This window comes from Pseudorasbora parva, chromosome 14, assembly GCF_024679245.1.
Source record: "Pseudorasbora parva isolate DD20220531a chromosome 14, ASM2467924v1, whole genome shotgun sequence".
NCBI classification, from domain to species: Eukaryota; Metazoa; Chordata; class Actinopteri; order Cypriniformes; family Gobionidae; genus Pseudorasbora; species Pseudorasbora parva.
Window position 1 is genome coordinate 20,387,930 of NC_090185.1, and position 64,762 is coordinate 20,452,691.

Genomic DNA, 64,762 nt, shown 5'->3' on the forward strand with positions numbered 1-64,762 from the left:
AAACCTGTGCATTCCCAAATAATTTTTGGGTTAGCTCGCAAAACCTTTGCGTTCATTGGCAAAAACTTTGCATTCCCACAAGAAATGTTGTGTTCGCAGCTCAAAAACCTTTGCATTCGCCCAAGAAACATTGTGTTTGTACGCAAAATCTTTGCGTTCCCACAAGTGACTTGATGTTCGCCCACAAAACCTTTGTTTCTAGCAACTTTGCATTCGCCCCAAAACAGATAAACTAATTAATTGTGTCAATCAGCCCAATAAGTAAAAGCCTAAAATATCTGACATGATTCTTCATGTTACAAGTTCAATGGGGTGGAGACCAGATGGTCCATGAGCCTTTAGGGCTTGTAAGCCTTATATTTAGATTAAGGACCTTTGACTGCACTCATGTTCATTCATTACAGGTATCAGCTGTCTGTAACAAAAGGTCCTCACCCTAATTCACAGCCTATTAACCTACAAACAAAACAGGTCAAGCTCAAAGTCCACTAAACCATGCTTATTAAGTCCCATGGATTTATCCTGACTCACATTATGAGTCATAGTCATATAAACATATTTTGAATTGTTTTACAGCTTCAGAGGCAGACAGTCCTACATACAACTATTAGACATCAAGGGAATCATGTCACATTAGTTGGCATCATTGTAATTGTTATTAAGGTTTGTGCAATGTTTTCAAGCAATTTAAACAATCATAAATCATGAAAAACACCCTGGACTCTACAACATAGTAAAAGTGCTCCAAAATACTAAAAGTGCTGCACAAAACATAAATCAACAAAACAGAAAGTAATAAAAAGTTGCATTCTATGGTATTTGGGGAAGATTGTGTGCACATTTGTCTTTATAATGTTTCTCTGCAATTTGTGGGTGAAACCGATGGCTTTACAGAGTAGCCTAAACAGCAAACAGCACAGTAAATAACCCTGAATTGGGCTATTATTTATACTTTTGCAATAAATGACACAATATGGTTGTAATTGCACTGAATTTGTGGTTTTAAGGTTAGTGAGAGTTTGCCTATTAAACACCTAGAATTTATTTTAAATGAATGTTTTGGGAGTTGTGTGGCCATTATAGATCACACAAAGACAAATGTGCTAAAATAACAATTAAATGCAAATAAAATGAGAAATGTCAGTTTAGTTAGTAAACAAATGTCTGCTTAGTAAAAAATAAAAACGACTCTAATATTAACACTAATATTATTCATATACACCTTTTTAAATATTGTATTATATATTTTAATAGCCCTTATTAAAGTTAATTGTTTTATATAATATATTATTGTATGTACATTGAGGCATGGACTCTAGACTCACTAGACCCCTGAAGGTGTACTGTGGTATCTGGCACCATGATGTAAGCAGCAGATCCTTTAAGTTCTGTAAGTTGCAAGGTGGGGACTCCATGCATCGGACTTGTTTGCACATCCCACAGATGCTCGATTGGATTGAGATCTGGGGGATTTAGAGGCCAAATCAGCACCTCAAACTCGTTGTTGTGCTCCTCAAACAATTTCTGAACCATTTTTGCTTTGTGTCAGGGCACATTATCCTGCTGAAAGAGGCAACAGCCCCCAGGGAATACCGTTTCCATGAAAGGGGGAACATGGTCTACAACAATGCTTAGGCAGGTGGTACGTGTCAAAGTAACATCCGCATGGATGGCAGGACCTAATAGCACCCAACATTGCCCAAAACATCACACTGCCTCCGCCTGCTTGCCTTCTTTCCATAGTGCATCCTGGTGCCATGTGTTCCCCAGGTAAGCGACGCACACGCACCCGGCCATCCATGTGATGTAAAAGAAAATGTGATTCATCAGACCAGGCACCTTCTTCCATTGCTTTGCGGTCCAGTACTTACTTCCACTATTGGTGCTTTCGGTGGACAGGGGTCAGCATGGGCACCTGATTGGTCTGTGGCTATGCTGCCCCACAACAAACTGGGATGCACTGTGTATTCTGACACCTTTCTATCAGAACCAGCATTTATTTCTTGAGCAATTTAAGTAGCAAACAGTAGTATGTTTGATCAGACCACACAGGCCAGCCTTCGCTCCCCACGTGCATCAGTAAGCCTTGGCCACCCATGATCCTGTCGCCGGTTCACCACTGATCCTTCCTTAGACCACTTTTGATAGATACTGACCACTGCAAACCGGGAACACTCCACAAAAGTTTCAGTTTTGGAGATGCTCTGTCGTCAATTTGGCCCTTGTCAAACACTTTGCCCATTTTTTCCTGCTTCTAACACATCAACTTTGAGGGCAAAATCTTTACTTACTGATACTGACTAAAACATCCCACCCACTAACATTTATACCAACGTTTTTTGCCACACTTTTTCCTTCCCACAAAATTCCCACTGCGGTGCCTTGATGCAGCACTCTGGGAACAGCCTATTCGGTCAGAAATGTATTTCTGTGTCTTACCCAATCTTTTGCAGGTGTTTAGAGTTAATTAGTTGATTCAGATGATTAGCTCGTTTCGAGAACCTTTTCATGATATGCTATTTTTTTGAGATAGGAATTTCATGAGCTGTATGCCAAAATCATTAGTATTAAAACAATAAAAGACCTGAAATATTTCAGTTGGTGTGCAATGAATCTAAAATATATGAAAGTTTAATTTTTTATTATTACATTATGGAAAATAATGAACTTTTATCACATATGCTAATTTTTTGAGAAGGACCTGTGTGTGTGCAGGACCTGTGTGTGTGTGCTTATATAAATTATTAACCGTGCTGCGTGCACAACATCCTAGACACAATAAATGTGATTTTAAAACAAAGTCTAGTTCAGCCTTGCTTTTAGTCAGCATTGGCTACCGCCTATTTTCTTTCTATTTTTTACAGCCTACAGCACGCGACATTGTCGTGAAGTACTCTACGCTTTACGGCAGCGGTTGTCAGTTTCTCCATGTGGCACCATGTGAGTGCTGAATAACAGTGAATAGTGAAGAGCTGAATGTATACTGCAAGCTTTTCAGTGTCTGAAACAGTTTATTAACAAATAACCATTTTGTGAGTAAGCCTTTTAGCGACGTGTAACGGAGAAAGCTGCTGTGTTCTCTGGTCAAGAGATGTTATATTTCATCGGTCTTGGTCTGGGCGATGCTAAAGACATCACTGTCAAAGGTTTAGAGATCATCCGACAGTGTAGTCGCGTTTATCTGGAGGCTTACACGTCCATACTGACCGTCGGGAAGGAAGCTTTGGTATGTGGATCATTAAACATACATTAGGTCTGAGTCCTGGTGGTTGACAGCTCGATGCGTATCTCGATAAAGACTGATTGCATTTTTGAAATACTGCTGTATTTTGAGACCCCAGACGCAAATATGGCACTCAGTTACCAGCAGTATGCAAGTTGATGATAAATAATGATTCCTAGAATTATCAGAATACTTTTTATTGTTAAAACTAGTTTAAAAACACGTCATAAAATTGTGATGTTTATGTTCTTGTGTAATGTTCTAAAATGAGTACTAATAAAAGTAAAACTTAGTAATTTCATAAGTTTTTTTAACATATTTTTCAAGGCAAACAAATGTTTTAGAAATGTTTAAATCATGAACATTTATGAATATATATATATATATATATATATATATATATATATATATATATATATATATATATATATATATATTCAATAAATAAATAAATAACTAGGCTATAGTTATTTGGTTACTCATTTTGACCTGATATAGCCGTGCCTTTTCATAAAAGTTCAAAATATGTGATATTTTTAAGGACTTTACTGATATAGGTGTCCTGTGATAGTTTTCTTGTCACTTGACAACAAAATGACTTCCTGGATGTTGGTTTGGCCACACTGACTGATTTGGCAGTCGAAAGTTTTTCAGTTATTAAAGGTTTAGTTTACCCTAAAATGGAAATTCTGTAATCCTTTACTCCCCCTTATGTCATTCCAAACCCGTAAGACTTTCGTTCATCATCTGAAAACAAATATAGATATTTTTGAGGAAATTTAAGAGATTTCTGCCCCTCGATTGACAGTTATGCAACTACCATAAAGTTAGTTTTTTTGAAGCTTCATAAAGTTCATAACGAGATCCGTGAACTAATCCATATGGCTTGAGGATTTTCTGAAGAGACTTATAGGATGAACAGATTAAAATTAATTTTTTTCCCCACATATAAACATTTATCAATCCGCACATCAGTTGTAAACAGAAGCTTAAGTATGTTTGCTTGACATGCGAAAATCAGTGAGGTTCATTCTGACGTGAATTTTTGGGTGCAAATGATCTTTTGAAAACGTTGGCATTTTTGGGTGAACTAATCCTATGAGTATTTTGTAAGAAATAATAATGCAAGGTTAAGCAACTGTACTTATTCCAATATTTCATTTTTATTCATATTATAATTAAAAGAAATTGCACCACATTTGGGACTATTTTAGCCACACAAAAGCATATCCGAAGTAATATTATTCAGAAAAAGAAAGGTGGAAATGGTGTACTTAAAGGGTTAGTTCACCCAAAAATGAAAATTCTGTCAGTAATTACTAACCCTCATGTCGTTCGACACCCGTAAGACCTTTGTTCAAATTAAGATATTTGTGTTAAAATCCGATGGCTTAGAAAGGCCTTCATTGGCCACAATGTCATTTTCTCTCTCAAGACCCATAAAAGGCACTAAAGACGTCGTTACAAACTCCATCTCACTACAGTGGCTCTACAATCATTTTATGAAGCAACGAGAATAGTTTTTGTTCACAAGACCCCCCCCCCCCCCCATGTAGGGTTTTAGGTTTTTTTAAATAGTTTTTTTTCCGCCTTTGATAAAATACAACCATTTAAAAGTGCCACAATGATATAAAAACCCAAGTATGAAATTTACATACATGAGCATCAGAAATATTGATATATTTATGTTGCCATTGTTTTCTGTCGAAGGAGGAGTATTATGGGCGCGAGTTGCTATTGGCAGACAGAGACATGGTGGAACAACAGGCGGATGAGATCCTAAAGGGAGCAGATGTCAGTGATGTGGCATTCCTGGTGGTTGGTGATCCTTTTGGGTAAGACAAACAAACGACTTAAAAATCTACAGTAGCAATTCTCAGCTGTTAAATTCATATTTAATGCATCTGATCCATATGTACAACTGCAAACTTGACCTGATCTAAAGCATCTGTTCAGACTGTTGAAGAGGATTTACCCTCAACAATATAGTTGGCAATTTTCATTTGAGGTTTCTGTGCATATTTGTCATATGATGTTGCCCTTGAATCACTCTTATGTTGCCATCACTTATACCACAATCCCACAAAGTGCAATGACTCAGATGTTGCACTTTCTTTGAAAAGCTTTATCAGCTTTACCCTGTTTTAATTCACATTGCATTATAAAATAAAAAAAAGTAATTACATGAGAAATTAGAGGAAATGTTCAGACTCATTTAGTTCATTTTGATTCTGATAGTGCGCTTAACTACAGTTAAGTGCACTTGAAAGCATGCACGGCTTAAAATACATTTCCCTTTCAACCATAAGTATAAAAACAACAACAACAAAAAAACATCAGAATACACTTCCTACTGCCTAATAGAAGATAAATAATGGAAACCTTTCTTATTATTCAGAGTATATGCTCCACAGAGTGGTTGAGCAACAATGCTGTGGGCTACAATGATATCTGTCTTACGAGAAGTGGGATGTGGACGCCTGAGGTCTGGGTACTTTGAGAACTCTCCAGAAGAGATGAGCTAATTACGCAGCACTTTCCCTTCTCTATCGTTTGTAGTCACGGTTGCGAAGTGTTTGGCTCCAGCGGTTTTCCATCCAAACCACCAAAGCCCACATGGAGGGAGGAGGGACGGGGGTCTGACTCCTCATTTTCCTGCTCTTAAGAACGTGTGGGTTTAATAAAGTTTAATGATATATTCAAAATTGAAAAGGATAAGCGTTTGTGGCGCAATTTGGATTACTTCCACCTTGTAAACAGCACAACACAGTAGTATGTTGACAAGTAGCCAATCTGCGGCTAGCGCATGTTTTGGATTCATCTACGCAAAAAAACAAAAAACTGAATTTTTGCTTTTCTCCAGCGCCACAACCCACAGCGACCTGGTTCTGCGAGCGCTGAATGCTGGGATACGGTATCGTGTAATTCACAACGCCTCCATCATGAATGCAGTGGGCTGCTGTGGAATGCAGGTACATTTACCGTTATTTGGCAATTTTTCTTGTGCGAAATTCAGTAATTTCAATAGGAACCTACGGAAGTGGGAATTTAGTGTCAGGGCGAAATATTTCCTCACATAGGTTACACAACTGGTTCAAGTTGCTCATGCGAATATGTTGGCAAAAAAACAACAACAAAAAAACAATAAGAGTAATCAGTTACATCATTTTTACAAAAGTTACGAAATGTAAAGTTTAAGTTAAGATCCTTAAAGGGATCCCCTGGTGTTGAGACTTGTATGGCTTAATATAACATAAATGATGTCTCTTACTGAATTATGTAGTAGAAAACCCATGAAAGATCTACGTTATTTTAAAAATCGATTTTATATTTGGACCATGGGCGGCGCCATTTTGTTTGCGTTCTAGGTTGATGACGTAGATTGGTTGAACTCCTCAATCAGCTGGCATTACCCGTAGCTATTTTTACCACAACGCAACTCGAAAATTGTTTCAGAGTTAAACAAAACCAATGAATTGCTTTGTAATTGTACTTAAAACACACTCAAACATACATGTGCACACAAACTCACCTACACAAACAGATCAGCGGCCGGGCACACACACCTGACAGACTGCGTTGTGTCTCAATCGAGATGTTGGGCTGCTCAGTCTCCATGACAGGGGCTGAATCCGAAATCGACCCCCTATACCTTGAAATAGGGCATTATTTGAAGGGACGGCCATTTGTAGTGTTGTCTGACACCATAGTGGACATGTTCGAGTGCAGTCATTCAGTCTCACGTTCCACCGCAATAACGAGTGTACAGCCGATTTACACACAACAGCTGTCCGACTTCACGCACTCGATCGTCTTCATTCACTCCTTCAAGTTGTATTAGTGAACAAAAGTAGCGAAAGTAATTTGTGTCTTAAAAGTGAAAGTTTAAAGATTGAGGTTAATTCACTGAGCTTGTGCTCAAACTTTAATGCACAAACCAATCCCATGCATCATCACCAAAACATCCTGCCTCTCTTCCTCACGTTAACTTATCCCATCATCCTACCTAGATATTTCCCTCTGCTGGATACATTAGGCATTACAGTTAATCTACTGCATATCAACAGTCTATCTATGATATCAACACAGGGAATAGTGATGTATGCGCGCACGCAGTGCGTGTGTGTTCGCGCCGATCTGTTCGCGCCTCATATGTGTGTGTGTGTGTTTGTGTGTGTGTGTGTGTGTTCGCGCCGATCTGTTGGGGTGTGTGTGAGTCTGTGTGAGCGAGAGAGTTTGTGTGCACATGTATGTTTGGGTGCGTGAAGTCGGACAGCTGTTGTAAATCGGCTGTACACTGCGGTGCAACGTGAGACTGAATGACTGCACTCGAACATGTCCACTATGGTGTCGGATAACACTACAAATGGCCGTCCCTTCAAATAATGCCCTATTTCAAGGTATAGGGGGTCGATTTCGGATTCAGCCCCTGTCATGGAGACTGAGCAGCCCAACATCTCGATTGAGACACAACGCAGTCTGTCAGGTGTGTGTGCCCGGCCGCCGATCTGTTTGTGTAGGTGAGTTTGTGTGCACATGTATGTTTGAGTGTGTTTTAAGTACAATTACAAAGCAATTCATTGGTTTTTTTTAACTCTGAAACAATTTTCGAGTTGCGTTGTGGTAAAAATAGCTACGGATAATGCCAGCTGATTGAGGAGTTCAACCACTCTACGTCATCAACCTAGAACGCAAACAAAATGGCGCCGCCCATGGTCCAAATATAAAATCGATTTTTTAAATAACGTAGATCTTTCATGGGTTTTCTACTACATAATTCAGTAAGAGACATCATTTATGTTATATTAAGCCATACAAGTCTCAACACCAGGGGATCCCTTTAAGCTAATTCATACATTCAACTTAAAATGATCATGTAATCTCAACTTAAATATTTTTAGCAGTGGAAACTAGATTTTGGCTAGATTTAACTAGCTAATTCCATAAATGCTACCTTGCTAATTGGTTACATAATGCTTTGATATCATTAGCATAGCACTTGCTGAATGAAGACAGCAAAATAATACATTTAACATATATCTGTTCTCTAACTAAGCTCATTCTCACTCGTCACCATGATGGTAACGCTATAAACAAAAACAAAAAAGAAAATGTTCTAAACTAGCATAACACATTACACACTACATTAATATTGCACAAAAAAAACATTATATAAGTTATTTTTCGCATTTACTCTCCCTTTTGAGAATTTTGGCAAAGCATGCTGGGAAATAGAAATCCCAGCCCATTTTCAGTCAAATTTAAACGTGTCTAAATAAAAAGAAATAAGTTCATACAACTCAAAACAATGAAACAATTCAGCTTACTTAAAATATATCAGTTTTGTGAAGTTCTAAACACTCTTAAAAGTTCATTTGATTGAAATAATTTGTTTAATTTGAGTTGGCTCTTTTCAAGCCAATTCATTATTGCGCGTTAGTGTTTACAGTGCAACAGGAAGCTGCTTGGTTTGAAAATGACGTCTTTGTCAGTTGTGCTTCATGCTTCGCTACACAAAAGTTTGCCGAAATGTTGTGACGCACCTTAATGCAAAGCTTCCCCATGGTGTCATTGTCAACATGTACGTTCCAGAGAACGTACTTTGCTATCGCTCATCGTTCGTGCCCAGTCTCTCGTGAAAATGATCAAACAGCATTACGGCCTTTGTGCTGTAGGCGTCCCAGCGGAGTCTATCAACGGAGCCTAGTGGCCATCAATAACAGCCCCCTGTATTGACCTGTCAGGGCAGCTTTGTGTACCAAGAGGCCCCAGATGCCGCCCTAAGCTCACGATAGGCATTTTCAGTTGATCTGAGATCAGTGGTGCCATTTCTCAAAGATATTATTTAGGTAGAAAAAGCAGGTCCTAAATCATCTACCGCAGCTGCCGCTTTCAGCTACAAAAGGATTTGGTAGGTTAACACACATTGCAATTTGCAATGTTTGGGTGCAGATCAAGATGTGCTAATTGGAGGTAATCAACAAATAGGGATGCCAGGAAAAAAGTGAGATTCCCCATATAGTATGTATTGTTTTGTTTTTTTGCAACTATCTGTCATTATTGTATTAGAAGGATTAGTTTTGTTCTGCCTCCCCATGACAAGGTAGTATTCTGAATGACGATCTTAAGTCACAACGAAGTGGAAGTAGGGACAGATCTTTTGCAGTCAGCTTGCAGTCGATTGTAAGAAAGGGGTGGAGTTTAAGCAGACAAAATGATACCAGCATACAGAGAGAAGACTCTGACATTTCGACGGATCTTTGTGACATTGTTGATTACAAATTACAGTGTCAAAACTAAATTGAAAGGGCGACATGCTGAATTCATATGGATATTTTACAGGAAAATGAAAGTTATGTCCTAATTTCATTGCATTCTGATTGGCTTTCTTTCTTTTGCTGAACACAAAATATATTTTGTGTTGTGTTTAACTTTTTTTGTCCGTACGGTGAAAGTCAATGGGGTCAAAAAAAAACAACAGCATTGGACCCCATTGACTTTCATTGTATGGTCAAAAAAAAAAAAAAAAGTTTCAAAATGTCTTCTTTTCTTAGATTATCAGCATGCTAACACCTGCTGAGAAAGCATAAGACTATCAAAAAAAAGATATCGTGGCCATGATTTAAAAATTTGGTCCCACATTATTTTGTGGCCATGTTTTCTAAATTCATTCCCTCGGTTTAATTGAACTACAACATTGCCACGATTTAACCCAAATGGTGAATTAATTCATAAGTATAATGAATAACAAATTCCTAATTTTTGGTTACGATATTGTTTATTTTCCCCATCATATCATGTGCGGCACCTTGTGAAAACGCTCTCCATGAAGTTCTGACTCTAAATTCCATCCCTTTAAATCATCACTATAGAATTTATTAGAGCTAAGCAAAATGTAATGCATCTAGGTCACTAGTCGGCCTAATCTAATCCTTTTCTATTTTGTATTTTAATTTTAAATTGTAGTTACATTTTTAATAATTTAGTTGTGTTATGGTCATATTTATTATTTGTTTTTTTTTGTCTCTTTTTTTATTTTATTTTAAATTGCAGTTTTAGTTATTTTAGTACAAGCAGAAATTTGAAATCTTGGTAACCAGCTAAAATGAAATAAGTTTAATTTCATTTAACATTTTTATTTATTTTTGTACGGTTTTCGTATTAGTTATTATCTATAATAACCCTGGTTGGGTCACATCGCACTAATATGTGCTTTACAATGTCTGTAGAACATGACAGTTTGTTGTGTCAGCTGTGCGGCACTCTAGTGTTTACACTGATGTCATGCTTTCTGAATAACAGGAAGCACCTTGCCGCTGAAACAGAGCTGAAAATGCTCTACGTGAACACACTGACCCATGCAAACATAGATGCAGTGCGAGTAAATATGTGATTGCGTTTTCCTCCTTAGTTGTACAACTTCGGGGAGACAGTGTCCATTGTGTTTTGGACGGACTCGTGGAGACCCGAGAGCTTCTATGATAAGATCAAGAAGAACAGGGATATGGGCCTGCACACGCTGTGCCTGCTGGGTAAGCACTTCCTTCGAGTCTTTGTGAATGGGATGCTATATTCAGACAGAAAGTTATGTGATGTCGTCGCCCAATTGGCATGTTCTGTCCCCAAGCTATTTTTTCATGCATGCATGTTTGTTGCATCTTTAATAGTCACTGTAGCAATGAATGTGTCAACCAGACGCAACGACCACCGTGTTTTGACACCTAGTCAAATAGACGTTTCCCTTCAGGGGCATATTAGACTTGGACCCGGTGCAAATGCTTTGGTACCCCCAAGGCAGATGGTCGCAAATAATTTACGTTTAAATCTGTGCCGTGGAGATTTCCAGCCAACTCTCAATAAACCCCCCAAAGTAGCAGTGGGATTTCCCAGTGGAAGGCATCTTTGGTAATGAATGTTGGTAAAATCGTAGTCTACGGCTTGGTGGTCGTGCTTCATTGGCTGGCGGCGCCAGAGGGGGAGGGGCGGGAGTCCCCAGGTGCTTCCCAGCTGAGGACAAAAATGAGCAAGAGAGGGATCAGTGTTATTAACCTCATTATTCAAAAGCAAACAGAGGGAGGCGGGGATCGAACACCTCCCCGTCCACCCTTGGCCGCAAGTGCGCTTATCTAACACAATAACCCACAGACACAACAAAAGCACACACACAGACAAACACAAGGACTATACACTGCATCTATTCATCATAACATCGCTAACAAGACATGGGCTATTAATCAAGATGGCAAATATTGGGTCAATTTATTTGCTGATGTTTCTAAATTAAATCCAAAATATTAATAGATGTGGAAATTCAGTTCTGTTTCGAATGTTGGCAAGCAACACAGCCACTTTTTTTTTCCAAACTGGAACAAAGTGATTTAGAATTTTTACAAATACCATTAATTAATGGATTTTATGAATTTTTTCAAAAAAATGTTTTTACAAATGTCATTACGAATTGTATGCCTTTAAAATAAATATAAAAAAACATTAATTCTGTTGTGTTTTCCTCCCCAAATATAATTGCTTAATTATGATTTATATGTGCATTTTCTGATATCTAGCCTACTAATTCAAATTTTGCACAATGTAAAGTTAAAAAACGTTGACGTAAAAATTTTCGCTATTCTAAAATGCATTCAAAAGATAGTAGCAAACTAAGAAGTTGTCTTATTTTACAATACCTGAAGTCTAGCCTTGAACTTTCAGCCGGTTGGTCTGTTATTTATGAACATTTTGAGGTTAACGTCGATGCTTTCGGTGTAGACGCGGTGTGAGAACATGACTGGTCATGATTTGTACATTTGTCTTTGCTTTGTTCTCAATATGGGCCCCTCTCAGGTGCAGTCTGAAAATGTACTTAATTCCAGACTGCATGGGGTTAACAGCCCCAGATGGAGGGGCGACTGACTATTTATGATGTGACAGTAACATCCAGAGAGGCCTAGTTTATAAAACCCAAGCTTATTGTGTCGTACAACTCTTACAACTCCCCTTTTTCACAGATATCAAAGTCAAAGAGCAGTCCATGGAGAATTTAATGAGGTAAGACTCGCGCTTTCTGATTTTCTGTGGGGTTGAGGGGGCTCTGCTGATTTATATCATGTCTGTGGTGCTTTTCCGGGAGGGGCGTTTTGTGGTTTACAGCAGACATTGAGTTAACATTCATGCTCAAGTTGCTGGGGGGCAGACTGGTTGAGCTGGAAAAAAATAACAACAGTAAAAACCGTGGTAGCTTGTTTGACTTGGACGCGTGATATGCTATCATGGACCTTCCCTGGGCCGCCTCCAGAACTGCCACAGTATAATTTTCCCATCTGAAGCCTTCAGAAATATGTTTTATCGGCAACAGGGAACTTCATAGTCTGCTTTCAAACTCAAAAGTCTTTCCGAAAAACCTTCACTGGTGTTGAACTTGAGTTATTTCTCCTCATAGAAGATGGCTGTTAACTCCTTGCTCTTTCCTTGGTGTCCTGTAATTATCTCCCCCCATGGTTGCACACTTTGTGTAATTTTATATCCAATCCACATAAACCCCAAATGGGTTTTAGTGTTCCACTATGTACGCTATAAGGAGACGAGCATTAGGCCTGGTGCGTGCTCACTGTTCTAGGCTGGAAAGTGTGCTAATGTCTCCCAGATTTATTGACTCTGTTGTACCATTACTCGGAAATGGAATAACCATATGCTGCATGATTTTGGTCACAGTCAGATGCTTGTCCAGTGAGGTTGATGCCCTTCACTGCAGGGAGGGGGAAATGGCCCCAAAAAGAAATTCAAAGCATGTCTCCAGCTTCCTAACGTTGACTGATTTCATCAAGGACAGACTGATGGCCCATTAATGAGTAAAGCATGCAAAGTATGTTACTTCAAAGCTCAGATGTAAATTGCATTAACGGGCATCTACCTGCTTAATGTTTTGGGACCACCGGCAACTTCTAGGTATCTTTGCATTATTCACCCAAAAATCTCAATTCTGTCATCATGTACTCACCCTCATGTCATTCCAAACACTTAAGCCTTTCGTTCTTGCTGAAGCTCAAAAGTGCTGCGTAAAGCCTTGTTTATACCTTCGCCTGGCTCCGCAGCGCGAGCCTCCGCTGACTGCGCGCTCCTGCCCAAACGGGCGAGGCGTTTATACTTGACGCGCTCGCCATTCTGCTATTCTTTGAAACGACAGAGGGTGACAGAGGGTGACCGACAGAGGAGTGATTTTTCTATAATCCATCAGGAAAAAATGTCAAGAAGAGGTGGGCTAACGTACACAGGGGGTGATATTTATTTAGTACGCTTCACCAAAAATCACACTACAAAAGAATCGTGTCAAACTCAGTAAACCGTGATATTATTACTTGTGACATGAGAACAAAATATATGCTCACTATACAACTAAATTAACGATCTCTTAGATATTTCCTAATTTCACTAAACATTTTTATTTAACATGGATCTTAATTTAAAATGGCTTATTTCTGCTTTTGTAGGCTCATTTAGTTAATATAAGCACCTAATTTCTATTTTGCAAACCTGGGTGCCGGTGTGATAAGACGTCATGCTCGACTAGAGTCACGCACGCTGTTACAAAAAATGCGCTGCACACCGCCGGGTGAAATGGGGTCTTAAGCACCCAACGCGCACTACCGCCCACTCCGCATTGATGCAATTTTTGCCGCACGCACCCTCGTGCTCGTGCGGAAACGTCAAGTATAAACAAGGCTTAACACGAGAATCAACCTCATTGGTTCTTGCACTAGCTAAAACGTGCTGCGTAACACAAGAATGAACCTCATTGGTTCTTGCACTAGCTAAAACGTGCTGCGTAACACGAGAATGAACCTCATTGGTTATTGCTGAAGCTCAAACGTGCTGCGTAACACAAGAATGAACCTCATTGGTTATTGCTGAAGCTCAAATGTGCTGCGTAACACAAGAATGAACCTCATTGGTTATTGCTGAAGCTCAAACGTGCTGCGTAACACAAGAATGAACCTCATTGGTTATTGCTGAAGCTCAAACGTGCTGCGTAACACAAGAATGAACCTCATTGGTTATTGCTGAAGCTCAAACGTGCTGCGTAACACAAGAATGAACCTCATTGGTTATTGCTGAAGCTCAAACGTGCTGCCTAACACAAGAATGAACCTCATTGGTTATTGCTGATGCTCATACGTGCTGCGTAACACAAGAATGAACCTCATTGGTTATTGCTGAAGCTCAAACGTGCTGCGTAACACAAGAATGAACCTCATTGGTTATTGCTGATGCTCATACGTGCTGCGTAACACAAGAATGAACCTCATTGGTTATTGCTGAAGCTCAAACGTGCTGCCTAACACAAGAATGAACCTCATTGGTTATTGCTGATGCTCATACGTGCTGCGTAACACAAGAATGAACCTCATTGGTTATTGCTGAAGCTCAAACGTGCTGCCTAACACAAGAATGAACCTCATTGGTTATTGCTGATGCTCATACGTGCTGCGTAACACAAGAATGAACCTCATTGGTTATTGCTGATGCTCATACGTGCTGCGTAACACAAGAATGAACCTCATTGGTTATTGCTGAAGCTCAAACGTGCTGCCTAACACAAGAATGAACCTCATTGGTTATTGCTGATGCTCATACGTGCTGCGTAACACAAGAATGAACCTCATTGGTTATTGCTGATGCTCATACGTGCTGCGTAACACAAGAATGAACCTCATTGGTTATTGCTGATGCTCATACGTGCTGCGTAACACAAGAATGAACCTCATGGGTTCTTGTGGAAGCTCAAACGCGTAATTGATATAGATTCGTTTTATGATCTCTTTATGAAGTGTCAAAGGGATAGTTGCGTATGGAGGGACAGAAAGCTCTTAGATTTCACTAAAGACCTTCATTTGTGTTCTGAAGATGAATGAAAGTCTTATAGGTTTGAAATGACATGAGGGTGAGTAATTAATAACAGAATTGTCATTTTTGGGTGAACTCCTTTAACTCCTCAGGTCTAATTTCGAGACTGTCAGGGATTGAGACAAATTAATAGAAGACACCGGATTCTTCTGCTCACTTTTAAGTTTACAACCCACTTTGTTTCCAGGGGTCGAAAGATTTATGAGCCTCCCAGGTACATGACTGTCGCTCAGGCAGCTGAGCAACTCCTGGAAATAGTACAGAACAGACGGGATCGGGACGAGGAACTGGGTAAGAAACTCTTGCAAACCATTCTGAATAGCATGAAAACCTAAATGAACTCTGTGGTTGAACCATCTGGACGTCTGGCCAACTTGTCTCGACACTGGCAAGCATTGATGGAAAATTGAATTAGATTTGATTGAAAGCTGGTTTCATGGTTTATCCTGTGTTCTTTCTTTCAATGCAGCAATGACTGAAGACACAGTGTGTGTCGGTCTGGCTCGGGTCGGAGCCGAGGACCAGATCATCCGTTCCGGGACGCTGCGCGAGTTGGCCTCCTGTGACCTGGGAGGACCACTTCACTCAATGATCATCAGCGGACACCTTCACCCTCTGGAGGTGGACATGCTAAAACTCTTCAGCGGTCCCGAGGGATTGAAGACCTTGAAGATGACCGATAGTTCCACATATGTTTCCTGATATGCAAGAAGCGTGTGGTCCTGAAGAGAAAGGTGGACAGAAGTTGGCCCACGTGAGAGCCCAGAGCTGTCCGAGGGTCAGAAGAAGACACAAATGACATCATTGTTGTTCCAGATCAAATTTGGCCACTTGAAATTTTAACCACCGGTTGCATTTCATCACAAGATGTAGATTGGGAGTAAGATGGTTATTTTGATGCGTGGCAGTCATGTTCATGCTGTCAAAAAAATAAATGATGGAATTATAACAAAGGAAATGGAAAAAGTTATTGTGGACCAACTGCATCTGGGTTGCATTAGTGCCTCTGAAACTGAGCTCTCTTTGAAATTGGCATAATGTTTCCGTACCAAGAGCCTTTCTTAATGGAACTTTCTCAGTAAGAATGTAAATAAGATGAAAGTGAATACTGAGATTCCTTTGAGTATGTACCCGCCTGTGTCATAATGGATGAAGATCGATTTTCATAAAATAAAGACACTCATTTCGTTGCCTCTGATTACATCAACGCCCAACATGTGGTGGGACTGTTTTCATCTACATCTGTGGTTTTGTTTGTCATCTCTCATTTCATTTCTGTCAGCATGAATTGCATAGAAAGCGAGTAACGCTATAGTCAGGAACGAGTTTGACTCTTTCTGGTTTGTTTATACAAAGTCAAGTACGAGTTCATGTGTTGAATTTAGAGATTATTATTTTACGCATCTGCTTTTTTACTGCCGTCAAAGCCCAACTTTCATACAACTATTTACTGGTTCAATTGAAGGTTCACCTTTAAGGGGAAAAATTGTTTTAAGATTATTAAAAGTTTTCTAACAACCAAATATTCTTTAGTTATATTCGATTGTTTTTAGGTGTATAATGAAGGCCTACTTTGTCATATCATTTTTGCAGAACGGTTTCAGTTAACATTATTTTAAGTAACTGGTTGAAACAAGTTCTGTGATAACACACTCAAGTATATCCTGTTTTTCTCAGAAACATTGTTTATTCTTAAAAACGAGAAGTGAAATATCAGTGTAAAATTGTGTGTATACCCTTTCAGTGGTAGGGTTGAAAACAGTGCATTCAACCCATATGTCGTTTGTTAATATTTTTTAATATTTTACCCCAAAAAATTCCACATGATCAAAACTAACATGTGTTTGACACTTGTTTTATGTAATACTGACCAGGAAATTAGAAATCAAAACCTCAAAAAACATAATTGGACCGTTCAAAAGCAATTGAACATTTGCAGATGTCCTTTCTTCATTCAACCCATTGCAGTGCAGAATATATATTTTTTTACTCAGATTTATAATTGCAGCTGAAACGTAAGGTAAAGGTTTATTTATATGAAGGAAATCTCAAGCCATTTTAAACTGGAAACAGTCTGTGTGTCCAGACAGGACTAACCGATCTTGATTAACTGTTTCCACCTATTACTTGAAAGGAAATAAACAGTAATAGCCTCTGACATTTTACTGCAAATATGTCAGACTTGGCTACTGAGGCTTTTACCTTCTTGTGCATAAAAAAAATGAACAATTGTTTAACAATTTCCATGCATGTCATTAGCTGTATGTTTGTAAACAGCTGCTTACGTGTCATTCTGTCAATATGAGGTTTTAAAAAATCTGTTCATACACCATGCATTAACCAGCAAAGCCAAATGCAAAGGAATGTTTTAATTATAGACAGAACTCATAAAGATCCAGTTTTCGTCGCATCCATGCGACCATCAAACGCGGTCCAAGCGATTGTCCATGATTGTTTTTAAAAAGGCACTTAAGAAATGCAGGCAAATCTGTTTATGTTTACATAATGGCACAAGCGAACAAATTCTGGACCTCTTTACAACTGTGCAACCGAAACAAAGCAGACAATGATGTACAAAAAAAAAAAAAGTCAATGAATCACATACTGCTATTTTTCTTTCTTTTTACAAATGTCCACTGAACTCCACATTCATACCACCAATAATTAAAACCCCATTCTGATCATGGAAAAGGGCAACAATTGTGAGAAAAAGAAACCGTTTTGATGGAATCGTAAAAAATAAAAAGCAGGGGAACTGTAAATAACCTAGAGGGTGCAAAAAATGTTGCAAGTTCTTGCTTCCCTCTGAAAGATTAGGTTGGTGTAGCTGGTCAGGTGTTGTTGGCGTTTTCTGGCAAGAGTGGAGTCAGACTGCTGGACTGCACCAGCTCCATCTTGATCCAAGATGGAGGTGGAGCGACAGAAACCCAGAGAGATGGGTTGAGGTGGAGAACTTCCCCACAGCAGCACAGAAGGCCTTTGGTCCTAGGACTCCCAAAGATCAGGAGAAGTGTGTTGGACTCCTACATGGCAGCCACTTCAATCTGAACGTACAGTTGTCTGACGCCAGCCTGGGCACAGGGCAGAAAATATCATGTCATGGAAACTTAGAAATGACCTTTAATGAGTGGGATGAAGTTGTTAAAGCCATATTTTCCAACAGTCCCCACCTGTGTGAAAATGTTGTGCGTCTGGCTGAGAATCCATCTAGAATCTGCGTCGGGCGCCACGAGGAGTTTGAGTGTGCCGATGTAGACGTCTGTGCAAAGAGTCCAGAAGTGAGGTTCTTGGAGGTTATAGACACCCTGAAGCTGCTGGACCTGCAAAGAACGTTACCGGTTAGGAAATGGTACCTCAGTTTGTTGCGCTCTTGCAACGGGACAAATTGAGGAGATTCTGTCGGTCATTAAGGTGTCATGGCCACATTTTCTTGGTTATCTAGATATGTTTAACGAAAACCTTGCATCACCATCTTGCAGCAAGTTCTAACCCTCAATGAGCAGTCTAATTCTAGAATCTTCTAATGTGGCTACTTGGTTAGGTAGTTAATTTTTGGGACAATTTGGCTACAATTCATTGATATCCTAGATTATCCTGAAACTCTGCCCAACCAAGTAGCCAAATATGAAGAACAGGAGATGGAAACGACTCACCCTCTGGTAGCATTCAGGAAGGGCATGGTCCAGAAAAGGAGGCGTCCGTTGCATCAAGATCCCAATGGATTCCCTGAGCAGAGGAACCACACTGTGGGAAAGAGGAAAGTGAGAAATGACTGAACTCAATGGAGCGCCAAGCACAAGGCAAACTCTGGCAACAGGAAGGGACGCCACACATTAAAGACGTCATTGGGTATGATTCGGTTTGTGATTTTACAGCTTGAAATCTTGTTGTAAAGCTGAGGAGAGGAAATTCTGTCATAATCCTAATGAAAAGAGTTCTTGTTTGTCTTGATTATTTCAGAGCATGCTCAACATGGTCCAACATAAACTTGCCCATCTTACAGTTGGGGTGGAGTAGCAGAGAGCTGTGCTGATGTCATTCCAACAGCTGTAGTGAGCGTGAGCCGGCGAGCAACCCTGCACACACACTAGGATAGACATCCAAACCCATTCATTCTGTAGAAGAATCACTTGGCAGGAACGGTCGACTGGTTAGGAAGGACTAAGACTATTTCTCTCCTACCCAGTCAGCCGTTTCTGCCCCATCAAAGCTAGGTCTTGGCTAGGCCAGCATCTTACAAAGTCATCAGTCCTCTTTCAAACCTTAAAGGCCTGACCACTTCTCCATCTGGGAACCATTAGAGGGTTCCTTGGTTTGGACTCCTTTACCGGTCCCTAATCTACTCTATCACCCCCATGTTCTCATGAACTCCTCCCTGAAACCCCAGCCTCAGCTTGGGACACGCCAAAGTGGAGAAGCTGATCGTTGTCTCAGTAAAACTTTTGCAAAGTTGAAAAGCAAATGTGGCATCAACAAAGAACATTTGCCCTTCCTAAAAAGTCAACACGGCAACAATGTCCGCATTCAAAATATTTTGCCCAAACATTGTTTGGAAAAATAAAATTAAAAAACCTGCAATCATGTTACTCACAAGGCTTTGAATGGACCAGGTGCCACAGACGTTCACTGCCCTACTTTAAGAGCATAGATGAGTAATATTAGCACTACTCTCCAGACCAATCCATAGCTTTGCTGACTACTCAGCTCTCTTTGTGGCCAAGCGCCATTAGGTAATGTGTTTAATGCACGTGTTAAATTGAAATGCATGCAAGCGTTTTTGTTAATACCACACACACAAAATGACTGTGGTTTACCAAGCAACTGAACAAACTTGTAATCTTTACAAATGCCATATAGGAACATGAAACCAGAGCCTGATTGATCGGTCTCATCCCTCTTTGGATCCATTAGATTGAGTACACAGGGAAAGTCTACTGGCAGACTGACAGATTAGAACACATATATCATTATTTTAATGTAGTATATACTAATATTCCATGTAGTCTCTTAATTCAAATTAGGTTAGAAAAGCTGTATTAAATAAAGAAAATGTAAGAATATAATGCTAAATATAATAGCATGTCATCACAGAACATGTCATAGTATATGTCAATGGAAACATATGGTTATGATAGGTAACAATAGAAAAAACCTACAGAAAGTTGACAAGTCATCATAAAACTGGCCACTGTGCATTCCTCTCTGTAACCGGTCTGTTTGTCCCTCTTTTAGAGGATAAAATGAAAACAGGAAAGTACTGGATGAGGGTACCTCAGACCTCTGACATCATACTATTGTTCCACACCTTCCTGTTCATTGAAACGGAGGCACTCTTACTCACCGTTCACTGGCGCTTAATCGCTAACCTGCCCCAAAAGCCCCGTAATGCAGTTACATTAGTGACTCAGCCAGCCAAAATACAATTACGTGTGAGAGCCAAGGTTAAGTTGGCCAGTGACACCGAAAATGTCACCACCTAGGTCAGGGTGACAATCAATCAGGATAAAATATTTCTGCAAGGACGAATGTAAATCACCTATGGACTTTTTTGGAAACCAGCTTGGAGTCAAGAGTAAAAGCACTTCTAAACCACATGGAAATGGTTGGTTATCACGCCCAGACAACCTGAGTGTCTAATTGGAGCGCAGAAGCATTTATGACACCAGAACCACCGCAGGAATGGGGTGACCTTACTGCAGTCTGCGTTTGAATCAGCACAGCAGGAATTACTGCAGGTACTTTTAACTTTAGATTTATATGGAAAAGGACCTAACAAACTTTTCCATTTCTAGGACAAGAAGTTCTTGGGATTCTACCACAAAAGACTTCAGATTCTTTACTGCTAGGAACCACTCACTGCACTCAAGTTATAGTCGAAACCACAGGATCGTATAGCTATTAGGCCTTGAACATAAAAACCCATGTCTGGATTCGAGGGCACATTTTTAATAGTACAGACTTTTGAACACCATCTAAACAGTTCCACCAACACTTTACAAAAAAGTATTACTAATACTACTAAAACATAATTTCTTGCCACACAGCTGATTGTAAAAAGTGGTCCAATCTGATTAATAGGACAATTTAAGTAACACGGATGCATCATGTTGCATTTCACCAAAAGGATTAAAAGAAACTGTAAAAAAAAAAAAGTTTTATTTGTATACCAATTAAGCACATTTTCCAATTAATATTTCTCATTCAGTTGTTTATTTAATGATTTATATATTTATAGTTTTTTTAAATTAATGTAGTAAAATATTAAATATTAATTAATGCAAGACATTAAAAAGATACTACGTAAACAACAAATACTTCCATAGTTAATTTACACATATATATATATATATATATATAAACAAAATAATAATATATACTGGTATATCGTTTATGTATGTTTTTCAATTTAAATTAGTTTTTTTTTTTACCAATTAATATATCTCTATAAGTGATTATATATTAAAATGTAAATAATAATTAGCAAATATAAAATTGTAAATATATATGTATATAAAATCTTCAAATTATTGCATAACATTTCTTTGTTAAATTATATTTTTAATTAAATGTTACACAAAAATAATCAAATTAAATATTTTTAATATGCTCAATATGAGCTAGAACCTTCCAGTTAATATGAAATTAAAAGTTAACCTTTAACATCCGTTGCTTTAATATGCACAGCTGAGCTAAAATAAAGTGAATGATGTTGCATGTATATGTGGATTGTTCTCCACCAATTAAACGCCATCAATAAGAATTCTGGAGAAGAAGAAAAAAAGCATTAAGTAGCCATGCAGCACAGCGCTAAAGCACATTATGTGCAAAAATACAGTACATCAAAGAATAACACAGTAACACGCAACAAAAGCAGCTTTGGAGAGCCGTTCAAACACATTTGCACTAAGGCCTGACAAATGAATCCATCCTCAAAAGGCCCAGCTTAGTACACCCAGAACAAATGTTAATTACTGTTAACGTTCTTTGCGCGCCCATTCCTCAGGCTTTAGGCTGCGACCCAAAGCGATTAGCGGTCTTTGGAAGACTTTGGTGGTGGGGGACTGCTGTAGGTCACAGCAGCAGGACTCCTCCACTCCCTCTAACTAATCATAGGGTACCAAGACAGCTCCAGCCGATGCAGCCGTACCCAGATATCCCCCTAAAGCAAGGCTACCGCACCCAGAGCGGCCTTAGCTAAACACACCCGGTTCGCGTACAGCGGGGGGTCTTTTGCGGAGTCCTGCACGCATGGGTCACGACTCAGGTGCGGCTGATGAAGGAGAAGTTCTTCACGAAAGGTCAAACAACGGAGCAGGACGGCTGGATCAAAATAAGGCAGAGAATATCAATCTCACAATGTGGAGTGCATGGGAAAAACGCTGTCCAAACAAAGCAGAGTCCATCTTAACGATCAAACGAAGAAGCACAGACATTCCACACGGCCAATTATGGTCCACCACTCTCAAGACTCGAACAATAAATGATTCTGCTGTGCCAGACGTACACAGACATGAAGTTCAAACGCATGAGAGAGTCTAGAGTTCCAGATGAACTCATGCTTTGGTCCACAGTACCATCTTTCACACTAGAACATCATGCGTTTAATAAATCTATACATAACAGGTGTGTTTCCCCAAACACATTAAAGAGATAGTTTACCCAAAAATGAAAATTCTCATGATTTTCTCACCCTCAAGACATCTTAGGTGAATATGACATTCTTCTTTCAAGTGAATACAATCGGAGTTATATTAAAAAATGTCCTGGCTAACCCAAGCGTTATAATGACTGGCCAAAACAAAAAGTGTAATGCCTCTCGCAGTTCAAAACGATTTCTCTACGTCTGACGTCATACATCCCGCCAGCTACGCTTTTTCCGTAAGTTGAATATGGAAGGCGGTCCACCAGAAGCTAGATATTTTACTTTATAGCGTGTTAAATATGGATATTTTTCCATTGATTCACTTCAGAAGGCCTTTATAATGGATGGATGGATGCACTTTTTTGGGCTTCAAACTTTGGGCTGCCATTATAATGCTTTGAAGAGCCAGGACATTTTTTAATATAACTCCGACTGTATTTGTCTGAAAGAAAAAAAGTCTATACCAAAGATGGCTTGAGGGTAAGTAAATCATGGGGTTATTATCATTTTGGGTGAACTATCCATTTAAGCCTGGTTCTGGATAATGCCTCACTTTTCTTGGGCTGTTTTCAGAATAACATACTAGAATATTACTATTTCTGCAGTATATAGTTTGTATGCTGTACTTAGTATGTAAATTTTGCATTAAGTACCCTTGACTTACTACATTTGGAAAAGTGGCTGTCGTGGTACTTGACTTTGTGTTCCATTTAAAGTCAATGGGGTCGAAAACCGTTTTGGTACCATCTGACCATCATTAAATGGACAAAAACACAGATACAGCAATCCCACAATGCAATGTGCTTGAGCTGACAAAGAAGTTATTACATCCTCAATTTAACTTTAAACTCATATGTGACCCCGTCTGTGAAACCGTCTGTGAAAGTCGCAAAATTTAATTATGAGATTTTGAGCGTCAAAGTGCCATAGCCATAAACATGACGAAAATAGGTAATTAGTGTTTATTGCTGTAAATGATCAATTATACCAATGGGTTTGAGATACAATACTCAATTTTTAATTCATAACATTATAAATACTGAAATTAGTGATTTTATTGACACTACACTTTATACTTTTGCACACAAAAAATATCGGATGCGGGCTCCCTAAACGTCGATTTTAATCATCTCAGGGGGTTTTCATCAGAACAACACCAGCTGATTCGTATGATAGATCGGTTCAGGAACTTATTTTTTTACCATTAGGAAGAGAAAGACATTAATATCAAACGGCACGAGCTGCAAACAGGTCATTGCAACTTAAGCCAGGTTCAAATGTCTGGTGAGATATTTTCATGTCATCACCAATATTTTAATATGTTCTTCTTTGTTTTGTAGCTCAACATTGTGCCAATAATAACCATCTTAATTTAAAGTCATATTAGGCCTGCTATGTGTCAATATAAAACATGTTGTGGATGGTGGTGCGTCAGATTAATGGAGTGTTTCCCAACCGGGGTGTGCGAGGTGCCGCGTAAAAGGTTTCAGCAGGGACTTTGCATCGCGTTTCATCTCACATCTAATGAAGCATCTTTTATATAGGTTGTAACTTGAAAATAATGCTTCATGTATGTTTCTGTCGATAGATACACGTGCTGGCTCCTCAGTTATACATTACAACAGCGATAATAAAAGAAAAACGTGGGCAAACGGTCTCTCTTAGTAAACTTTGTTCAATGCATGCGAGTGCTGCCGTATCTTCGAATATGAATACGGGTGTAGAGCCAGAAGACGCAATTGAGAACTCACGTGCGATCGCGATGTAAGAAGATTTGTCTCCGTGCGGTCATCCGAAAGTTCGCACATGCACGTCTCACAGCGCGCAACTAACTATAGTCTTGCGCTTGAACGGACAAACTCACACAAGAAGTAGCCTATGTCAACATGTCCATCTTGATGAGTATCCAAGCAGACATAGTCTGAATATGCCTTAAGTTAACATACAGTCGAGAAAGCGATAGCCCTTTTTGTGCTTTTTGAACATATGCATCACAATAAATAAGCCTGTTTTACAAACCTTTAAGAATGTTCTCCTTAAATGTGTCATATATCACCGAAAATGGCAGAATCTCAGCTTTAATGTGGTATATGGCTAATATGCAGGATAATTATGCATCAATGTGTTGCAGTTTTAAAAAATAAGCTTGTTTACATTGGAATTTCTCAAAAACAGGATTTTCTGAGCCCGAAACTCAGCAAATCTTTAACATAGCCAAACTCAGTTAATATTAGAGATCTGAAGGTAATATTTTAACAGAATGTTCTTTACATTATGTAGAATGATTTTATGTAGAAAACAGTGAATCACAAAAAAATGACTTTAGGAGGGTTTTCTCAGACAGGGTCACATATATTGACCAATTTTACACTAAATGTAATGAACATTTTATGAAAAATGTATTTTAATTTGGGTCATGTGGTTTAGAATACTGTTTGGAATGTTTATCATTGCATAATGAAGCAATTTGACTTATACTGTTCCACATAATATTTGTAAAGAGTAGCAGACGGTATGCAGTATACTTCTTTTTGCATTAAATTGATCTAAAGTGTCAGAAGAAAAGACTTCTACCAAACCCCCCATAAAAATCTTACCAACACCCAAGCGTTTTGAAAAGTAGTGTATACTGTCCAGTATGCTAGTATTAAATTCTGAACACAGCCAGAAACTTTGCTTCATCTGAGGTCTGGAAAAAACAATACACGGGTCTTTTGACAGATTTTGATATGAGTAAACAATACATAACTTCTACACATGAACGTGAAGTCTCACACTTTACGAGATGGAGGATAGGCTCTGTTCTGGTTTGCAACCGTTTTAATTATCTGTTTTTGAATGGCTTTCCATTTTTGTGTGATACCTTTGTGCTTGTGCCATACCAGATCAGCCTCCAGATTGCACCTGAATGAGACCGAGACGTTATCAAGCAGGTGCAATGTGGGAAAGAGTCCATAGTCTTAGCCTCAATTCTTAGTATTTGCCACTTTGCAACTGCATGGAAAACTCAAGAACAGGGGAAAAAAATGTCTAAGCTGGGGCTCGATGACATAAAGCTCCCATCTTTGAGAAACAAAGAGAAGGAAAAATCCATCTTAAAAGATGCCTTTGTTGAAGTAACATTCACATATCGCAACCACATTCCAGAGAGGGAGAAGAAAAGCCTCAAACAAGGACAAGAGTGAGGAAGGGGGGGTTGGAGAGAAGAGATGAATATACTGGAAAGACTCTTGCATTTTGAAAAGAGGGGCCACGTTCTTTATCGGAACGATGGCATTTCACTGAAGCACAGTAAGGCACAGTAACAGGCCATCTGCAATTTAAACATGGTGCACACACAGTATTCCTGCTCAAGTTAACACAGCCTTTACACACATTTACATCACACACAAAAAATAATGCCTATTCATCACCATAAAACTACTTTTTCCGAGATTATGCAGAAGGAATGATAGGTTTGGTAGGTTTAAAAGCGAACAAAGGTACAAGAATGCAAGGCAAGCTTGCATTTTCCCTTTTTGACTGGAGTTGTTTGAAAAATGCCACATGAGAGACTCCAGTCCTGGGTTTTCTGGCTTTGCCACATGTTGAGCTTGAGCTCCACCCTCTGAGCGTGTATCCTGTAATTCACCCGGCTAGAGTGCCAACGGCTCCACAGGGCTCTTAGTAAAGGGCACTGTGAAGTGGCTTTTGTATGATCTGTGTTGGGTGCTGTTGAGGGTTTCTGGGTGGGGTTGAGGGTGGAGGATGTCTTGAGTTGAGTCGAGAGAGGTCAATGCTCATAATAGCGTGGGCCGAGGTGTGTGCGTACTCACCTCACTCCTATAAGAAGTGCGATGAGCATGGAGCAGATAGGGTCGGCGATCATCAGGTCGTATTTCTGCATTAGAATGGCTGATATGATGACTCCGACACTGCCCAATGTGTCCGCAACAATGTGAAGAAAAACTCCTGCAATAAAGACAAAAATATATTTTACGATATCTCAAATTAGCATTGATTTATACATAATATTAATATAACTATACATGTATAAAAAATTCTATACAAAAATACTTAAAATGTGAAAGCAGCTGTCTGTAATATACAGATACAGGATTGATAGAAAAGGTGCAATGGTGGGGGCCCTCCAGGACAGGTTTGAAAAGCCCTGAAGTAGGACTTCTGTCTATATAAATAGTCTTGGATTTATTTAAAAAGCCATAATATTGAGTAAATATTGTATCTGAGATACAACATTTGCTAGCACTCATATTTAAACATGACTACTGTGGACAGAACTGGCTGTCTGGGATACAGTGTCTAGCGGTAACCCTCAAACTGATGATGTCATTCCACAAACAGGTAATTCGAGAACATCCTAGAATGAATAGTCAACCTGACAAAATCTCCAGAAAATATCATAACACACGCTTCTATGTTAAAACCAACATGCAGTGGAAGTCAGTTAGTTAACATTTCCTGAACTCAGAGGTCTTTACTGGCTGTCCTGATCGACACTGGAGAATAGTTGTGGACTGTGGTGAGATGGCACGCCATGAGACGGTCCACTAAGTCCTTTCCTCAGAATGAGATGACATACTTGCGGTTACTCTCAGTTTCGCAGAAAGCATGGCCGCAGTAATGGAGCAAACTCCCTAATAAGAGAAGACACTGTCCAACTGTGGTCAAAGCAAATACTAGAAGAATAACACGAATGCTGGAGCTCATCGCGTCCTCATAACCAGCCACAACGGCTGTGTTCAGGAATAGAATACTAGCTTACTATTTACCAAATACTATGCAGTATATACTTCCTACAATTAAGACAAGAAAATAGTAAGCGGAACAGTAGACAATTGATAAGGAAATGACAAGAAAATATTTATTTTTGTTAAACAAAATATTCAATTATTATGGATGAAAATATTTTATCTTAAAAATACACACATTTTAATTTAATAATAATAATGAAATAGAATAAATATAGTTACATTATGCATTACAAAAGTTCAATTTTGTTAAATAATAGTTTTTATTATAATTGTATTTGTGTATATATATAAATTTCTTTAATAATAATAATAAAAATAATGTTTTAATTTCATCATAATAATGAAAATATTAATTTCAGATAATCAGATATTAATCAAATTAATGTCAGATAATTACTTATTATTTTTAGTAAATATATATACGTTTGAATTTTGTAAAATAACATCAATAATAATAATAAATATTTACATCTCATAATGATACTATATTATTATTATTATTATCTTAATAATAATAATAATAATAATAATAATAATAATAATAATAATAATAATAATTATTATTATTATTATTATTATTTAATTATTCCATTATATTTTTGCTAAATATTATTTTAGGACATTAATAATAATATACATTTTTATGATTTCAAAATAATAATGACAAATATTTGTATAAAAATAATAATGAATTGTGTAAAAATGTCTTAACCATTGGCATTTAGATTGAAAAGCAAGACAAAAGCTTTAGACTGTAATGTCAAGAGGAAGATCAGGTCATCTGTGCAGTGCATTATTGCGTAATGCACATTTTGGCAAATTTAGCACATCTACTAAGAATTCTATGCATAAGAGCTCTTTGTAAAAAGTAAGAGTAGAACACTAGTATGCCATTCCAAACATAACCAAAATTGACACGAAGAGCTTCAGGACGGGAGGTTGGTACAATCTACGTGCAATTCATCACAAGGAGTGAAGAAGTCCCTCGGCTGGGATGGAGGCAGCGTAACCTTTTGCACTGTCACCTCCTCTCCTCCCCTCCCCCTTCTCTACATGGTCCTCCCTTCTGTGCCCCGTTCTTTCTCCCTCGAGCAGGCCTCCCAAAGGATCCATTCTCTCTCTGTGTGTGCCAGGGTGAAGGGGACAAACTACTTTCTCTGCTCTGCTCTTTCCCACACAAGCTCGGACAAAGGGATTTAAAGCGACAGTGTACCGCACTTGCTCTAGTGTCAGTGTTAACCCGCTTAGACCCAAGTCAAAGGTTAGAAGTTGGGATGGGCAGAGGTGTCACTTCGTCACACATAAAAGTCCATCACATCTGATCTAGACCACTCATTTCAAGTGTTTTTCCTTGTTTAAATGAAGATGCAAAATTTTCTGAATTATGACTACAGAACCTCATCTACTAAAAATTCAAAATATTGACCACCAATAAAAGAGGAAAAAGCTGTCTAGACCTGATAGATGTTATTGTAAATATTTTCACCTCTGGTGCCTTGCTAAAAGCATGCTGAATAATGCTAAACAAGAGATCTCTAGCGCCATCTGGAGGTGGCTAAACATACATAAAAGCCATACCTTGTAATATCTGCTTGCTGGAGCCTTTTCCCGGTGTGTGCGAGTGGTCATCTGAGGACACAGACAGATTCGAAATGAATCATGCTATACCAGACACCATCACGATGTATCAAAATAGCTTGTGCAATTTTGACACACAATCACAAAGACACCAAATAACACGGATGCATTATAACTAGAGATGGACAGATTATTTTTTTGTAAGTGTGGTCTTCTGATACCAATTTTTGCAGATTCCGATTTTCTTTCAAAGAACTATAATTGGCTAGACTGGGAAAACCCAGCCTGACCTGCCGGTGATTTGATATCGCCCGGCAACTCAGTCTGGAAACCTGTACATTAAAGGGGGGGTAAAACACTCAGTTTCAGTCAATCTCATGTCAATCTTGAGTACCTATAGAGTAGTATTGCATGCTTCATATCTCCGAAAAGTCTTTAGTTTTATTATATTTATAAAAGAAATATGGGAAGAAATTTTTCCTTTCCGGAAAAAAAAAACGAGCGCCTGGAGGCGTATCGTGTGGGCGGAGCTAAAGAATGACAAGCGCGCAAAGCGGTGACGTCCTCAAGCGTGGAGAAACCCATGGCTATCGATCTCAGCTAATACAGATAATGATCCAGAATCAGATTCGGAGGCTGAAATAAATTGAACAGAAGAAACGGCAACAGCAGGATGTCCGTCTCTGTGGTATGTACTGTATTTAGTGGCCTGTCAAAATTTGTGTGCAGTTTATGAGGACATGATTCGGTTTATGGACTATTGTATGCGATTAAACCCTAGCAGTAGCAAGCAAAACGGTTTTGCAGGTCAGACTAGTGTACATAGAACAACAATAGAGTCCGTTAGCGCATTTGAATGACGAAGTACGCGATCGTGTCGTTTACTGTTGTTTACTCACGCGACGATAGCCAACAGCATAGACATTTGAAGCAGTTTTACTCACCGGCTGCTTCCAAAGCAGGACCGAACCTTTATCGCTGCGACCGCTCCGTCAAAAACACACATCTTCGGTATGATTGGTGAAGTCCTGACAGCAGTGAACGGTGGAGATCTACTTTTGCGACGCGACTGAAGCGATGTTTTGTGAAGCTTCCCATCATTTCTGCGTTCAAATCGGGTCAAATGCAGCGCTGCCTTCCCGGAATGCTGTGCTGAAGCGTTGAAGTCACCCATAGGAATAAAGTGGAGCGCGGCGCCTGGATCGACTGGATCTGCACCTGAGTGTTTACAGGCGTGCATTTGCTCTCTTGCTTTAGTCACACGCGCGCGCGCACCCTACCGGGAGAAGAGCCCGTACGGCCCATACAAGGACCTTCCGATCTATTAACGTCAAGTCGACCCATACTCTAAAAAAATTCTCCGAAACTTGTGAGAAACCGGAAGGAGTATTTTTAACACAGAAATACTCCATCAAACGTCCAACATCAGTTTTTGAAACTTTGTCTATGTTTAGGATGGGAATCAAAGTCTTTAACAGTGTAAAAAGCTCAGTATGCATGAAACAGCATTTCACCCCCCCTTTAATTTCTACTGATTGTTACACTTTTGCAGGAACAAATCACAGACTGGCTTATCCACCTGGCGCGCTATTGGCGGGTTTAACACGATGACAGATAGAAAAATGATTGGACGGTTGCCCATTGATCATGCCTCTTGTGGTCTGATTGGTTGATGGACTATCCAATTGGATACAGAGTCATTTGAATAATGCGTGTTTATTATGCCTCCTGCAGTAAAAAATACACAGCAGACTCCCCAGACCAATGTTCAATTTTAAAAAGAGCTTGGTGTGGAGATAGCCAGACAAATAATTGACAGCCTATACAGACAAAAATCTACTTTTCTAAAATGCTAAATTTTATTTTTATTTTAAAAAAGCAAGTAAAATAACATACAAACAAATAAACTTTATTTTAGTTTTTCTGGTAATCAAATGAAGGCATAAAACACAGTACTACATTAAGACACACTACACAGTATAATAGTAATGCAATTATGCATGGCACTATACAATAGTAATATATTTCTGCCACAAGTTAAACCGAACCTTTATTTTGACGGGTTGCCATGTGAAGATGTTTGTTAAGCTTCTGTGTATATATGACAATAGGTTCTCTTAAATTAAACGGTAAAATGATCATGAGGAGACTCTCAGAGCAGCACCAGAGAAGATTATGTGTTCACGTCATCATAGTAACACGATCGTGTGCTCTGTGTGCATTATAAACGTGCATTTGTGCGCCTGCGTCATTCATTTATACAGAGACACGCAGAACATGTAGGTTTCGTGTAGGTCTTCTTGCGGGTTAATATTCACAAACTAAAAAATAGTAACCTACTTTGGATTTATTCATCCAAAATGTAACAAATTCCGTGACATTTTGTGTTATACAGTAAATTTCCGTTTTTATGACTAGATTCTGACTGTGTTTTCTGCATTGTGTAAATCATGGAGCCCAAGCTTAAGTGCACTCCACTTATAGATCAGTGGTGCGCTCGCTTTTGGTGAGAGTTAGAACGATGCGGGAATTAGTACAATTATGCGCAATACAAGCACTATTTAACCGGAGTGAATGAGATGATTTAGTGAGAGGAGGAGTGCGTGTGAGAACATATTGTCTGTGCCGCTGGAAACAAAAACCGACTCGGAATCGGTAAGACAACGATCCGGGCCGATCATGCAGAAAGTTGTCTGATTCCGATCCCTGGCTGGTCAATTGGTGCATTTCTAATTATAACAGTACTGACTTGCAAGGTAACATGAGGTCTTACCGTGGCAGTGGGGATCATCATGTGAATGGCCATGTCCTCCATGTGAATGCCCGTGATCATGTCCGTGTTTGGAATCATGACTGTGTCCGTGGTCTCCATGACTGTGTCCATGTCCCACACTACCATTAAATAGAGAATGACTGTGGCCATGACCTTAAAATTTGAAACAAGAGGACATCTATGAAGAAGCAACAGATCATATCAACAATTAATCTTTTTATAAAAGGGGCTATATGTAACTAGCATGTACTAATCGCTTTTTGTAACGTCAATGTGTGAACAGCTCAAAACGAAACTTAAATTAGACTCTACCTGACTCCCTAGGTTGCCTGTAGGCTGATTTTGATGTGACTTATTGAACCATGGATGAGCGTGAATGAGGATTATCAGAATGAAAAACAAGACTGCATTCTTATTCTGTACAAGACACTTACCTTCACCATCGTGTGAATGTCCATGTCCTCCATGTTGAAAAACAAATATTCCTACAAGATTCACCAACAGCCCTGCTATAGACACCGGCAGCAAGCGTTCATGGTGCACATCAGGAGGTTCTAGCGCCCTCTGGTGATAAGACGAGATGGCGACATTCATAAAAAGATAATTGACCTGTCACTTGACAAATGAAATGAACTGTAATCGTATAATCGTATGTACCTCTACTCCTTCTGAGAAGACAAAGAAGGCAGTAAAGATGAGGAAAAGGCCGTTCACGAAGCCAGCGAGAACTTCTGCTCTGACATACCTACAAAATAATATGGACTTATATTAGAATGCAGTGGTGCAACTAAACACAGACCATTTCCTGTCAAAACCACCAAAGCAGAAGTGAATAAATCCTTCATAGGAAACTCGTGTCATTAGTACATTGGTTGCGAGGTGGTCTCTTACCCGTATGAGAAGGAGTCATTGGACCTCCACCGTGAGATGACTGACGCTGCAAGGCCTGCCAGGAGTGCAGTGCAGTCGAAGAACATGTGAAAGGAATCGGATATCAAACCTAAACTGAGAATCAAATCAACACAAAAAAGTTGTTCAATTGTCACGAAACCTGAGAACTACGTCCCACCCTTTTGAGGTCAGAGTTGCGTAGCGCCTTTTGTTAGACATTATTTATTCTTTCATTTAAAGACAAAGACATGTTCACAATGACTGAGATTTGGGTGTTAAGAATTGTTGGTTGCAAGTGGGTCAAACTATGCAAAATTAAATATATAAATAAATCATTTCAATAAACAAAACAAAAACAAGATTATTATAACTTATTTATACTCTTTTGTTTGTTTATATTATTATTATATTGGTTTTTAAACATACACATATGAAATAGTTAATAATAATAATATAGTCTCATAATTATCAACTGACAATGATCATTAATATAACTATTATAAGAAGATTTCAAGCTTTGCTGTCAGCATAAATGAGATTGTGTAAATTGCATATTATCAAATGACAGGTGGTGAAATAATTTTATTATAGTAAATAGTTAAAATTCATTAAAAAAAACTATTATTGTTTTATTACTAATAATAAACTCTTCACTTCCATTTGTAGGATTATGTGATTTCATTCACTTGCATAATATTATCAGTGTATTAAATAAAATATTATAAACAACAACATAAAACTAAATCATAAAAATATAACTTCTAATTATTGTTAGTTAATAAAATAATAAAAAAGTAAAGTTTTGCTAAATTCTCTGATTGTGTGTAATTTACATAATATCATCAGTGTATAAATAAATTGTTTATAAACATTTTATATTATAATAATAGTATTGTTATTATCTATAGCATTGATAATAATGAGAATAATAAGAATTAATATGTAAAAATTACACATTATATTATTGTTATTATTTATCACATAATAATAATAATAATAATAATAAATTATCTTCCCCGTCTACACTCCCATTTGAGATTGTGTAATTTGCATAATATTATCAGTGAATAAATTATAAATAAATTATTATATTAACAACAATAACAATAAAAAAAAAACTTCTGCAAACTTTTTCATTGCAAACTCCTGTAAGTGCGCACAACTTAATAATAAACATCAGAAATATGAATAAAAACAATATACAACTCTGTAAATCTAAACCAACAATATTACAACCTCGATAAAAGTATGTATGGTGTAAAATATACAGTGATTAGCCTACTACGCAACGGCATATAAATGGTTAATGCAACTTTTTCCAAATATGCATTTGGTATTATTGGAATATTACAGCTGTTTCTCCAAACCAAGTCAGATCTGCTTCTCTAAAAAGCATTTTTGAATGGCATTGTTAAACATTAATTTAAAGTATTGTTTAACATTATGAACATGTACTGTATAGAGGCACCTTAATTGGTTTTAAACCACATCCTGTATATTATCAACTTTATGAACAGCCATCACTCTCACTTAAAAAGAAGACTATGATAACAGGTCATAGGAGAATCTCCAATTAAAGCATGTCTAACAGAAGGAAGGGCCCAAAACAAAAGCACACTAGCTCATCCCACATTAGATCTACGTGGCATATTCGTGTGTGTGTGTGTGTGTGTGTGTGTGTGTGTGTTTGGCCCCCTACTGTTACCTGTTACTCCATATGCCGTACGTCAGCTCCACGAACGCGAAGGACAGGTTCAAACACAGGAAGAAAAACAGATTGCGAGAGGTTTTATCGGCAAGAATTGATCTGGGGAAGAACACAGACAAAAATAGAGAGATATTTCAGACTGATTCATTTAAAAAAGTGGCCGGACCAGACAGACTGGCTATAGAAACCGACAGCTAAGCAAATACACGACTGTAAATTGAAATAAAACGTTCTCTGGGAATGACATGGGGTGTGAATACACCATTAATAGACATACTTTGCAGTGGAATATATTTCAACAAATGTAATAAATCTAAATGAGAAACATTATGCATGTTTACTTCGCTTTGCTAACATCTGGCTGGCTGGACGATAACCTGAAGCTGTCTGCTTCTTTGTAACAGTTTAATTAACTTTTCAGTATATAATTATTCTCCCTTATTTAAAGTAATTAATCTAAATAATACATGGAAGAGACATTTGTAATAAAGTCTCGCGAGCCAACTAGCATGCTAACTGCCTTAGCCACACAAAACAGCTGTGAGTGAAACTAAATGAATTATTATACATTTAAGCGTCGTTACCTGAACCAGCCCGATAGCTTGACGAACAAGTTGAGTTTGGCAGGCTTGTATTCGTCATCTTTGACGGATAACGGGAGCATTTTTCAGCGAAGCGTCTCCGGTAGTCGTTGGGTTGGGAGCAGCACTGCGGCTTCACGAGCGTCTGGACGCAAAGAGCGGAAGGTCCTCGCGTTGACGTCGCGTGCGTCATGTCACTGACACTGACCCCGTGTAGAACTGAACAACCGCACGGATATTCATGTTTATTCATTTTAATATGTATGTCGTATTCATTCATCCATTCATTCATTCGTTCATTCATCTTTAATTATCTAGCCTATTTAAATGTTCTATCTATCCATTTATCAATTCAGTGCGTGACGAATTTTTTGAATCACGAATATGAAAACCATGGGAAAAAACGCATGCGAAAATTTCTGACTTGGAAAAAAGGCCTTTAGAAATATTCATTCATACATTTTAATTGTATTAGGCTACTTAAAAGTCAAGTTGAGTGCTTATTTATTTGTTTGTTTATTTATGTATATAATTTTAATAAAATAAGGAAAATTGCCCACTGTTTAATATAGCCTACCTGGGATAATCAATATTTTTTGAAATATTTCATGAAAAGTTTATTTAATGCCCTTATTTATTTGTTTAAATAACTTTTTTTGTCTATTTTAAAACCTTATACCCATAAATAATTTATTATTGTGCATGTTTTATATTAATATAGAACATTATTTTATATTAATATTTTATAATAATTATTATACAGTTAAAGTTGCATATAGATGTTTGTTCGTTTGGATGTTGTGTGAATTTAAAATAATTAATTAATTTCTTAAAGGGATAGTAACCTCAAAAAAAAAAAATTTTGGTAACCAAGCAGTTTTTGGTCCTCGTTGACTTCCATAGTTTTGTTGTTGTTGTTGTTGTTGTTGTGTTTGTTTTTCATACTATGGAAGTCAATGCCCCATCAACTGTTTATTATTCAACAGAAGAAGAAAATGTATATAGGAAATTAATTTAGAACAACTTGAGGAGTAAATTATTGGCTTAATTATTGGAGTAAATTATCATGATTGGCTTCATCACTCAGTCTCCTCTCCACCAATCAGCTGCTGTGTGGTGGGCGTTCTGGCGCAATATGGCTGCCGTCGCATCATCCAGGTGGGTGCTGCACACAAGGGGGTAATCTAGCGCTCGGAAAGCGTTCCACCCCTAGGGGCTGCCATTGCTAACCAAGCCATCACCTGCTGTTAGCATCCCATTGACTCCCATTCATTTTTGAGTCACTTTGACAGTGAATAAATTTACATCTGAGGCGTTTAAAGACTCCATTTGTCCATTGTTTATTTCTTAAGAAACACGACAATGCATAAAAGGCTCCATTACCTTGTATCTTACACTATCGCCCCGTAGAAGCTGTTTTTGTAAAAATAGGCTAACGATTGCGTCATAACCAACGCGACTCTGTCGCACAGTTGAGAAATTACTGTATAGACCTGAGGAGATGCTCGCAGGCAATCTTTTACTGTCTATGAGACAGTCGGGGGGACGTGGAGACATAAAGTCTGATAAAGTCAAGGGGGAAGAATGGGGAGAAGCCCATAGTGAGCCAAAAGCAACGGGAAAAAATATTTAAACAACGTGATTCAGCTTTCTCTTTCCACAACTACTAGAAGACCTACAGCTGTCAGACAGGAGGCTCACGTCACATCTACGTCGTCAAGCTCAGTCTGAGCCTGCGCAGTTCGCTCAGCCATCAGGAAGTGAGTGCTCCTATACTGACATCACTTAACGCGTAGTTTTTACGGTCTATGGTAGAAGGCAATGGGATCGCTCCGTCCATTTCTTTTACTGTCTATGGCTGCACATTGGTGGTGGTTGAGGAGATTCCCCATTCTATGTAAAGTGCTTTGAGTGCCTAGAAAAGCACCATATGTAATTAATTATTATTATTATTATTATTATTATTATTATTATTATTATTATTATTATTATTATTAAATTATGACAGAAAATTGTAATTGTTTGGTGAATTAACCCTTTAATATTGTGAAACGGCAAAATACTTCCGTCATTATTTGAAAATGCAGTAGGCTGAAGATGTCGATGGTTTAATAAAAACATATAACATGTTTTTCCAATTAATAGGCTACTGCTTTTCAACTGACACTTTGTGTGAATGTATTGATCTGAGAAAATATACAAAAACACAGATGGTAGGCTAATAGGCCTACATGAAATTGCTTTTATTACATTAGTCACTTTCTTTTACTGTCTATGGTTAGTCAGGTGGAGTGTTTCTTTTTCATTTCAGCATAACACCGCAAGGTGTCGCTCTATTATCATAGAGTTAGGCACACGATTTTAGTAGAAACTTTGTTCAAAGATCTACCCTCTCAAACTTAATTTATAACAAATGTCTTTTTCTAGATTATTATAACACGTGGAAAGGATTTCTCTTCCAAATATTCTTACTGTATGATAAGCCTGTCTAAAATAAATACTGATAAATAAATCAAAACAGATCTATGATTACTGCAGGAAACATTGTCAAGTCATTTGATGGTCTCTAAACTTTAAACTCAAAAAATTAAGAAAATTTTAATTAAATTTATTTAAATTAAAAATTTAAATAAATACAATTAGTAATTGTATTTGGTAATAAAACATGTTTTATATATATATATATATATATATATATATATATATATATATATATATATATATATATATATATATATATATATATATAAAACGAGAGAGAGAGAGAGAGAGAGAGAGAGAGAGAGAGAGAGAGAGAGAGAGAGAGAGAGAGAGACCTATACAATAAAGGACTAGTTGGGTGATAAATAGCTGGTAAAGCCCAAGTTTTAATGCCCAATGATGAACAGAAGCTAAATGCTAAACTGTGCAAGACCTGCATTTCAAATACTCCAAAACAACACTTCAATGCTCCCTCAATACTAGGAGAAAAAAGGTGTTCCCATGGTAACTGCTTCAGCAGACAGGAATGGGAACTCACAGCCTGTTGCCTGTGAGCCAGACGTGCACAATGTGCTTTCCCTGATTTGCAGAAATGTGAACTGACTTTTTTTTTTTTTTTTATTATATAACGCTGATCATAAGCCAATTTGAAAAGTCTGCTTGTTGAGGTAGCCGCTCAGTAATTAATGAGCTGAAATGAAATATCATTTTCAAATATCCCGAAGCAGTTTTGATTGATTCGAACAATCGGATCATTATGTTAAATCCTAGTTCGACACGCATGAGCTTCTTAAAGGGCATGGGAGAGGCTTCAAGCGATTGTATTCTCAAAGACATCGCACATCTCATTAATATGCATGAGAAGACCAATCGCAGGCTTTTGTTGGTCCAGAAATATCAGCAAACTTGTGGAGTGTTCTAATTATAACCTCTGCAGTGCATCACGGTTCGCTGTTTAACCATTGGTTAATGTGAGGAACACTTGTGCAGCATTTCCTAAAATGGACATCAGTGTCCAAAAAGAACAGAACATTACTCCTGCGAGACATGTTGGCCAAAAACAACAGAACATTACTGCTGTGACTGAGACATGGTGGCCGTTTATTGGTTTTGAATTCAATAAGTTGTCGTTTGCAAGGGAATTGCTTGTGGGATATGAAGGCCATCGTGAGCTCATTTGATCATAGAGAACATTGGTAGCTGTTGCAATCATCTTGGGCTCACAATGCTTTTGTGAAAAGTAGCCCCTGTTTATTATAAACAGGGCCATATCAAGTATGGAGAAAGCAGGGCCCCCTCAGCAAGTGCGTCTTCGCCGTGGGGCCCTCAGAAAGAGCAGGGCCCAGTGCAGTTGCACCACTGAAAGGATGGCCCTGATTATAAGCATGATCTTCGATTATGTCATCTGCAACTTTTAATGCTCGAGCATAAAGTCAGGTGGATTCTGATTGGCAGTCCATTTTTTTTATCATCCATAACCTGGTTTTGAAAGTGATTACAACCATATTGTTCCTACACTGTAAAAAAAAATGCAGGTCTCCAATTGAAAATTTTCAAGTAACTGATCATCTAAATTTTTCATTTGGCCAAATTGAATTTCTGTGAATTAACTAATTAAATTGCATCAATTCACAGAATTTCAATTCGGCCAACTGAAAAATTTAGATGTGATTAGTCACTAGAAAATGTTCAATTGGACGCACTATTTTTTTACAGTGTATTTATCATTATAGGTTGCATTTAATGCTGCCTTCACGTGGAATTATCGTAAATACTACAAAAATTGGACATGAATGCCCCCTCAAGTTAAAAATTGAATGTGGTGGGCTCGTAACCACTACTTTAGAAGTGGGAAGTACGCAATTTCCAATAGCATGTGAAGGCAGCATAAGTCCAATTTTTTATGCCCTTCCCTAACTTCCCTCTCTCCCTCTCTCTCTCGTTCACTCAGATGTAGCCTATGTCATGTTTACGTTGTATGAGTGCCCATTGGTGGAACCTTTGAAATGTGTTTAACCCTTAAACGTATACCTTTATCGGAAACCTTATTCATTTTTTTAAAAGTTAGACATCAACCTTCTTAGTATTTCTCAACCAATTCATTATAACAATACAACTTTTTTTTAAAGTTTGTGTGTGTGTGTGTGTGTGTGTGTGTGTGTGTGTGTGTGTGTGTGTGTGTGTGTGTGTGTGTGTGTGTGTGTGAAAACTGTACAGGGTCACTTGTGACCTGAGGTGTTTAACAGTGTAAGCATATTTTCTCTGCGCAAAAATAATGTAATCTTTCATGACTGGATGAGTGCAGTTCACCTTTATTCCTCAAGGTGGCAATGTCTGATACACAATGGTGTATAAGTTTCACTCATAGTTACCGCAGGCACAAAACAAAAAATTTGACTAAAAATCTAGATGCAGCCAGGGTAGTCTAGCAACTCTCCATTGGATTGTGAGCTGGAAAAAACAAACTCTGGTCAGGCCAATCACATTGTGTATAAAGTCGGTGGGCGGGCTTAACATAATGAAGGCAAAGTTGCAACGGTTCTGTGTGCGATACCACTTATTTTGTTTTCGATACGATACCAATACTTTCAAGGCCTGTATCACTGATATCGATACCGATGCGATACTTTTAAACTTATTTTTTTAAATTATTAAATATATTAAATTATTTAAATGACTAAGAGTAAAAATACCCACTTAACATATTTGAAAGGTATTTTAACATTCAATATGCCTTAATTGCAACTTATTAGATCCTAATTTTTTAACACATGGATAAAATGTTTAGTAGTAGTGAAATTAACCATGGAAATCTACAAATACTAGCCTATTTGAACTACGTCTACTGTAGTAAAAAAAAAAGCATGGTTCAGTTTCACAATGGGACTGCCAGTGACTGAACATTGCACCCATAAAATGCAACCTTTTTATTCTGATAGTGATTTATATTAGCATTAGTTACAGCATAGAACATGATCAATTTCAACTTTTAACATTACATTTAAAGAGTGTGATTGCACTATGTAGGCTACAATTTCTATTTGTTTATTGTAAAATGACTCAAACTATTATGTTTTTCTGTCTTTTGATGAGCATTATTCTGGGCTGTGTTCAAAAGCATCTATGGTTTCTTTGATAGTTTTGGGAAACGCAGTTCTGTTTGATTAGTGTCATCAGTGAACGAACGCGCTCTCTGTGATCGATTGGTTTTGTCTTGTAGCGTCTGCACGCATTCAGATCATGGTTAAGATGAGCAGGAAAATAGCCATACTACACAATTAACATAGTTTATTTGTATTGTATGCATTAAATAATCTTTTTAAATAAACAAAATTACTGGTAAAAAAAACAGCTTAGTATCGATACTTTCGATGCTCACACCAGTATCGATATATCGATACTTCATATCGATATGCCCATCCCTACAAAGAAGCTGGTGAAGGCGGCCTTTCGAATCGGCTTTGGCCGCGACTCTGGAAGACCTGGAGAAGTTAAGCTTTTCTGAGAAAACAAGCTTTTTCTTAAGAAAAGAACAGCACTGAAACCATTCTTAAGGAGTTAAGAGTCTGAGTTTTGCCGACCGGATCCAGCAAAAGATAAATCTATCAACTAGCTCCGCTTCACCTTCTTTGTTGCTCTGGTGGTTGTATCCGTGCAGAGGGAATTTGAAAGACTACTGTTTATCCCGCCTCTCGAATTAAGCCCTGCCAATGGTGAGCAAACATTTATCTTTTCCTAGATGTCTGAGTCTGGCTTTGTCAGGCTACGATAGGAAGTACCACCAGCCAAACAAGAAATGATGGCTCAGCAATTTACTGAGATTTATATCAAATATTAGTGTTACTGTCGCTTGATGTTGGATCTGGTGAACAAGCTGCCAGCAATCAAAACATAGATTTTTAATACATTAAAAATGATAGTTTTGAGAATATGGTTGAGATGGTGCATATGAACTACATTCTGAACGTACAGGGAAATGAACTGGATGATGCTATTAAAAATTGGCTAGAAACTGAAAACTTCCAAGCTCCAAAAACGAACTATGTACGAAATATGCCTTATTTTATTATTTTGTGGTTGTTATTTAAATATCAGGAGCGTTTTAGGCCGTTTTATCAGGCATTTTTGAAATAGATCCGGGTCCTTAAAGAGCCAAATATGTAATAATAATGTTTGGAAAAACATTCATGCATTTAAGGTTTAGTAAATGGAAGCCCTTGCACTGCGTACTGAGTAGGTATCCTAATATTTGAATTTACTTAGGGACCATTAAAAAAGTATGCTCTATAGTATGATTAGTATGAATGAAATTTTGACATAATACATTATTGTTGTTACTGTCAGCATAAGTTCACTTCCATTCATAAATCAGTAAGGGTCCATCGACTGTACACTTCAGAATCCCGGTAGAGGCAATAGTTCATCCGGTGACTTTTCACCTAGTGTTTTTAATACTATGTATATTCACACATACTCTTTTGACGTACTGTTTTTGACGTACTATATAGTAGGGAAGTATTCGATTTTTAGACACGGCGATGGAATCCATAACAGAGATGAATTATTATAGTTTTTTCCCTATGAATTTGCTTTACAGACCATTCTATATGTCTTTATTTATGCTTAGGCTGTTGAAGAAAATATAAAAAATTACACAAACAAAAATAATAATACAATAAACCACAACAGTCAGGTTAAAGGGATAGTTCACCCAAAAATGAAAATTCTGTCATAATTCACTCACCCTAAAGTTGCTCCAAACCTGTATGAGTTTCTTTGTTTTGCTGAACACAAAAGATATTATGAAGAATGTTTGAAACAAAGCAGAGCAACCATTGGTTACCACAGTATTTTTTTTCCTACTATGGTAGTCAGTGGTTGCTCTATCTTCTTTTTTTTCAAATTCAAACACTGTTCAGCAAAACTAATAAACTCATACAGGTTTGGAACAACTTGAGGGTGAGTAAATGATGACAGAATTTTCATTTTCATAAAAATCGAGGGGTTAAGTGTCTGTCCAAATAAACTTCCCTCGCCTATACTTGACGAAGTTGAAAGCACTTCAAAATGGCGGCAGGGAGCATCTCGAGGGGAAGCGCTCAGGGATGTTTGCCAATGTACGTCTAAAAGTAGAGTCATATAAACACAGTCATATTTGTGGTGTGAACTGGACTATTCTCTGCGTATCTCTGGCTTAAAGAAAAAAAAAACATATGGTGGGAGAAAGATTCTCAGGAAAATGTGAAGGTTCTTCTTGGGAAAACGCAGAGGTTTTGCAAGCAAGTGCTAAGTTTCTTAGGGGAACACAACACTTTTTCAAGAGAATGCAAAACATTCACACACAAAAAAATATCTTGCAACCTCATATTTCTCCCCCATCACCCTGACCCTTTAGGGGCTCTGATTAAATTCTTGGTGTGGATGTTTCTTTGGAAGCTTCTACAAAGGACTTTGTAGTCAGACCATGTTTCACCAAAATCTAGTGAGTCGAGGGATAAAGATCTCATCTTACAACTGCTTATTTCCATAAGAGAATGAATGCAAGCTAAGAACATAAACAAAAATATAGAAGGCCAGATGTGTGTCAGAGAAAATGGGTAAGTGGTTAATGTATAGAAGGATTGGAAATGTGTTTAGATTTTTTTGCAGAGTTCAGTTTGGACTGAAGAGTCTCTGTAAGACACATCATGTGATATTAAGTGTGAGAGGCCTCTATTTGGCTGCATTAACTGCAAATTAAACAAGAGGAAGGTACAAATGTTTGTTCTGGCCGGATCTGTATCTGATAAAATGAGCAAAAAGAGAGTCACTTGCTGGGGAATGTTTTTGAATAGCTTTCCCATCCTAAGGGGATACTTCAGGTTTTTTTGCACAGTTAAGTGTTATGTAAAAGTATTTAAACCTTATTTGTGATCATAAAATTCAAGATCTTTCCATTACTTGCTTACAAGTTCAAGTCAAAAACAGCCATCCGATAATCTGGTCTCTTTGTATGGATCTTTCAATGCAAGTCTATGGGAGTTTTTACCTGGTTTATCATCGAACATGCACAAATCGCTTTAAAAAGGAATATGCATCTATTGCATTAGTATGAGAGAAAATAATAGCAAACATCGCCAATTATGACGAATTTCAATGCAATTTTCTAAACGTTCTGAAGAATAAACAGGGTCACGATGGTGTTTTAAGAGTCTTTAAACTCATTTCCTTGACAAGCAGCTCTTGAGGTCATAGCATCACAGTGGCTGAATGGCTGAAGTACAGTTTAGCAGAGATTGCGCTGAGGTTAGCAACTCGAGCTTCATGCCAAATATAACTTAATAATCACTGTCTTCAAGACGTACGCTGTGTACAGAGGAAGGTCACACAGCCGTGTTGTGGGTCAAATTGTATTCCAGAATACATGTTGATAGAGCTTGCAAACCTTTGCTTCCTGTGGATTAACGTGAGGGTCATGCCAAAATAAATGTTATGCATTTTGCATCATTTCCGTATTCATTTGAGAGAAAAAAAAAAGCAAATGCCAACAGAAAGGTTATTACATTAATTACGTTTTAATTGTGTGAAGTTGGAAAACGAAGTTTCACTAGTATGGGACAAGCGCCCAGACAAGGCAGTGGATATTCAAGGTCAAAAAATAAAAATAGACCTCTCTTGTAAATATGTAGGCATGCATGCTTATCTATATAGGTTAGACTGATGTGTGCATTACATTGCATGCATTGCAGTGGGGTTTGTATTATTGAAGCCAGGCAAGAATCACTATGTTATTATTACATGTTCTTCAAATGTTTTTTTTTTTTAATTTAATTATCATTATTATTTGTTTCTCAATGTCATGGATTGCAAGATAAGTGTCTTGTTTTTTGAATTATTGTCCGATTTTTTTTTCCATAATGTATTATTGTGTTATCAAAATATTTTATTTTACTTTTCTTTGGGTAATATTTTTTTTTTTTTTTTTCATAAAAGCCCTAAATAGTCATTTTCCTAATCTACGACATTAAACACATTGTCTTATAAAAATGTGTCCATAAATCTTGCGTCAATTCTGTTACCGCGTCAGGCTTTGTCTTTAAATTAGTGGAATTATCTCCGACAATTGTAAGAGACAGGAAATGATGTCACTTTGCCTCACTGATAAGATCTGAAGCACTGAAAGATATGTGCACTCTCTGAGAAAATATTTTAATCTAAAAAAAAAATATGTACACCAAGTTTTTTGTAAAACGTCAAAATTGTTACCACAATATCAGAATGGATCACTGATCACACAGTGGGTTGTTTAAAAGTATTTTAATTATGATTTCATTAGTGCCATGTGCTCTTAGCATTTATGCTAGCAAATTGAGTTTTTGGCTAAAGTGTTTTAAACCCTCAATTCTGTTGCCGTCAAACTCTGATACCAAGGTAAAGTAACAATGTTGACAGTTTGTAAAGAATTGACCGTAACAGAGTTGACAAATCTTTCTTTTTTGTGTGTGGTAAAAGTAAAAAATAAGGAATTAACATGTTTGGCAAGCACTGAGTTATTAAAAGTGTGTTTCTAATAAGATACTGAAAAGTTAGTGAAAATTTCCCCTTAACTTTTTTAAATGCAAATGTATTTCCAATTGTAGAATCACTCAAATAGACATTAATGATACCTCAAATCATTTTTTCTTAAGTTAGTATTCTCCAATCAATTTATTATAAACAATATAACAATAAAAAAAATACAATTATAAAAGTATTTCCATTTCATGTTTTGGTCAAAATGGTATAAGGTCGCTAATGACCTAAAGTGTGTAACAGTGAGTATATATTTTTTCTGCACAATAATAATCTTGATGATGATTGAATAAGTGCAATTCACCTTTATTCCTCAAGATGGCAATGTCTGAAGAAATGATAGTACCGCAGACAGAAAACAGAGTAGAAAGTATCATCAGCAAAACGTGAAATGGCTTAACGATTTACTGCAGAGCAAGAACTGAGCGCAATTCACTGTCAATTGATGGTGGATCTGGTGTAGAAGCTGTCAGCGATAAAAAAATATTGATTTGAAGATGTTGAAAATGATAGTTTTGAGAATATGCTTGAGATGGGGAATATGAGCGAGATGCTGATGATGGTATAAAACATCTGCTCAAACTGGACCCTTCCAAGCTGCAAAAGGTAACAAAATATTCTTTATTTTATTCTTCAGTAATTGTTACTCTAATATCAGGAGAGTTTTATATTCATCCATGTTAGATATAGATCCGGGTCGCTAAAGACCCAAATATGTAATAATGATTGGCACTAATAATGAATGTTGGACACTTCATTCACTCAGACGTTGCAGCTTTAATTATGTAATGGAGGGGGAGCGGCTATCAGACTCTGATGCTGGGTGTCAAAATAACCTCATTAAACACTACACAGTTGAGAACACATGCGTCATTTGGGACACGACTCCACATAGTGTTTTTCGGAATTATTTGAATATAAGATTGTTTATACAGACAATATTTCAGTGAATGTTGTTTCATTGAAACGGATGTTGCCTTACAAAGATACAGTACATGGGACTTTTTGTTGCATTAGCACTCACTGATATTTGAAGTTCAAAAGCGCCATTTGGGGAGTCAGCATGAAACGGCCTGTTAGTGATGAAAAGGATACTCATCTGACCCCCACTGATAAACATGCCAGCCAAATGAAACATTCCTCATGTTGCTGGCTGCTTTTCTTGGAAAAGATAATCTCCCATTTAACACGCAGACAGGCCTAATGGCATTTTAGTGCTTATCTGCACCTGTTTGTTTGCATCTGTAACAGCACCCTAAGAAATGTACACGTAAAGAAAACAATGAAAACACAACAGATCTCTAGGAAAAGACAAAGCAGTGGGGACGTTGTAAAAAAGCTGCTGATCCGCCATATCGGCAAAGGATGCGGCGCAAGAACGCAGAGACCCTGGGTCAAACGCCATCTGCTGAACCAGGGGTTCATCTCCATAAATATTCAGTTTTTCTTTAAACAGCAATCAAACAAACAAGCTCGTGTGGAGGCGTTTAGAGCGCCTATACACACAAGAGATGTTCCGTGTCCACGCAACAGCTAAAAACCAGGAAATTCCAGTGTCCTTTAAGTGATTAAAAAAGACAGGACTCGGCACAAATCATTGTTGCTGTTCTTTTTCACCAGAGAGTTGCATAAGAGTGCTTTCAGGGGTCAGTATATGTGCCACAGTATTGCACAAACCGTTCATAAAAAAAGGCTGTTTAAAATAATGTCGGTTTTGCAAGCTGTACTATAAACCATTGATCTTTCTCATCCTTGGAGGGGTTTTGTGCTAAATGTCACTGCAGTGGTTCATTCCCCTCAACTAAGTAAATAGAAAACATACTGTAACTGTCAGGGAGCATCACAAATGCCACCGAAAAAAAAGCAAGATAAATGAATTAGTGATTGACTTTAATGGTGATACAGAGTTCTCAAGGAAAACTAGATCGAAAAAAGCTATGAGTGGTTGCTATCGCACTGCTATGTAGTTGTTAAGGTGTATAAAATGGTTTTAGGTTGCTCTGGGGGATTCTGGTCTGAAAGTGCCTATTGTCATAATTTTGTTGGATTTGGGGTGGATTTCTATTCTTAAAAACCAGTTTCAACAAATCGCACCTTTTGAGGTGAGCGCCAAAGTTAAGCTTTTGCTCATATCACTAACTCTAACAATGAGCATACGTTATAGTTACGGATTCATTCATTAGGGAATACATTTGCAATAATAATTTAAAATCTAGTCAGCACGCATGTGGTTTCATTAGATACACGCACCCGCCACACGTTTAACTGATTATTTCAGAAACAATATGTAAGATTTCTGGATTAAATACCCCAAAACTACTAGACAACGTTATATTTTTTTGTTGACTTGTGTACTTATATTCTCCCAAATGTTTCCAAGAATGTTTAAATCCAGAAAAGCAAGCGATTTTAACCAGGAAATGGGACTTGTCAGTGCGTCGCCTATCAGTGACATCACACCCGCGTTACCCTGGATTTCCGTGAGCAACTGTTTGGATACATTCATTGACACAAAAGAAAGAAAGAGAATGGTCCGAAAAAGAGAAAATATCGAGAGAGCGGCAGTTCAGTGGGCGAAGATGCCTTGTTGATGCCGGAGAGGTCAAAGTGACCGGTGATAGAAAGGCAACAAACAACCACTCATTACAACCAAGGTCTGCAGAAAGGCATCTCTGTATGCATTGTAAATGTTGTCTGGACTGATGAGTCTCAATTTCTGCTGAGACATTCAGATGGTGGGCCAGAATTTGGTGTAAACAACATGAAAGCTCAGCTCCATCCTGCTTTTATATCAACGGTTCAGCCTGCTGGTAGTGTAATGGTGTTTGGGATATTTTCTTGCCACATTTTGTGCCTTTTAGTACCAATTGAGCATCGTTTAAGCCGAAAGCCTACCTGAGTATTGCTGCTGACCATGTCTGACAATGAGTACAGTACACTCAAATGGCCGCCACATTCACCAGAGCAAGCTGACAAATCTGCAGCAACTACATGATGCTATCGTGTAAATATGGACCAAAATCTCTGAGGGGCTGCTGAGCAAAACCCGATCTCCCACAGTACAGAGTTTGGTCCTGGGAGTCCTGAGAAGACAAGTCGTAACAGATCGGCAGTTATGTGTGGATGTACTAGTGTACTTCACTGCCTAGTGCACTTCCCTTTCTAGTGTACATTATATATTGTACACTTTCCACTTTGATGTACCTTCCCTTTCTAGTGTAAAATATCAAGTGTACTTCCAATGTACTTTACCATCTAGTGTACACTATCTAGTGTACTTCCCTATCTAATGTACACTATCAAGTGTACGTCAACTCTACTTTACTATCAAGCAATAATAAATAATATATTATAACGCACTTTTCATTCCGAAGAATCGTATAGTGCAAAAAGATAAGTATACACTACCTAGTGTACTTCCCTAATACACTAGATAGTGAAGTACACTAGGTAGTGTCCATTTGATAGGGTTAGATAGGGAAGTACACTAGGTAGTGTTCACTACGTAGTATACATTAGATAGGGAAGTACACTAGGTAGTGTACACAAGATGGTAAAGTACAGTTGAAGTACACTTAAGTGTCCACTTGATAGGGTTAGATAGTGAATTACACTAGAAAGGGAAGTACACTAGGAAGTGTACACTAGGTAGTATATACTAGAAAGGGATATAAACTAGTAGAAAGGGAGAGGTAGTAAAAAATAGTTTAAGAAAGGGAAGTGCACTAGGTAGTGTACATTAGTAAGTGAAGTACACTAGATAGAAAGGAATAGGTAGTAAAGTATAGTTGACGTAAGACAAGGAAATACACTAGGTAGTTAAGTACACTAGGTAGTATACACTAGAAAGGGAAGTACACTAGGTAGAAAGGGATAGGTTGTATAGTTGAAGAAAAAGAAGTACACTAGGTAGTGAAGTACTCTAGGTAGTATATACTAGAAAGGGAAGTACACTAGGTAGAAAGGGATAGATAGTAAAGTATAGTTGAAGAAAGAAAGGGAAGTACACTAGGTAGTGAAGTACACTAGAAAGGGAAGCACTAGGTAGTATACACTAGAAAGGGAAGCACACTAGGTAGTGTACACTAGGTAGTATATACTAGAAAGGGAAGTACACTAGGTAGTAAGAGATAGGTAGTAAAGTATAGTTCAAGTAAGAAAGGGAAGTACACTCTGTAGTGAAGTACACTAGGTGGTTTACACTAGATAGGAAAGTACACTAGGTAGTACCTAGGTAGTAAAATGTACCTAATAAAGTGGCCGGTAAGTGTATATTTTTTTTTTTAAGGTGTTTCCTTTAAGCATTTGGCCTGACAGTTGAAACATGGCTAATGTTTGTGAACAAATGAAGTGGTTATTTTTAATGTTTCACATAAAGAATCCACCACACAATGTCGAATTCGCTCGCAGGGTTAGCGGTATGAATCAGACTCATCTAGTCATTGAATACTGTTGACATACACTGGTCAATTTAAGGGAAGGTCTGAACAACCATTTTATCGCACAATTTTGCTATTTATTAATTAAAAATCAGTCATATGACTCCTACGTTTTATTTAAGTAGCCAACGACATGTGTTTTGTGGGAGCCGTGCTTATACAAGATTGAAACTGTTCAAACATGCATCCTTTCAAACATGCGTCATTTCAAACAAGAATCAGATATCAGCAAAGAGACACTTAGAACAAAAATGAGAGGTTCTTGACCATCATCATCGCTATGCTGATAGTAGATTCTCAACGGCACTTACCACTGTCACACAATTCTCTCATAATCACCATGTTCAGAAACACTTAAAGTGCAATACACATAAGGACACGGTTAAGTGTTAAACTGGAAAACACTTATAAATCAGGATTTAAGTTAGTCATTAATCACTCATACTTAAACACTGGCCTCTTTAGAAACATTACTGTACAATGTCCATATAAAGACACATTTTTGTACAAATATGATAAAATGCTGCCCTTTTTTGCACAAACCACATTACTTTGCTGGTTCATATAAAATATTGTCATATTTAATATGAAGAGGCTAAAAAAAGAAATGGGTGAACCTTTAGTGGCCTTCCATCTTTCTAAGAGAACACTGTTCCATTCGCACCTTCTCTTCTCCTTTTCCCTGTGGAACATGAAAGCACGACCCACCCCTCTTACCCACTGCATCTGGACGGTCACCATGGCAACAGTCTTTTATAGCAACCACTGACAAAATAAATCAATATAAGACACTAAAAAAGGTGTGAGGATCTTGATTTTGAATCGTTAGGTCTTAATTTGCAGGCTAAAACAAATGAAATGTTTTTCTGAGAATCTGTTCCGATTGGTCTTGAAAGGACGGAGGCTCATATGTGGAGGGGGTTATTTTTAGAAGGTGTGCTATGGTTCTTATTTTGATCAGTTCCTGTCTTGTTGGAATTTAGGAAACTGCTTGTACTGATGACTAAATACACAGTGAATTCTCCTTCAGATCTGTGCCAAACGGATAGAATAACATTGTTTTCAACAGGAACGCTGAAAAGGGAAAGTGAAGCTATAAGAGACGCAGCGGATTCCTATAACTCTCAAATTTCCCTGGATTTTCCCATAACACTCAGAGACAAAATGACAGATAGCTGCTTGTTTAATAAATATGAAAATGAAAGAAATTTGACAAGATTTCAAAGCACAGAATTTTTAGGACACAATACATCAAACAGATTTGTATGATCTACAATGTACCAATTAAACCTTGGTGGCTAGGTTACATTCTTTTAATGCTAAAATGTTTAAATCTATGTTTCACAGTTTTGTCCTTTGCGTTTCAAAATAGCTTTGACATTCAAAAAAATAAATAAAAATCACTTTTTTGAAACTGCTTTAAGTGCAGAGCAGGCGGTCTCAAAAACACTTCCCAACATAAAGACCATGGAGCAGCCACACCAGTTCGATTGCCCTCCTCTAGGGATGCGTGACAAATCTCGGGAACATTGATTGTCTCTGGCTGTGGAGAATGCAGGTTCCCATCCGGCTGGGGTTTTGTCACCTGAAGATCCAGATGATGAATCCAGTCACCTGCAGTTCTCGCTTTAGGGAGGCTATGGACCCTGGCAAGACAGTTCAGCCGAGTTTAGCTGCTTCCAAAACAGTTCATGGAGTCTATACACACTCTAGACGGTGCCCTTATTGCACTTCGTAAGGTCGTACGATCCCTTCTTTCTGGCTCTCCAAACGTTCACCACAACACCAAGCAGCGCAGCAGCGGCTCCCAGACAGATTGCAGGGATTATAAAGTCCTTCCAACCCATTGGAGGGTCATATCTTTTTTCTGTAATGAAAAATTAGAAAGAGATTAGACCATTTTAAATATGTTGTCCTAAGCAGGTACAATTGCGGAAAAATGGTTTAGGCAGTCTATCTTTGCAGCTGACTATGCCTACTTTCCTACTATAAAATGGGTGAAGTGAAAAGACTACAAAAAAGTGTTTGCGCTGCCTAAAATTTTTAAGTTTAGTCAACTTGAAATGTGAAGCTGTACTAAGTGACAACTTGGATATTAGAGTTGCTTTAACTAACAATTTTAAGGTGGCACGAACACTTACTTTTTTTAAGTTGAAACATTTTTTTTTACAGGTGTAGCATGTCCAAATTCATAGGATTCATAAAACAGCAGATTAAAAAAAGTACCCAGATGACCCTAAAGTGCGCATCTGATGGAAGCTGTGGCGAGGTGGACGAGCGAGAGATGTGGGAGGAGCGAGTCGAGTCCTCTCATGAGGGAGCTCTGATCCATATAAGGGCCCTGCCCCAAATGGGACACTTCATGTGCACTTTCGGTCTTGTGGACTTGATGGCTGCTGCGTGCGCGTGTCCGTTAAGTCCACAAGAACGTAGGGTGTCCCATTCATCATTTAAGCTTAAAGAAGAGTACTCGTGAGCGTGGAAAATGCAAACTCAGAGGAAGACCGTGAGGCTTTAGGGTGCCATTTGGGACAGGGTCCAAGGACATTCAATAAATTGATATCAAATCTGACCAGTTTCACTCACCCATCACATTGATGTTGAAAATCTCTGTCTCATAGCCTAGGGAGTTGGTGACGTTGACCTGATATAGGCCTGTGTCATTCAGAGTGAGGTTGATCAGTAGGAAGACGCCATCAAGGGAGTAGATGTTTGTCCCGCTATCCAGCTTGCTGAGGATCACCGCAGGAGGAGGGAAGCTCACAGAGCGACAACAGATGGTGATATTCTGCCCCTCCTGAACATCTGTGGATGGAAGGATCTCCACTGTCATATTCCTAGGTGGTGCTGGGTAACAAGAAGCATAATTGTCAGTTGCTTAAACAGAAACCGCTTAATAAGAGGGAAAAAACAGTAACAGTGAAATTTAGGCATTTTGATGAAAAGGAGAACAAGGCAAAATGGAGAGCAAGGCATTTCAGAAATTCTAAAATATTTAGAATAACTGTTGATATTTCAAACACAACAACACATTAATACTGTGCCATGGGTAAATTTGTTGATTTTGACTAGATATGATAGCTTTTAATTAAAAAATTAGTAGCTTACCTTTCACAGTAATCTCCACACTATCACTGTGATTTCCATACATATTAGAAGCTTGACAAACATATGAGCCAGAGTCATCCAGCTCAACCGAAGGGAGGGTAAGCAATGTTTCAACTCCGTCACCGGCCATTAGCTCTGTTTGAATGCCGTCCACCACCTTGCTCAGCACCGTACGCCCCACTGGAAAGCTGTCAGAAATGCAAGAAATGCTCACAGCTTCTCCTTCCTTCAACTCCGTCAGTGGGCTGGCAGTAATCCTGGTCGCTCTGGGGGGATCTGTAAAAGGAGCACAATGTCAAAAAACCAAAGACAAAGTTATATTTTAAAGGAACAAAGAAACAACTCTGACTTACAGTGAATAGACAATGTAGTAAACGCCGTCTTTACAACTTGAGAAGCTGGCACACCATCCATCTCCAGCAAGACTTTGCAGGTGATTAGTTTGCCCTGGTCTTTCCTGTCTCCGCGGTATGAATACACTGAAGTCAGATTTGTTAATCCACTTGAAAATGACCTAGGCTCCAAATGCAGTTCTCTCTCTCCATCCATCCACAGGATTTGGAAAAGGTTGGCCGGGAAAACTTCATGAACAGTGCAGGTCAATTTCATCATCTCTCCCACCAGACAAGATCCAGAACTTTTTATGATGGGACTTGTTGGAAATGCTGATAATGAAAGAAAATGGAATGTCTAAGCACTTTCAAGTATAAATACACACAGACACTGATTAATACAGCAAGATTCAGGAGAACCTTGAAGGGGGAATGAGTCAATATGTAGTACAACATGTAATGAAAACAAAGGAAGTGTAAACACTCCCTCGCACAATCTAAAAGATAATATCCACTGAGAGCAACTAAACATTTTAAGGAAGTCCTCACAAGCAATAATGTTTTCTATCAGGAGTTTTAAATCTTGTCAACATTAACCACTTTGATGACCCCTGAAGGCTTAGTTGATTCTCGCTCTGGAACATTTATAAGAAATGCTTTTATTCCTGCATCAAATCAATGTCAAAGCAAACTATTTTTTTAAACTTTCCACAGAGAGACTTGACTGAATTACTGTTCACTAATGACTCATGATAGTTAATTGCAACTCAAACAAAGTTAAATAAAGGGTGACTTTCCCTTGATAATAAGATTCCAGTTATTTCTTCTAGTATCGTATTAATACAGGCTTATCGAATTTTAGACAGGATTTGTTTTGTCAACCAAATGGTAGATATGGGGAATGTTCAGGAAAAGTGGCAAATTATTCTTGCGATTTCACCTTGAGATGTCGGAAACCGGCAAACTATAACATTAATGTTTTGGCTTAACTCAAGACCTTTTGAGATACTTACAAAACACTTTCACTTCCGTCTGTTTGGACTTATTGACTGAGCCACATGTGACCTCACAGATGTAAGTTCCCTCATCTTCTAGCTCCACTGGATCAAGAAAGAGCTGGGACTGGACGCCATCAGTCTTAGCTTGCCTGAGGATCGGCATATTTGAAGGATTCTTCCAGGAGAACTCAGGTTGAGGGCAACCAAAAGCCTCACAGGAGAGCACCAGACTAGAGCCTCTGTCCGACACGCTATCCGATTGTAGCTCCACTTCTAGTAAATGAGCTGTGAGACAAAACGAGAAGTTTTGACTTGGTACGTCAAACGGTATTTGCAGAACTGTGAAATTGTACTTGGAACTGTTAAACTACAAGCTAAAAAATTTAAGACGAGGAACCATAATCTCAGTGTCACTACTCATCCCTCTCAGAGTACCTTTGAGATATAACGGATTTGATTTAGGCCTACAATTGGTTCCTCTTTTTTATTCTACCAATTAACAGACAAAACGTTGTACCGACAATAACTACTAATACCAGACATTCATGGTCTTACCCTCAACGGTTAGATTGAGAGTGGTCCTCTCACTGCCGTAGTGATTGAAAGCCTCACAAACAAATATGCCAGAGTCGGCGAGCTTGACGGAGTGGAGTATAAATGATATTTCAGCCCCTTCACTGGTCATTAGCACTTGATCTGCACCATTCTCCTTCCGGCTAAGAACAACGCGTGTTACTGGAACACTGCTGGACCTGCAGGAAATGCTCACAGGGTCTCCTTCCTTCAGACTTGATGGTGGATTTGCTACAATGAGGGTATCCATGGGAGGTGCTGTCAAGAAATGCAGAAATAAGAATAATTAGAATCAAAGTGGTCATGCATATTTAGTAGGGGTATAACGGTGCATTTATTCGTCCCAAAACGTCACGGTATGGATGTCACGGTTTGGTGCAAACAGTCAAACGATGAATACAGTAAGTCACAGGCGCTCCATACTCTAATCTAGAAGGGGGTGTACACGGTAATGCAACGCTGTTTGCGAATCGTCACAACAGGAAAAAGAGCAGAAGAAGATACAATCTATGCAGCAACCATAGACTGTAAAAAAATATGGACGTAGTGTCCCATAGGATTCTGAAGTGCGGTTTTGAAATGTAAAGTAGAGACGAGCTGGCCGTTGCCATCTTGGCTGAGTTTCAATACATTTTTGTGACACGCTCCACAAACTTCACGGAAACCAGAATGGCAAAAATCAGCATCCTGTTTTTTATTTTACAAAAACATAATGTTTATTTTTTATTGTGAGAGTTGAATGATGTCATACTCTCATCTGTATGACCCTAAATGACGCAGTGTGTTAAGTTGTTTCCGCTGTTATATGAGACAAAATCATTTGGCATTGTGCCGATTTGTGTCATGGAAGTCTCACTACAACAGCCCAGTGATGAAATATGCATGTCGTCTCCTTAAAAAAAGGTGAAGTAGAAGGAACCTTTTCCCCCTTTCCCCCTTCTTCAATCTTTCTGTGATTTCTTAAAAAAAAAATTGGATTTTGTGCATCTGTCATTGTCACCGCATGTTAATGAAATATCGAAGTCGTATTGAACCGTGACCCCAAAACCGAGGTGATTTCTGTGTACCGATACACCACAAATATTTAGAAATGAGAAACTTAAGGAATTTAACTGCTAACCTTGAACGACTACTGAAACTGTGATGTTTTGTCTTCCCAAGTCATTGCTAGCGTCACACTGATAAGTACCAGCATCTGACAAGGACACACTGTGAATGAAGAGATCTTGACTTTTTCCCATTTCCACAAACTGGCCATCTGGTTTAAGAGCCGTCCATGTAAATTCAGGCTTTGGATTGCCCTCGGCCTCGCAGGTCAAAGTTACACTGGATCCCAGGGTGATGTTGGTCGCTCCAGACACAGTAAGGTTAAGCGGTGCAGCTGTGAAAGCAATGGGAAAACGAATGATCATGGGGGTTATATTCTTCAGAGACAAACTACTATTCCCACATCCGTTTTGGATTTCATTTAAAAATGGTTGGTGTTAATATATGTAAGTAAAGCTTACAAAGAACTCTCATGTGTACGGACGTCTCCTTGGTCTCATTGGAGGGTATACCCTCCACTTCGAGTGTTGCTCTGCACGTTATTGTCTTCCCATCGTGTTCACTTGAAGGTGTGAATGTGTAGGGACTACTCAATACACCTTGGGGAGATGTCTTAAGAACTGTGTCTCCATTTAGCCACTGCAGGGTGAAAAAATCCGAAGGGTATACAGAAGACACTTCACAGTCCAAAACGCTCTCCTTTCCCAGTATCAAGCGATCATACCTGGATATAACTGGGTTTCTTGGAAAAGCTGAAACAGATTTCAGATATGAGTTGACATGCAAAAATAACCTAGAAAAGAAGTTTAGATGTTTTATGTAGCATTATGAAAAAAAGAGACGGGTAGTTGTCACAGGTTTTGAACCAAAAAGTCAAATTTCACAAATTTAGACAATATAATATACATTTTAATAACATCTTTTGTGGAAGATTGTCTTTTTTTGTTGTTGTAAAGTGTCAAAGCCTATCATTGTTGACAATTGCCCCGCTAAAAAAGTCCAATTAAACATTTTACGCTGGATATGTTCAGCAGATATTTTTTTCCAATATTGAAAGCTACGCATCTAATCATTTAGACACATAGCTTTCAATGTGTTAAAGTACCTTGAGGAAAAAATGACCGCCCCCAATCTCCTCTAACAGTGCATTGTAAAGCTCATTCAACTTATAATGAAATTAAAAAACATACAGTGAACTTACAATAAACTGTAACCACCACTGTCTTCCGTTTGATTTCCTTCCCACAGAATGCTTTGCACATTATGGTGTTTTCGTGATTTTTCGTCACATTTTCAAAGACCATCACAGATTCTCTGTCCTTGTTAATGGCACTGGCGAATAACGGTTTGTCTTCTAACGAGGTCCACATAAAAGTCACCTTCTCTTGGCAAGATGACATTCTGCATGCCAACTCCCTCCTTTCGCCCAGTTTAAACAGAACCTTGGATGGCAGGTCCAATACATGAGAGACAACTATTCAAGACAAAATTTGACTTTAGATCAAACATCAAAAGCACCACTCTCAAAATGCATAAATATATGCATGCATCTGTAATTATGGGTCGTGAAAGTTTCATATTTAAATTTAACATTAAAATAATTGACATTTTAAATATGCTCTTAAAATAAAAATGCTTATGCAATTATGAAAACTTGTGCAATTATGTAAACACAAATAATTTACATCTGTATAGTGAAGGGAGGTTTGCTAAAAATGAAGTAAAGATGCATTACAGCGCTCAAGTGGATGGTCAAAATTATTTTCAGAACAAGGGTTATTAATAGAAATATTGAATAGAATTATAATATAAATAGTAAAACTAAAATAAAGCAGTTATACACCAAACAAAGAATACATTTTATGAATTTTGCCAGGCGTAAAAAAAAACAAAAAACAGTTAAGTAAAACTTTAAAATGCAGGTTACCTATTTGCATATTTGGTCAAATTTGCTAAATTCTAAACTTACCTGCAACTGGTAGAAGCAAAGTCAACAGGAAAGCGGAATCCATGCTTAATGAAGAACTTTCTAAGTGCTCCAAGTGAGTAAAAATGAGTGAGTGCTCTTGCTTTCATTCAGCCCTCTCATTTATAAAAGAAGGGGGTGTAACCCACCGCCTCGCGACTCAGAATACGCCATGAAGGAATTCCCCAGCCCTAAACACTTTTTTTGAGTCGCAGGGGACAGGATCTGAAGCTTTCCGTCCCATCACAGGCTCCCTCTGCTGTTCTGATAGGGTGCTCTCAAACACAGGAAATTACTTTGTGTACTTTATTTTGAAGATAACATTTCCATTATGAACTACTAGAGGCATATTAAAATAGCCAATGTTTTTATAAGCTTGGCCAGATAAATTTTCCCAGAAATGCTGAATCTACAAGAAGCAGCTCAATTCATGAAGGAAAAAGTTGTGGTCATTTTATTTTTTTGAGGATTTAAATTATTGATACTGTATATCAATTAATAATTTGCATATTTTATTACATTATTCAGTTAAATTATTCAAATAAAATATTTGTACATTACTAAAATCATAAATTGATTTTATAAGGATTTTTGAAGTGAAGTGACACAATATTATTACAATTTAAAATATTTGGTTTTCAATTTATTATACTTTAAATTATCATTTATTTCTGTGATGCAAAGCTGAATTTTCAGGATCGTTCCTCTAGTCTTCAGTCACATGTGACATCCAGTTTATCACATGATCCTTCAGAAATCATTCTCATATTCTGATTTATTATGAGTGTTGGAAACAGTTCTGCTGGCTAATATATTTGATGAATAAAAGGTTAAAAAAAACTGCATTTATTCAAAATAAAAACATTTTCAAATAATATAAATCTACTTTACTATCAATTTTTATCAATTTAACACATTCTTGCTGAATAAAATTGATTTTAAAAAAAGACAAAAAAAAAAATACTTACCCCAAATTACTGACCAGTAGTGTTTATTGTTGTTACAAAAGATTTATATTTTTAAAACATTTGCTTTTTAATTTAATTTAATTTATTTTTTTATTCATCAAAGTATCATAAAAAAAGTTAGCCTAGAAATCTAGACGCACACTAGCGGCAGCAAATTTAATTTGCCCGCAAGTGTGTCTAGCAACTCTCAATTCCTATCTGACCTGTATTCCTCAGAATCTGGACGGCCCAATCATAATGGACGGCGGGCGGGGCCATAATGACGACGGCCGAGTTGCGTTTGCGTGCTTCTAGTAACACAGTCTTCTAGTAAACACAGAAACTGGCAAACGGCGGCGGTCTTTCGAATCAGCTCTGCCCGCGCCTCCGGAAGACTTGGAGTTAAGCTTTCCTCTGAGAAAAGAACAAAGAGCGGCACTGAAGTCATTCTTAAAAAGGGAAGATGTGTTCGGAGTTTAGCCGAACGGATACGGCGAATGTTTAATCAGTCAGCGAGCTCCCCTTCACCGTCGTTGCTCCGGTTGGTGTACCGCTATCCTATCGCGTGCAGAGGGAGTTTGAAAGACAACCGTTTATCCCGCCCCTCGGACTGAGTCCTGTCTATGGTGAGTTTCCAGACCAAACATCTTGATGTGGGTCTGGCTTGTCAGGCTATAAAAAAGTATCACGGGATATGAAAAAATATAAAGCAGCAGAACTGTTTCCAACTTTGAAAATGAATCATCATATTAGAATGATTTCTGAAGGATCATGTGACACTGGAGACTGGAGGAATGATCCTGAAAATTCAGCTTTGATCACAGGAATAAATAATCATTTAAAGTATAATAAATTGAAAACCAATTATTTTAAATAGTAATATTACATCACAATATTAAAAAAAAAAAATCTGTATTTTTGATCAATAAATGCAGGCTTGATGAGCAGAAGAAACTTCTTTCAAAAACATTACAAAGAGTAATGTGTCCAAACTTTTGGCCTGTACTGTATATGTATAAGAGCACACACGTGTGATATGCATGCATCTGCATGTATGTATATACATACAAATAATATCTCTTCATCACGGCACCTGTTAGTGGGGGTGATATATTTAAGGCAGGAAGTGAACATTTTGTCCTCAAAGTTGATGTGTTAGAAGCAGGAAAAATGGGCAAGCGTAAGGGTTTGAGTGAGTTTGACCAGGGCCAAATTCTGATGGCTAGACGACTGGGTCAAAACATCTCCAAAACTGCAGCTCTTGTGGGGTGTTCCTGGTCTACAGTGGTCAGTGTCTATCAAAAGTGGCCCAAAGAAAGAAAAGTGGACAAGCGACAGGGTCATAGGTGGCCAAGGCTCATTGATTCACGTGAGGAGCAAAGGCTGGCCTGTCTGGTCCGATCAAACAGACAAGCTTATTATATATATATATATATATATATATATATATATATATATATATATATACAAACTTTTATGATTATTGCGATATTATGAATGTTAATTCTTAATTAAAATACTAAAATTACATTTAAACATTTTAAACCCGCACACTATTAAATAAATAAACATATTTTTTATACAAAATAAATATTTAATCATATTAATATACTTTTTTTAAAATAAAAATTTAAATACAAAATGAAACCAGTTGAGATATTTCTGATTTATTTGAACATTCATAAACATTTCTTTTTTTATAAAAGTGGCAGTGTTGTTTTCACAGTTGTGCAAAAACAATTCACACTTCAACTTTCACAAATTTTTTTTACAAAAACTTTGCTTTACAAAACACTGTCAAACATGCAGCTCATCATGACTGAAAAACCACTGGCAGATTATTGAAGCATCTTCAACAGGCACAAGTGATATTTGGCCCCAGTACTAGTTTTGCAGGTTTATCTCAGTTCATCTCACCCAGAAATGCCCTGCGGCTGTTTTGTCTCGGGAAGATGTGAGAAATAGTATGGATGGTGATGGGCTCGACCCCGACCGTGGATCCTCGCAAGAAGTCTCCTCTCATCACAGACCGGAACGACTTCCGAAATTCCTCGTTTTTCCAGGTGTACAGAAAGGGATTGGACACGAATATAGTGCAGAACACAATCCAAGTTGACGTCCAAAGCGCCACTGACACCGGGATGAACAGTCCGGCGATGAGAACCCAAAAAATGGGCTCGGTTGTAAGGAAAAAAATTAAGCACACTGCGAGAACGTAAAACCCGAGTCGCTTGTCCTTTCTCGGGAAAGAATAAGGGAGATTGTTCACGATTTGGAAATTCAATATACTGACCCTCTTCACACTTATTTGCACCCGGCGGAAAATTTTAAAGTAGCAGTACATGACGACAACGGTTTGTCCGATGATAGTGAACGCCAGCGTGCTGGCGGCGAAACGGCTGGACAAAACAGAGACGGTGGTGAAGGATTCGTCTTTTGCGTCCCGGCAACTCTCGGGCGGGTATCGAAAGGATGTGAGCCACGGGAACAAACAGCCCAACGAGATGAGCCACGACCCTGCGATCATCCATTCGGTGTTCCTCTTCTGATACAGACTCTGATACACGGCAGGCGTTTTGGTGATCAGAACATACCTGTTCACCGCAATAAGCGAATGGGAGAGCAGTGACACAGTGATCCCAAGAAACAGCAGCGCTTCTTTGAACGCCTGGTAACCCAGCACCAAAAAAGTCCCAGTGGAGGTGGCCACGGCTTCGTGGGGCATCCAGAAAGCGCAAACCAGCAGATCCGCCACGCAGCCGTTCACGATAAACGCATTGCTGGCTGTGCGGAGCTTCTTGAACGTCACCACCAAATAAATGACCAGTAGGTTGAGCACGGTTCCCAGAACACACATGAAGGAGTAGACGGTGGCGAGGGAGATGCGCGATCCGCGTCCCAGCGCGCACATCGACAGTGGCACGTCTGTGTCATTTGGCATGATGGGAGCAGGCTGGAAAATAATGTCATCTCATCTCATATTGTGTGGAGAAGCGTGCGCGTGAGAGAGCGCAGCTCCCTTTGGCGATGCTGCGGTGGAGAAACCAGCTTTATATGTGCGTTGGTGTGTGTGTGTGCGCATGTGTGTGAGGAATGAGAGGCGTGAGATCAACAAGAGCCCACGCTACAATCTCACTTGTCTTTCATTACTCCCAGGGAGCACAATCATCACGAAGGCAATTCATTATTCATAATGGACTTAGCCAGTAATAATCAATAGGGCATAATATAATGGGCTCCCCATTGAGAATCTTTAGGAAGATGAAAGCAGCAGTCGCATGTATTTTGATACATGCAGCTGCAATATTATATATTAAAGATACCATTTACTCACCTTCATGTCGCTTTAAACCCGTACTTTCTTTCATCTGTGGAACAAAAAAATTAGAAGTTTAGCAGAATGTTCACACTGCTCTTTTTCATACAATGAAAGTGAATGAGGACTAGGACGGTAAAGCTCCAAAAAAATTGGAAAAAATCATTGGTTCGTTGTTTGTAGTCAGATATGGCAAAACGAATAACATAGTAGCCATTCAGTTTGGTTCATATGCGTTTTTGATAGAATGAAAAAGAGCCAGATCAAAAAGATGCTGTATGGCTTTAATTCACTACAAAGAATTGGCTTGTAATTCATTAGGAAATAAGACTATCATTGGTGGCGCTACTCTGTAAAAACATTAGATGATCAATAATTTAGGACATCATTTGTTCTTCCATTGCTTTAATTTATCAAAATAAGTTAAGCAATTTTTTACTTTCTTTATAAATTATAAATGATTTAACTAATTTTAATCCAAGTTGATTGAACTTAAATGGTAAAACAGACCATTTCTGCCAATCACTTGTTAATCTTGAGTACCTAGAATTGCATCCTTCATATCTCCGAAGAGTCTTTAGTCTGATCATACTTATAAAAGACAGATACGCTGTACCGATTCTTTCTGAAAACAGCCGAGCTCGTGGAGGCGTGCAGTGGGCGGAGCTAAATAGTCACAAACACACACATCATGGCATTATTCCTGGATTACTTTCGATACACTAAACATTTATGTTGTTTATATTATACGCACGTACACGCCGATTGCCAACAAAACAGACATTTAATGTATAATTTTAGTACAATTTCAGTATAATTTTCACAAATTTCTTTCTTCTGCTGAACACAAAGGAAGATATTTGGAAGAATGTTTGCAACCAAGCAGATCTTGGCAGCCAATGACTACCATAGTGTGGGGAAAATACTACGGTAGTCAATGGCTGCTGAGATCTGCTTGGTTACAAACATTCTTCCAAATATCTTCCTTTGTGTTCAGCAGAAGAAAGAAATTCATAAAGGTTTGGAACAACTTGAGGGTGACTAAATGATGACATCATTATCATTTTTGGGTGAACCATCCCTTTAAAATTCATTTGTTTGGTGAATTCACCAGTCAGGCTGTATATTAAATAATAGCTTAAAAAATTAAAAATAAAACGTTTTGCTAACATTCCTATTGCGCTATGTAAACGTTATTTCTAAATGTTCACTTAATATTCAAAATGTTACATTTTTCCAAAAAAAAATTTAAATGTTTTTTTCTTGGTTATTGTGAACATTAGAGAATTTATTATTTTTGCAAACATTATAAGAACATTTTAAACATGTTCTCTGAACATTCTAAAACAACACTGTAATGAATATGATCAAAGTTATGACAAATCAAAATAAGTTAGGCAATTTTAAACCTTTAAAAAAAAATTCAGCTCATGTTTGTTTAGGTCAGTTTAATGTAATTTAAGTTGAAATGACTTAAAGGGGTACTTCAGCGCTGGGAATATAAAGCTGTATTTAAACTGGGTCATTAATATAGTAGAAATGTGAAATTAATTTTGAATTTGGTGCTTTCTAGAAAATACAGAAAATGTGCTTTTGTCTCATGGGGATGAAAGATTACAATTCCCAGAATGCTTGGCTGCCCTGTGAGGCCACTCCCAAAGCCACCGCCACTAAATCACTTTTACTTTCCCACCGCGACCGCATTCATCTTCATAAAATCAGATCAGTTAGAGAACAGACACTACAATTAAAAACTGATCGTGTCTGTTCAATATATTGTGATTTAGCCGCTGAGGAAGTCAGCACAAACGCAGCAGGAGTTAGATGACACGCATCGTGATGAGCTGAAAGAGCTCTCGTGATAAGAGCTGAGGTAAAGGTGTCCACGCTAGGGGCAGTAGTTCTCAGCGCGTGTTCAGTCTGACGCGTTTTCAGTTCATGTTTTTGGAAGATTAACTTTCATAGGAATTATCTTGAGAAGATAAAATACTTACTTTGCTCCGCCGGCCGCACCGTTTCCATGAATGCCTGCAGCTGTGAGCTGAGCTGTGAGTGCGACCCACAGGTGCGACCCCATCCCCCATGTGTTCGAGTTGAAAACATGGGGAAACAGCTCCCTCTGCTTGCCGTGTGGCCAAGCATTTTACCGATGACGCAAAATGATGATATTTGCATCACCGGAGTAATTTTTCCAGAAATAAAATGCACAAATCTCTCGTCTCAGGGGGATATGAGGGGGGAGCACGATCATTCGAATATACTCCAGGGTTTCTACTGATAGAAAGGCATATGCTAATCGATGAAGTAACCCTTCCCTACATCCAAGTAGTTTGTACTTAAAGGGATAGTTCAGCCAAAAGTTAAAGGTCCCGTTCTTCACGTGTTTTCGAAGCTTTGATTAAGTTTACAGTGTGCAATATAACATGAGTTCATGTTTCGTGTGTAAAAAAACACAGTATTTTTCACACAATTGACTTATCTGTACAGCGCTGTTTCCTCTGTCCTAAAAACGGCCTGATGATGTCCTAAAAACGGCCTGATGATTTCCTTGTTCTATGAAGTCCCTCCTTCAGAAACACGTAACGAGTTCTGATTGGGCCAGCGCTTCCCGTGTTGTGATTGGACAGCAGCTTAGCACTTTGCCCAGAAAGGTCCCGCCTCTTACCATAACGGGGAGATGCAAGCGCTGAATGTGCGCTCTTCTCCACGTGGGAGAGCAACAAGACCACGCCCTCTTGTGGGCGGAGGGTTAGTCAACAAACGGTTCTAGTGACGTCATTCCTGAAGGAAGTGCAGAGGTGTAGTCCAAACCTGCCATTCGCTGCAGGCTTTGAAAAGGAACTTCTGTTAAATAAAATATCTTGCTTGGCATTGAACTTTGAGCTTTATAATTTTACCGGTATTATTTATGCTCTAACAGCAACATAACACACTAACTAAAGTTTGAAAGATGGAA

The 64,762-nt window shown here is 38.2% G+C and overlaps 4 protein-coding genes across 4 annotated transcripts; 1 reads left to right on the top strand and 3 right to left on the bottom strand.

Moving 5' to 3' along the window:
- The first annotated feature begins 2,893 nt into the window (after window positions 1-2,893).
- dph5 (diphthamide biosynthesis 5) lies at window positions 2,894-16,312 on the top strand. The gene is made up of 7 exons (XM_067415793.1): window positions 2,894-3,226; window positions 4,934-5,058; window positions 6,087-6,195; window positions 10,635-10,755; window positions 12,229-12,268; window positions 15,309-15,412; window positions 15,591-16,312. Exons 1-7 carry the CDS (start codon window positions 3,092-3,094, stop codon window positions 15,821-15,823), a joined length of 867 nt encoding a protein of 288 aa, XP_067271894.1. The 5' UTR covers window positions 2,894-3,091; the 3' UTR covers window positions 15,824-16,312.
- Window positions 16,313-17,475: 1,163 nt separating this feature from the next.
- On the bottom strand, window positions 17,476-35,252 carry slc30a7 (solute carrier family 30 member 7). Its single transcript, XM_067415791.1, has 11 exons — window positions 35,052-35,252; window positions 34,465-34,566; window positions 32,760-32,873; window positions 32,526-32,613; window positions 32,303-32,432; window positions 31,869-32,021; window positions 29,096-29,146; window positions 26,579-26,714; window positions 18,775-18,865; window positions 18,292-18,441; window positions 17,476-18,192 (listed from the first exon to the last, which is right to left on the bottom strand). The coding sequence occupies exons 1-11, from the start codon at window positions 35,129-35,131 to the stop codon at window positions 18,145-18,147; spliced, it is 1,143 nt and encodes a 380-aa protein (XP_067271892.1). The 5' UTR covers window positions 35,132-35,252; the 3' UTR covers window positions 17,476-18,144.
- Window positions 35,253-50,684: 15,432 nt separating this feature from the next.
- vcam1b (vascular cell adhesion molecule 1b) lies at window positions 50,685-57,678 on the bottom strand. Its single transcript, XM_067415794.1, has 10 exons — window positions 57,547-57,678; window positions 56,779-57,051; window positions 56,039-56,329; window positions 55,651-55,911; window positions 54,513-54,788; window positions 53,973-54,242; window positions 52,981-53,292; window positions 52,628-52,903; window positions 52,106-52,366; window positions 50,685-51,386 (listed from the first exon to the last, which is right to left on the bottom strand). The coding sequence occupies exons 1-10, from the start codon at window positions 57,587-57,589 to the stop codon at window positions 51,229-51,231; spliced, it is 2,421 nt and encodes an 806-aa protein (XP_067271895.1). The 5' UTR covers window positions 57,590-57,678; the 3' UTR covers window positions 50,685-51,228.
- A 2,527-nt stretch (window positions 57,679-60,205) lies between these two features.
- Window positions 60,206-61,670, bottom strand: gpr88 (G protein-coupled receptor 88). The gene has a single exon (XM_067414795.1). The coding sequence runs from the start codon at window positions 61,429-61,431 to the stop codon at window positions 60,394-60,396; it is 1,038 nt and encodes a 345-aa protein (XP_067270896.1). The 5' UTR covers window positions 61,432-61,670; the 3' UTR covers window positions 60,206-60,393.
- Between the last annotated feature and the right edge of the window lie 3,092 nt (window positions 61,671-64,762).

Bases quoted from the DNA above. Each gene is read 5' to 3' on its own strand.
- dph5 (XM_067415793.1), top strand. From the start codon at position 3,092: ATGTTATATTTCATCGGTCTTGGTCTGGGCGATGCTAAAGACATCACT. The intron at 3,227-4,933 runs GTATGTGGATCA...TTTCTGTCGAAG, and splicing joins CCGTCGGGAAGGAAGCTTTG to GAGGAGTATTATGGGCGCGA. The intron at 10,756-12,228 runs GTAAGCACTTCC...CCTTTTTCACAG, and splicing joins GCACACGCTGTGCCTGCTGG to ATATCAAAGTCAAAGAGCAG.
- slc30a7 (XM_067415791.1), bottom strand. From the start codon at position 35,131: ATGCTCCCGTTATCCGTCAAAGATGACGAATACAAGCCTGCCAAACTC. The intron at 32,022-32,302 runs GTAAGTGTCTTG...TCAAATTTTAAG, and splicing joins ACATTCACACGATGGTGAAG to GTCATGGCCACAGTCATTCT. The intron at 18,866-26,578 runs GTGAGTACGCAC...TCTTTCCCACAG, and splicing joins GCACTTCTTATAGGAGTGAG to TGTGGTTCCTCTGCTCAGGG.
- vcam1b (XM_067415794.1), bottom strand. From the start codon at position 57,589: ATGGATTCCGCTTTCCTGTTGACTTTGCTTCTACCAGTTGCAG. The intron at 54,243-54,512 runs GTAAGACCATGA...TTTGTCTCACAG, and splicing joins TCTCAATCTAACCGTTGAGG to CTCATTTACTAGAAGTGGAG. The intron at 51,387-52,105 runs GTGAGTGAAACT...TTTTCATTACAG, and splicing joins TTTCAACATCAATGTGATGG to AAAAAAGATATGACCCTCCA.
- gpr88 (XM_067414795.1), bottom strand. From the start codon at position 61,431: ATGCCAAATGACACAGACGTGCCACTGTCGATGTGCGCGCTGGGACGC.